The sequence below is a fragment of the Phascolarctos cinereus genome, unplaced genomic scaffold, assembly GCF_003287225.1.
Source record: "Phascolarctos cinereus isolate Bilbo 61053 unplaced genomic scaffold, phaCin_HiC Scaffold_4;HRSCAF=312, whole genome shotgun sequence".
Taxonomy (NCBI): domain Eukaryota; kingdom Metazoa; phylum Chordata; class Mammalia; order Diprotodontia; family Phascolarctidae; genus Phascolarctos; species Phascolarctos cinereus.
This window is the reverse complement of record NW_027555847.1, coordinates 339,483,769-339,555,857: the sequence shown is the minus strand read 5'-3', so window position 1 is coordinate 339,555,857 and position 72,089 is coordinate 339,483,769. Positions and strand designations below refer to the sequence as shown.

Below are 72,089 nucleotides of genomic sequence, written 5' to 3'. Positions count from 1 at the left end.
TAACACATAAAATTCATGTTATAAAACATAATTTATAATATATTTATATACAATAAATTATTACATTATAATTTAATTTAATTTAAAAATTAAATTATGGTGCTAAGCCTGCTTGACTGTGTCCCTTTTTGAACTTCCTTCTTCTTTCTTCTGGATATAAAGGAGTTGTTTCTTCATCTGTTCAGGATACAAGGGAGGTAGACACGTTTCTCACATCTCTGTTCAATTCAATTGTAGAGACTTCCTAAAGGGGCGGGAAGAATTGTTGTTCTTCTTCATCTTTCTTGGCTTCCTAAGAAATGGAACTCTACGAACATTCAGACATCGTGGCCCATAAATCTTTTCTGAAATTACTCAAGGTGCATTCCATTTCCTCCTTTGTCTCTGATCACAGGCAGCAAGGGAGTTCTCCCATCACAGGGATTCCACCTAGGACTTGCCTGCAGTGACAGGGGGGTGACTTTGCTAGATTACTGACTGTTTTCAGCAGCTGACCCAGACATCGGCATCATCACTTCCTGATTATATTGATATGTGTTTCTATTATTTGCTTATTTGCGCCTTGAGAAACAATTCCTTTTTGTTGTTTTACTGTAAACAGCATTGCAAGGCCTTGGATTAAATCATAATGGTTTACCATGCTGTTCACGCACCTTTGTCTCCTGGGAATGTGGTGACGTGAATTTACAGGAACATCAGGGTATTTCTCACCAACAGTTTCCTGTTATTGATATGCTTTTGTTTAGTTGTGATCTTTTTTTTTTTACCCTTTCAGTTTCTCAAGGGAAAAATAAACAGGGGCATGACCGTTATCACAGTCCTAGGCTGTCACAGGGGAACTTGGCAAATGTCCTTCTAACTTGGAACTCTGCACCACTCAATGCAGAGCTGCATTGGTTTGCCTATTGTTTATTGGGAATTGGTTTTCTATCACATACTTCAACCATATCTATCATTATACTTGCACGTATTTTAATCTTGCATTTTGCAACATATTAAAAATATGTGTAGCAGATATGTTATATGTCTATATGTAACATCCCACCTGATCTTCACAACAACCCTGCAAGGTAGGTGCTATTATTATTCCCATTTTATAGTTGAGAAAACTGAGGCAGGTAGAGGTGAAATGACTTGTCCAGGGTCATATACCTAGAATAAAAAAGCATATATTGTGTTCATTTTATATTTATATAAGTTTATTTAACGCCTTTAGCTTTTATATCACATTCACTTTTTGATGCAGGAGGCAGGATGGTATAGTGGGGAAAGTACTAAATTTAGAATAAAGAGGACCTAGATTGAAATCCCTTCTCTGCTACTTACTACTGGTGTGACCTCGGACAAATCATTTTCCTCTCTGAGTTCACTTTTCATATCTGTAAAATAAGAGGTTTGAACTTGATGACTTCCAAAGTCCCTCTAGCTCTAAATCTTTAATACTATAATCATTTCCATATATACCCCTACTCCCTCAACTCACCAGTGAGCATTTCCTTGCAACAAAATCTTTTTTTTAAATAAAAACCACAATTCAGCAAAATAACCAACGTATCCCAATTCTGATAGCCTATGAAATTCTCCACATCCACAAGTCCCTGCCTTTTCGATGAAAAGTCGAATTCGATTTTCTCATTTCTTCTCTGGGCCAAGCTTGGTTCTTCTAATTATCCAACATTCAGTTTTGCTTTGCTGTTATTTCCATTTATGCTATTGTCCTTATTGTGCATGTTCTTTTCCTGGTTCTGTTTACTCCATTTGCATCCATCTATGGAAGTCTTCCCAATGCCTCTCTAAATTCTTCATTTCTTCATCATTTCTTACAGCACAATAATAGTCCATTACATTCATAAATTACAATTTGTTTAGCCATTCCCCAATTCATTAGAACCTATTTTCTTCTAGTTCTTTGTCATCACGAAAAGGGCTGCTGTGAATATTTCAGTCTACAAGTCTTTGACTTCCTCAGGGTATACACTTAACAGTATCATCAAATATACCTTAACAATGCATTTTCAGGATCTGCTTTTTCTGTAAGAAATTTTTATTTCCCCAGACAACTTAGAAGGACTTACAATGTAAAATGCTATCCATCCCCAGAGAAAGAACTGATAGCGTCAGAATACAGATGGAAGCATAAATTTTTTTTACTCTATTTTTCTTGAGTGTTTTTGTCTATGTTTTCATTTACAATTTGACTAATATAGAAATATGTTTTGCATGACTACACATGTATAACTATATCAAATTGCTTGCCTTCTCAGTGAGGGGGGTGGTCAATGAGGGAGGGAAGGAGAGAATTTGGAACTCAAAATTTTAAAAACGAATGTTAAAAATTGCTTTTACGTGTAATTGGAGGAAAATAAAATACAAATAAATATTTAAAAAACAGAAAAGAAATTTTGATTTCTTCAAAATGTACTCAAATATTTATTCATTCTTCTTAAAGACAGGTGAATATTAGGTTTTACAGATCACTTCATCAACATCATTGTCTATTAAACATAAGAACCCTTTGGTTTTGTTTTGGTTTGTTTTTATATCCACTTTTAGGAATGGGATTTGCATGAACACTTTCCTCTCTGCAGGGTTTTCCTTTGCAATACTTCAAATTCAAAGGAGGCAGCCTTCAAAGAAAGGGATTCTTTCTCTTTAGCTTATCAGCTAGGCTGCTTTTCCGTAAATCTAAGTAATTTGACCTTAAAGCTAGATCCCTGTAATTTGAAAGTAAACTAGAACTTCAAAAGAAGATTTCAAGATGCACCCCCACCCAGGTAAACCTCAAAACAATGGGCCTAATTTTCTCCTCAGGAGCTACCCCTGGGTTAACAAAGCAGTCACTAGGTCAACCTGCCTGGGGCTGAAAGCTTCTCCATCCAAGAAAACACTTGCTTTTAAGTGTCAAATTTACAGTAAGCCTTGATCAACACCTGAGGCTTTAAATGCACTTAAAGAAGACCATTGTTTGTAAAAAGTATCTTATCAACAACTTTGTCATGAAGGACCTTTGAGTCTAAGACTCAACTGGGTGCCAGAACAGCTGGGAAGTTCCAATACCTGAGCCTGATGAGGGTCTTCCTTCCTTATTTTGTCCTTTAGTTCCCTTAGGGTAGGTTGGATCCTCACACTCACCCAAGGAGAGTGGGTACCAAAGAGACTTGCTCGCACTAAATGCTTCTCTGGAAAGGGGTGCTGCTTCTTTTATCTCAAGGCATAGAACAACCAAAGTTCTTTGATGACTCTGCCCCTCCTCACCGAACTATTTATTGCCTTTCTTTGGCAGGTTCGAAACCAGAGTCACACACAGGGTCCCCAGCCCCTCTGCGGATTGGGTGCTCAAGGGGAAGGGAAGGCTGAGGAACTGATTCTCTAAATCTGTAGGAAGCTCTGGAATTGTCAATTAATTAGAGAACAGTAGACTCCAGCTGGGGCAGTACTTTTCACCCTTTTATAGATGAGAACACTAGCCCACAGCACCATTAAAAAACTCTTCCAAGACCACACAGTGTAAAACACTCTTCCAAGACCACACAGTGAGCGAGTCAGGGCAGAGGCACTGATCATTACATCAGACCATCAAAATCATTGCACACTGAAACCATGTATCAGAAACTTTTAAAAGAACAGACATGTCTTGGTCGCTTAAGAATTCTAGTCTATGTATTGTTTTTCCAAAGCTGTGTTCAATGATGAAATTCCATGCAAAAGTAACTCTTCAAGTAAAAAGTTTCGGTGGCTTGAGACAGATTCGAAGGAAAACACAAATCTAAGCACTTAGATATGTATTCAGAACTTTTTATACCTTATATCAATTTCATATGAGAGATATCAAGTGACTATTCTTTGCAAGACACTTAGAAGACAGTAGGGACACAAGGATTTAAAAAGAACCCAGTTCCTGCCCTTATGGTACTTACAATATAACAGGGGAAAGGAGATAGATGCAAATAAGCATAGGCAGAATGTATTAACCACAAAAGAGTCTAGACTAAGTGTTCAAAGAAAACTGGACTCTGGCTCAATCCTCTTTTTAAACCATGCCATCCCAAAGAAGAAATACTTTTCCTTTAGCATCATGGTAAAGCAAAAAGACCACTAGCTCTAGGATCAGAGGACCTGGGTTCAAATCTTATCTGTACTTGGCCTGTGTCCTCATCTGTAAAAGGAAGGGGTTGGATTAGATGACTTCTGGGGTCCTTTTCTAGTTTCATATCTATGATCTTAGGAGTCTATGAGAGAATGAATTCCCGACTGGGCCAGAATGGATTTGTTATTTGCTTCCAAGTTGACATAACAAAACATTTGCCATCAAATACAAAGTTATGGTCTCTGACTCTGCTCTGGAGCAGCTCCCACCATGGTTGGCCATGCCTCCTTTGTGGGTTTCTGGAGCCATTGTGACACTCAAGTCATGGAGCACCACACACAGAGACACAAATCTCAGAGCATCTGCTGTAATTTTGATGTTTTTTCCCTACAAGGTCAGCATTTGAATTTGACACTATTGCCTCCAATTGATTTTTTGTAGCTATACCTTCCAGTTAATCCTTAAAATCTGGAGTCTTCAGTATATGTGCCATAGTTAAAGACTGGGAAATCTCTGTGGTGAGAGACGAACCATAATGAGTTGTGTTTTGGTTTGGCTGTCTGTTACCAAGGCTATTTTTAAAATATTAAAGTATTTTTTTTAGGATTCTTAAGACACAAAAGTATATTTTTAATGTGATTCCCTGATATGAAATCTGTGATTTATAGAATGCAAAAAACATTTCATCTTGGGATAGATTAAATTAAGGCAAAAATTTTACTTAATCTTCAGAATCAAAATAATATTAGTAATAATGCTAAGGTTTACATATGGCTTTAAAAGTTAAACAGAAGCACAGTCCATAAATTTTCTAATTGGTCCTCTTTAATTACAAACATTATCTAGAGTTTTCTTTAGCTAAAATAAATATATCTTTTTCAATAAGAGGCCTTTCCTAATTTATTATTAGTCTGTCCCAAAATTTTAATATATTTTGTACATACGATGTATTCATTAATCTGTATGTATTGTCCCACTTACCCATCTGCCCCCACCATGTAAACTCTTAAGGGGAAGAATTATTTGTTAATCTAACACGGTTCCTGGCTCATAGTAGGTGCTTGATAAATGCTTGCCAAATCAAATGAATGTCTCTTCTAATTCCTTCTATTCTGAACAATGTCTAATAAGTATGGAAATCAAGAACTGCAAAAGAAAACAATTGTCCACACCCTTGAAGAAATAGTTAAGCTTTCTTGAAAAACTACTTAAACTGTCAAGTAGCTCTTTCCTGGTTGACAGATGAGTTCAAAGGTTTCCCCTGGGTTCCTTATGCATATTCAGTTGGGTTGCTAGTCCTACCACTAAGAGCACTTACTCCTTCACAACAGGAGAACTTTATATATGTAAATGTGATAAGCAAAATTAGTAAATGTGGTTTAAAACCAAAATTATAGTATGATAACCATTTTATCTTCTATGAGTTGCTTTTATTGAAGAAACTAAACATTAAGCCTAGAAATTAAATGCACCAAGGTCAGAAAATGCATAAACTTTTATTTTTCTTTGGCAAGCCCTCACCCAATGAGAACGTCTTATCCTTAGGGTCAAAGAAGACAAATGGGGCTGAGCTGAAATAAAAGAGCTTTCAATCCTCAGGTGTAATTAGACTGTTCTAGAGGACAGACACAAGTATCTTTAGTACCCTACACAACAGCTAACATACTGTAGGTGCTCAAAAAATACCTGCTGATGAAGACAGAGAGGTTCGCTTTGTTTTTCCCATCATCTTCTGCTTAGGGAATTGTTACTTTAGTTGTTGTTCAGTTGTTTCAATTGTGTCCAATCCTTCATGACCCCTTTTGGGTCATTTTACAGATAAGGAAACTGAGGCAAATGGGGTTAAGTGATTTGTCCAGTGATTTGCTAGTAAGTGTCTGAGGCTGGATTTGAACTCATGAGGATGTCTTCCAGATCCCAAGTTCTATCCACTGTGCCACCTATTCACATGTATTGGGCTGTGCTGGGACATTGTCTCCATACTTGAAATCCAATGCCCTTTTTACTAGGTAGAGCCATATTTGTAATCTATAGTCCAGAAGTACTGCCATGATTTTATGTAAAGAGGATGCAGGGGTATAACCATGTGTATCAAAAGGATCAACTTATAAGATTAGCACAGAGTGAGAATGGCATGGTTTTCATAGTGCTCTGAATGTTTCTGTCACAACCTCTGAAGCAGGTGGTCCCGAGTATCATTAGGAACCCCTTAGCAAATAGGAACCAGGCATCTTTGTCTTAGTTATCAAAGGCTAGAGCAGACTCAGGTCAAACTATACCCCACCTCCACTCCCATCCAGGGAATGACATCAGCAGTACCAAAGCCCTCTGGCTGTAGCAGAATGGGCTGCCTCCAGATGTAGCGAGCTCTCCCTTACAAGAGGTCTCCAAATGAAGGCAGGTCACCCCCCCCCGTCAGTTATATTGTAGAGAAGATTCTTGATTAGCTGGCTTAGATGGCCTCCTAAGTCCCTTCCAGTGCTGAGATTCTTTGACCCTGAAATAGCTGGGCAGATGGACTTAGCTGTGACATCATGTGTAACATACTTCCAGGTGGGACAGAGTTCAGGTTGCTGCTGGACCTCCAGTCAGTTCTTTGGGAAATTTGCCCTTTCCCACTCCCCAACCCTAGCCATACAGCTAGAACCTACTTTCTGCCAGCAGATGGGCTACTTACTTTCCCCAGAAACGTGGCTTAGGTGAAGATGGGGAGCTTGTTTTCAATCCGTGCCCATAAAAATACATAGTTAACTAGTTCAGACCTTCCTATCTCAAAAGGGGACAATGTGCTGTTTCATTTCCAGTGTGCTTTGCCTAACTACAAAGTTGGCCAGTTCTGTTCTGTACCTGACCCTTTCCTATTTATAAATCCTCTTTAGTCCGGAAGTACCTGAATCAGCAATAGAATTCTAATGCATTTTAGAAATGTAAATATTGCAAGCAATTGACCTAAGCAATCACTAGTACTATTCTACTTTTCTTACAGAATTCTCTGGTAAAGGTTGGAGTTGGATTTTGCCAACACCTGTCCACATTCATTGATTCTCCCCATTCCAACTTTACTCCCTCCTTCCAAGAAACAGCCCTGAATTCCCTTCATTTCTAGAAGACCTCTGGGTTATGTACTACCCTCAAATTATCTCACATAACAGAGTTTAAACAAAGTCCATGAGCATAAAATGAAGATGGTGCCTCATCCTTCAAACCAAAACTATTGAAGTCATTGTTATATGGGATATTTTACCTTTGTTAACCTGTATTTATTATAGGAAAATTCTATGTTTTGAGAGAACAAATTATTGAAGTCAACATCTGTGGCATACACTACAAGGCAGAATTCTGCCCAAAATTTGCTCCTAGGATGAGAACTTACATATCAAGTTTCCTGATCAGGGAAAACGAGAGACATTCCCCTTCAGTGAGTGGGTTTATAATGGAGCACTGACAGGCCCTCCAAGCTGAATAGCACAGCTGCCAACTTAGCAAACCAGAATCTGAGTCACTGTTAACAGCCAAATGGGACCAGAATGACTCAGAAGGAGAATGGGAAATAAACTTGTTTGTATCTTCATTCATTCTTATAGATTTGATTCACAAGAAAAATAAAGACAAAATCACCAAAAGAATATTTTACTTAGAAGTCATATTATCTTTCTGTGCTTGAAGGAATACAGCAAAGGTAAATTATGAAAGCTACAAGAGAGACAATGTTCACTTTCACAATTTAAAATATGCCTTGTTTTATCTGGCAGCAATTTTCAGATATTAGGGGCAATGTGGTTTTTCAGCAATTTTGGCTCTTGACTATTATGTTTTCAGTGCTTTCTGTTTGCACAAAGCAAACACATGAACTTACAAAATCATGAATAGTTTTGGCAATAATGCAGTTTATTGGTAAATGGGTCAAAAGTAATCACTGGTTTGCAGACCAGAAACCATCTGCCAAAATTCCTAGCTTAATATTCAGAAGACCTTGGAAAGATGTCCACAAAAGGAGCATTGCTGGGACAAGTCTTCCTTTGGCAAATACCAGAGAAACTTAACAGAGCTTTGATATTAGGGTGGAAAATCTTTAGTTACCCTACAACGCAATTCCAAACATATGGAAAGTTTGCCCTTTTTACATTCTTCTTTGGACTCCAAACATAAGGATGGATTCAAGTTGCCAGCTTGGAAAAAAACACACATTTTTCATCCATCCTCTGGATGATATATTTTTAAAGCATATCTAACAAGGAAGTTTGGAATCAATGACACCTGGAGTGTTATGTTTTCTCTTTTACATTTGTCTTTTTTCTGTCTCCTTCATTCTTGTATCCTCCTTGTATCCCTCTATCTTCTTGTCTCTCTTCCTCTGTTTCTCACCTTATTGCCTCTGACTCTCTCTACTTCTGCCTCTGAATGTATGGGCCATTGCACACCTGCCTCCTCCAGCCTACATGCATCCCTATTTCCCCTATCACTGAAAAGCATCTTTCTCCTTCAGCTTACATGACTAGCCTGCTCTCTGAAATGGAACACTTGATAAAGAAGCCCAGGTATGCTGCTGCCTGTATCCAACAAATGTCACGGTTGGCACAGGTACAGATGTTCAAACCCAAGAAATAACTATATCCAGAAGCAGTTTCAAATGCCTTGGAAGGCTGATTATTTTACTGAGATTTATTTAATGCCAAATACTTTCAGATTTCTGTTCGTGGTGCTGTGGAGGATACAAAGAAATATCACATTAGTCCCTTCCCTCTCAGGGTTTAATTTCTAGTTGAAGAAATGGGAAACATAGACATCAAATGAAAAAAATTAGAGGTAATATATACTAAGGGCCTTGTGTTTATGTGCCTCTCCTTAGCACAGACTCCACTTTGGAGAATGCTTTTCTAGAATTTTTGGGTCTCAGAGTTAGACTTCAAAGGTTGGGTAGAAGTTGGATAATTGTATAGCCTTTAAAAAATTATAGTTTCTATAAAATTGATTGCAGTACACCTCTTTACAGAAAAGATTGGTTTTAGTTATTACCTCCAGATATAAAATTCCACTAATATTGGTTTATATTTATATATAATTTTACAATTTATAAAGTGTTTTTCTCACAACTGCAACATGTGAATATCATTATCCTTTGTTTCATAGAGGAAGAAACTGAGTCTCAATGAGGTTAAGTGATTTTTTCCACAGTCACACAGCTAGGAATTTTTCAAGCCAGAATTCAAACTTGAGTACACCTACTCTGAGTCAAATACTCTTTCTACTGTACCATACAGTATCTTGGGAATACTAGACCACGATGAGACTAAGGGACAGGCAGGTCAGAGATACATCCTAGATCTCATACACCCTTAAAAAAAAAGTCTGTCTGAGGGGGCAGCTAGTTGGTGTAGTGGATAGAGCACTGGCCCTGTATTCAGAAGGACCTGAGTTCAAATCTAGCCTCAGACACATAACACTCACTAGCTGTGTGACCCTGGGCAAGTCGCTTAACCCCATTGCCTAGCCAAAAAAAAAAAAAGTCCATCTGAGACATTCTGAGGAAGTCTGGTTTGCCAACAAGTTAAAGACATGATGCTCTTCAGTTTTGGTTATGACCCCATAGGGCTCAAAGCATCTCCCTCTTGTATGGTGTTTGATTTACTTCTTCGTCAATATTTAAAGCCTTCAACACGCTTCCTCTTCCCCATCTCCCCTACTACTGACCATTTGAAAAGAGCTACATTTGCCATACCAATTGATCCAGAGAGCTCATTTGTTGTTGTTCAGTCATGTCCAACTCTTCCAGACCCCATTTAGGGTTTTCTTGGCAAAGATACTAGAGTTGCTTGCCATTTCCTTCTCCAGTTAATTTTACAGATAAGGAAACTGAGACAAATAGGGTTAACTGACTTGCCCAGGGTCACACAGCTAATAAAAGTCTGAGGTCAAGTATGAACTCAGGTCATCCTGACATCAGACCTGACACTCTATCCACTGTGCCACCTAGGTACCCAGAGATCTCATTGCTAGGCATAAATCCCAAGAAGGTCAAAGACAAAAAGTTTCCATGTGTTTGTGATAGCTTAAACCTGGAAAGTAGATGCCCATCAACTGGGTGATGGCTAAACAAATGATAGTATAGAGATATTACTCTTTAGAATGATTTAGTAATATAGATATTATACTATACAAATGGCAAAAATGTAGAAAATTCAGAGAAGCCTGGGAAGACATATGAAATAATACAGAGTAAAAGAAGCAGAACCAAGAAAATAATATACACCTTGACTATGGCAATGCAAATGGAAGGGAAAAAAACACAATTAAATTGAACATTATGTAATTCTAATGACCGAGGTTGGGCCCAGAGAAGAGTTAGGAAGAGTTAACCTCTTATCTAACTTTGCAAAGCTTGGGATAGGGAAAGAAGGAGACTGAGTTTGGAACTTTGCTTAATTTTCAGACTTAGCTGTTGTGTCATTTACTTTTGTTGAATTGTTTATTATTTCTCTTTCTTTTTTTGTTTCTTTATTATGAGAGATGTCTCAATGAGTAGGGAATAGAAAATAATATATTAAAAAATGGAAATTATGTACAAACAGGAGACAGCAATATTTTTTAAAAGAAATTGAGTGCATTTCGACAGAAAAAGAAACAAAAGGCATCTATATATGAGACCTTCAGCTAAATGAGGGTAAAGAATGACAGCATGTAGCCAAGAGCCATCATGATGCATGGAGAGAGAATATAAGGGGGTGTGGTACATTTTGTTCTTATTGTTGTTTTGCCCTTCATTTTCAAAGAAGACCAGTGACATCATGGGTGATGTCTGGTGATGGCCTGTGATGCAGTGGATGACCTTGGCATCTTCAATATCTAACCAAGCTCTAAATGTTCCACAGTACCTACTTCAGCCACCTTCATGGCTGTTGGAACAAATTGTTCTCATCCACCCCTTCCACCAGGGGAAGTCTTCATGTGCTTGGGGTAGACACACCCCCCAACCAATTCACCAACTGGTTTGGGGACTGTCAGTTACCTCCAACCTGGCTTAGTCTGTCTGCCAGGATGGTTTACCAGGATGTGTTACATATTCTTGGAGCCATAGAGTTGAGTGCCAGATAGACACCAAAGGTGGATGAGTAGCCCTGAAAAGTGCTCAACAAGACTTCACTTCACTTCAGAGGTGCCAGTCCTCCTTGAACACCCCACACACTCCACAGCACATATAGCAAATATTTGAAACCATGGGTTGCAAATCCATCAAGGGGTTGGGCAAGGTGTATGTGGATTCCCGAAGAATTCTGTTGCATGAGCCATATTCCTCACTAGAAGCAGGCCTTGCTGGTGCTTCTCTGTTTCTGCCTTGGGAACTGTCCCCTAGTCATTTTGAAAACCTTGTCACTATAATGTGTCTCCTTCCTTTACACTAGAATCAGGGTTTTATAGACAGCCATAAACAATCGTTTCCCTTTGTAATGATTTGATTATTGACCCATTTACCCATTAATCATATATAACTTAAGGGCTCTAACAGCACTGTCATTTTTTGTCAATCCTGATCTCCCTGTCTGTCTTATTAAGGATTTCCAAACTAGGATACTTCCATATGAAGATTTCATTGTGGCAACTACCTGCCTGTTGTCCTTGAGAAGAACATAGCCAAATGCTATGTTCTTATCAACATATAAATATATATACCTGCATGACCTTGAAGAAATCACTTAACCTCCTTAGGCCTCAATTTCCTCAATAGTAAAATAGAGGGTTGGACTAGACACCTCCTAAGATCCCTTCCTAGATCTATATCCTAACAACTTCGTATTTCATTATGCTAGGAGATACCCAGTTACACTCCATTCTGCCAAATGGCCCTGTTTGAAACCTAGGGTGAGTTAAGCCCAAACTGAGTGGCTGCCTGGATTGTAAGAGCAGGAATTAGCCAGGATGAAGTTAAACTTATGTCATAGTAGACATAGAGTTTAATCAAAAGAGATAGTATGATAAAATGAGATAATTTTTAAAAAGTACTTAGTATAGTATCTGGAAAATAGTAGGTGCTACATAATTGTTGCTGTTGCTATTCCTGTTGTTATTACAGGCCAAGCAGAGATTGGGGTGGTCTGTAGAAATTAATTATGATAAGGCAGTACATGGGAATGTGGGCACGTGACTGGTATCAGCTATAGTCTGGAAGGCAAGTTTTAAGGCAGGTAATGACAGTAGTTCATACATAAAGAGAGAGAACTTTAATTTACTGGAGTAGAGGAAGCTTCAGAAAAAGTGAATGTGGTACCCTGGATAGCTCCTGGGAAGAGGCAAGATTCTGCTATCAAGTGTAAAAGATCTATTAAAATCTTGAACTCTCAAAGTCCTAAACCTACCTATTGACATGACACTCTTAGTAGAACTCTGTGCTGTTAAGCTGCCCTCACTCATGTAAGTCAGGCTCACTTGTGATGAGGCTAAAGAATCAGCCTGCACAGGTGTACTGGACCATCCATAAAATCCTAAGTGTCTACCACTCTAGGCAGAAGATCTCACTCTCCTCATCAGATAATTTGTCACCCTCTTGGAATCCTATTTTTCCTGAGATAGGCAGGGGCTAGGTGCCTGCACCACTGCCATTCTCCACTTTGGCAATGATTATATAATGAATAGTCTAAAGTCACAAACTTTTACCTCTACTTGGGGTATGGTGGAGGCAGGGGACAAATGCTGATTATGAAAGGTGCTATATAAATGTGTATGTGTGTATATACACACATATATTTGTGTATCTATATGTGTACATATAGATATGTGCATATAGATGTACATTTATATATACATACATGTACATATCTCATATATATATATATATATATATATACATATGTGCATACATGTGTGTATATATTTATAATTCTTTGTCCCTCTGTATCCTGGCAAAGTAAAGTGAGAAAGCCCTCTCCACCAATGCAAATCACCACATTTCCATTTCCTGTGCAATTCTTGTTCCTATATTTCTCCATAAGTCTCCCCCAAAAGATCTGCCCAATAAACTAGACTTTGCTAGGAAATGATGAAAATCTTTCTTCCAGAAAACAATTGACACCTTTCCTTTTATCCATTCTCATTGTCGTTTTTGAGTCAACAACTTGTTCAAAGTTATTGGATTGGAACAACTACAGTCATACACAGATTTTTCTCCTTATCTTTCTCCAATTTCCTAGCTGGAGCATACTTTGAACTTTTTTTTTTAATCTCACCAGCTCATGATATGATTGTACATAAGGAGATGATTATGAAATGACATCTTTAACCAATCATTTCTTGTCTGTTGACAAATCAGCATCCTTTAAAAAATTTGGCATCTTATAATTGTGGAAGATTCCACAGAATTACAGAATCCATCAAGTCCAACCTATATCTGAAAAAAAAATCTAGCTTGCTGAAGAAGTGTTCATCTTATATTTATTGAAGACCACAATTAAGAGGATACCCATGCCTCCAAAGGCAGTCCATTCTGGTTTTGAATAGCTCTAATTATTAGGAAGTTTTTCAAGCCTAAGTATCAAGCTTAAATATTCCTCTTTGGAAATTCCAGCTATTGTCCCTAGTCCTACCCTCCCTAGTCAAGCCAAGGAAGTCTAATCTTTCTTCCATATGACAGCTCTCCAAATATTCGATGACAGCTATTGTTGTCTTTTCCAAGCTCCCCAGGTTCACCAACTAATCCTCATCTGGCATAAATTCAAGGTCCTTCACAATCCTGGTTTCCCTCTTTTGGATGCTGTCTAGATTATTAATTTCTTCCTTAAAATGTGGCCCCCAGGACTGAAAACAGTACTCTAGATGTGATTTGACCGAGAAAGAGTACAGTGGGACAATCACCTCCTTATTCCTGGATGATATGTCTCTTCTAAAAGATTCTAAGATCACATTAGTTTTCTTGGCTGCCATATATTTGGCTTATCCACTAAGATCCCCAAATCATTTTCAAATAACTACTGTATAGTCATGCTTTCCCCATAATGAACTTGTGAAGTTGATTTTTTTTAACCCAAATATAGGACATTACATTTATCCCTATTGAAATTTATATTATTGGGTTTGGCCCATTGTCCTAGTCAGTCAAAATATTTTTTAATCCTGACTCTATCATCCAATGTGTCATTGCCTCTCAGCTTTGAGTCATCTAAGCATACGATTTATGCTTATTGCCATTTATCCAAGTCATTAATTGAAAATAAGCATGTGTGTATGTGTATATATTTGTGTGCATATACATATGTGTGTGTGCAGGGCCAAGCATTGATCTCTAGGACCCTCCATGGAGTCCTCCTTACCTTAAAACATGGGCATAAGTCACACATTATGACAGGACATGAAAGACTTGTGATTTCTGTTAGAAGAGAGTTTTTTCACCAAGGACATCAAAGATCCTCAAAGTAGCAAGGTCTTGTGTTATTTGGTGCTTCTCACATAGAACACCTTCCTACTTTCTTCTTAAAGAAAGTATTCATGAGGGAACAATGTAAATACTCATAGACTGGGGAATGGCTAAAAAATATATTGGTATACATGAATGCAATGTGCCATTACTTTGATGTGAGAAATGATGACTATGATGAATCCAGAGAAGTATGCAAAGATCTACACGAACTGATGCAAGTAGAACTAATGAAAACAGAGCAAGAAACCAAGATACACAATGATTACAGCAATGTAAATGGAAAGAACAACCATACACAAAAATCAACAGTTAGTTACAAAATTACAAGGACAGGCATGGCTCAAAAGAAGAAATGTAAAACAATACCCTGTTTGCAGAGGTGGCAGGTCCATAAGTATGGTACATTGAAGAAATTTTCAGATGTTTTCAATGTATTGATTAGATATTGATGAGCTGACTTTTTTTCTCTCCCTCTTCTTCTTCTTCTTTTTGTCTTTAAAAACATTATTTGTTATATGAGATGGCTCTCTGGGAGGGAGAAGAATGATGGGAAATTACAGTAATATAAAAAAACTACATCAATAACAACTTTTTTTAAAAAAAAAAGCATTCACAATATATAGGTGTGAGGATTGAGAGTACAAGCCTTTGGCTTCTTTCATTCCTTTATCCAGAATTATATTTTTTGACATAGTTTTGGCTCCATTTCCTGCCTAATATCCATCCTGGAGAGGGAAGAGTAGTGAAATGGGTGGAGTTTCCTAGGTGATCATCTAACTACATGTTTTCTATCCTGTGTTGCACTTATCTCCAGCCTCATTTCCATCATCCTCTGAGAAGAGGAGGTAGCCTTCCACTCAAAGATAAACATTCTCATACTTGGTCATACTTTCCCCATCACAGTGGTTCTGAACCCCTTTAGGTCATCCTTCATATCCCATTTCCAATCCCCATCACCCAATTCCTTACTACCATCTCCTTCAATCCTTCCACCCCAAAGTTCCAACAAAAAGCCACCCACCCCTTCCACTGTGCCCTCTAGATTACTTGTTCTTTCAGCAAGAAATTTCCCATCATTCTAAATATTTTTCTCTTATTTGGTTTATATTCTAGCTATTATTGAAACCTGACTTCCCCTCTGATGACACAGCCTCCCTCTCTACCCTTTCCAGTACTGGCTATACCTTTACTTACTCTCTTTGGTTCACTGGTCAGTGTGGGGGAATTGGAATACTCATTGCTCTCCCTTCACACTTCCAGGTTCTCCCTCTCCTCAATCACTCAGTTACATCTCCTCCTTTGAGGTTCATAAGATTCATATCTACCACCCAACCAAAATCCTGGTCTCTATTGTCTACAAACATCCAGGTCACTCTGCTTTTTATCCTTAATGAATTTGGTACCTGGCTCACAATTTTTTTTTCTCCACAACTCCTGCCCTTATTCTAGGAGATTTCAACATACATATTGACTCACTCTAACCACTCATTTCCTCAACCTACTTACTTCCTATGATCTATTCCTCCACCCCACCTCATTCATACAAGAGATGGTCATATTCTTGATCTTGCTATCACCCACAAATGTACCATCTTTATGTTCAAGAATTCTAAAATCTCCTTATACAACCATAATTCATAGGCTTTCAATTCTCCCTCTGCCTTTCCTTACCAAACCCTATTCTTATTCCACACTGTGACCTGTAATCCCTCAAACCCTCAGTTCCCTCCTGGGTCATTATCCCTGCATTAGCCACTCTCTCTTTTCCCCATTTTGACCTCTTGGTAAACCAGTTTAACTCTACACTGTCCTCTTTTCTTAAGTCCCTTGCCTCTTTACCTTATTGCTAACCCTGTCCAGTCAAGCTTCAGCCTTGGGTCATTCCCAACATTTGCTCCTTTGGCTCCTACACATGTACTAATAAATGAAAGTGGAGAAAATTACACAACTGTTCTAATTGGGGCCACTATAAATTTATATTATGCAATTTCAGTTGAGCCCTCACTACTTCTAGGCAATTTTATTATGTTTCCCTCATCAACTCACTGTCCCAGCTCTTCTAAACCTTTTCATTCCTTTCTAACTTTCCCATGGCTCTACTTCTCCCTATCCTTTGAGTTGAGAACCTTGCCTCATATTTTACAGAAAAAAAATTAAGGCCATTTGCCATATGCTCCCTCTTCTTCCTATTTCCCCATCTCATATCACTCAGATGCCTTCTGTCATTATCTCCTCCTTCACCCCTGTCTCACATGAAAGGTGGGCTTGCTCCCTACTAAAGCTACTCAAGCAACCCCATTCCATCACATCTCCTCAAACATATTGCCCCCTCTGTTGTCCTCACTCTATCACTTATTCTCTCTCTCTCTCTTTCTCTCTCTCTTTCTCCCCCTCTCTCTCCCTCTCTCTCAGCATCTTCCCCACTGCCTATAAACATCTCCCTCAACCTCAAAAAATCCTCATTTGATCCTTCCATCCCCACTAACTATCCTCCAATATCTCTTCTTCTCTTTTCAGCTAACCTTTTTGAAAAGACTAGGATAAATGCCTCCAACTTTCTCTCCTCTTTTATCTCTCCTCTTTTTAGTCCCTTCTAATCTGGCTTCTGACCACATGAAACTGCTCTCCAAAGTTATCAATGATCTCTTACTTGCTGGATCCTATGGTCTTTATCAATTCTCATTCTCTTTGAGGAGAGTCTCTCCCCAGACTTTGACACCGTTTGTCATCTTCTTCTCCTTGATACTCTCTTCTCTCTAGGTTTTTGGAACACCACTCCAGTTCTCTTCTTACCTATCTGACCCTCCTCCCCTCTTTTGCTGGATCCTCTTCTAGATCATGCTCTCTAAATAAGTGTCCCACAGAAATCTGTTCTAGGCCCACTTCTCTTTTCTCTTATACTACTTCACTTGGTGATTTCATCAGTTTCTGTGGATTTAATTACCATATCTTTGCTGATGATTTTCAAATCTATCATCCAACACTAACATCCAATCTTGCATCTCCAACTGCCTTTCAGACATCTTGACCTGGATGTCCAGTAGACATCTTAAACTCTACTTGTCCAAACTTAACTTATTGTATTTCACCCTCACCCTTCCCCCTCCCTCCTAATTTTCCTATTAGTGTTGAGGGCAACACCAGCCTCCCAGTCCCCCAGGCTTACAGCTGATGTGTTATCCTTGATTCCTCACTGTTTTTCACACACACACATACACACACACACACACACACACACACACACACACACACACACACACACACCCTCTATCCAATCTGTTGTTAAGGACTGTCAATTTTACCTTTGTAAAATCTCTCAAATACAGCCACTTCTCTCCTCTGATGCAGTCACAACCTTGGTGCAGGCTCTTATCACCCCATCCCTGGACTACTGAAATAGCCTGCTGGTGGGTCTGATTGCCTCAAGTCTCTCCCTGCTCCAATCCATCCTCCATTCAGCCACTGAAGTGATTTTACTAAAATCCAAGTCTGATTATGTCATTCCTCTACTCAGTAAAGTCCGGTAGGTCCCTAACACTTCCAGGATCAAATATAAAGTTCTCTGTTTAGCATTCAAATCCTTTCATAACCTAGCTGCCTCCTACATTTCTAGTCTTTTGCACCTTACTCCTTGAATGTACTCTTCAATCCAGTGACATGGGCCTCCTTGCTCTTTCATGAACAAAACACTCCATATCTTGGCTCGGGCATTTTTTCTAGTTGTCCCCCATGTCTAGAATGATCTTCCTTCTCATCTTCACCTCTTGGATTCACTGGTTTCCTTCAAGTCCCAGCTAAAATCCCATCTTCTACAGGAAGCCTTTCCTGACCTCTCTAAATTCTAGTCCCTTCCCTCTTTTAATTATTTTCTATTTAATCTTGTATATAACTTGTTACATATTTGTTTTCTTGTCTCCTCCATTAGGATGTGAGATCCTTGAGGTCAGAGACTGTCTTTTGCCTCTTTTGTAGTCCTATTGTTTAGCACAGTGCCTGGCACATAGCAAGGGCTTAAGAAATGTTTATTGACTGAGAAATACACACACACACACACACACACACACACACTCATGTACATACATGCATGCACATATGAACTTAATGCTTTAATTTACATCTAATTGAGTCAGTAAAAATTTTCAGGTCTTTAGAAGGCTTTAGGGAATGACTCAAATCAAAGCCAGGATTTCCAGTGCAGTTATAGGCCAGCAGGAAAAAATGAGGGGATATGTGGACCTTTCAGTACTTCACAGATCATGCCATATGAACCACCCCCTACTTAATCCATGAATGGGACTTTGTTTTTGTTCAGTCATTCCAGTTCTATCTCACTCTTCATGATCCCATTGTGGGCTTTTCTTGGCAAAAATCTTGGAGTGGTTTTGACACCTTCTCCAGATCATTTTTATAGATGAGGAACTAAGGCAAATAGGTTAAGTGACTTGCCCAGGGTACACAGCTGGTCTGAGGCCAGATTTTAACTCATGAAGATTAGTCTTCCTGATTCCAGGCCCAGTGCTCTATCCACTGTACCACCTAGCTGCGCCATGAATAGAGGACACCCTGGTGATCAAAATTTACCTATTGAGTATGTCAGTTACCAACTACTTGAGTTGTGAGCACCAGTTATAAGACTCAAACATCCCTTCCAACCCTGAATTCTGTAATTCTATGCTCCAGAGATGGGGGCCTTAGCTCCATTGGATGGCTGCTGGATGCATTATTAGAAAAAATTAATTTCTTGGTCTCTTTCACAATTTTGCTCAGGTTCTTATCTTAACTGTTCAATGCTATTGTAAACAATTATAAAAAGTCCTCACATTTTTATAGCATTTTAGAGTTCACAAAGAACCTTCAAAACGTGGTCTTACTTGAATCTTCCACCCTTGAGTAGGAAGGGAAGACATGATTTCCATTTGGCAAATGAAAAAGAAAAACCGAGATGTTAAGTGACCTGCCCAAGGTAACCCAGATAGCCAGTGAGGGCGCTGTGGGGGTGAGACAGTGCAGAGACTCAGAATCACAGGATCTCAGTGGCTATACAATACAACTCACACCTGAAAAAGTATTCCCTTTCCAACATACTTGACAAGTGGTATGCTTGAAGACCTATGAGTAGGAGCACTTACCTCCCCAAGCAACTCATTCCAATTTGGGATCCTCTTAATAGTTATAGGAAGCTTTTCCTTACATTAAGTCTGAACTGGTCTCTGTGATATCTATGCTGTTGTTCCTAGTTCTGAAGTCACTACAACTTACTGAGCCCCAGCCTTCTCCTCTGAAAGACATAATAATAATACCCACACTACTCTGCCATTTCAAGAGGTTGTTGCAGTTAAAAATTTGTAGAAACCTTAATAATTATAGAAATGTTCATTGCTACCATTGTTGTTTTGTACCTACTCAGTACTGGGGTAATGAAAGAAAGAAAGAAAGAAAGAAAGAGAGGAGAGAGAGAAGAGAGAGAGAGAGAGAGAGAGAGAGAGAGAGAGGAAGGAAGGAAGGAAGGAAGGAAGGAAGGAAGGAAGGAAGGAAGGAAGGAAGGAAGGAAGGGAGGGAGGAAGGGAAGGAGGGAGAGAGAGAGAAGGAAGGAAGGAAGGAAGGAAGGAAGGAAGAGAGAGAGAGAGACAGAGAGAGAGAGAGAGAGAGAGAGAGAGAGAGAGAGAGAGAGAGAGAGGAAGGAAGGAAGGAAGGAAGGAAGGAAGGAAGGAGGGAGGGAGGGAGGGAGGGAGGGAGAGAAAGGAAGGAAGGAAGAAGGAAGGAAGGAAGAAGAAAGAAGAAAGAAAGAAAGAAAGAAAGAAAGAAAGAAAGAAAGAGAAAGGAAGGAAGGAAGGAAGGAAGAGAGAGAGAGAGAGACAGAGAGAGACAGAGAGAGAAAGAAAGAAAGAAGGAAATGTGCCCAGCACCCCACATACGCTTGGGGGTTGCCAGGCTTCCAACTTTGGTCCTGACTCCCAGTCTCCAGTGTTCATTTGACTACACTAAGCATCAACGTCATCACCATCCCAAAGTCATATTTATGTGCTGAGACTTTTTATTCTTACTGCTATGTGCCTTTTTTGCATTTCATCCAAAGTTCTTTATGCTTGGCCTAAAATTAAGTTTGAATGGTCCCGGTAGAATAGAAATGCTCTTTCTCAGGTTCCTGTTTATTGTTGGCCTGATCCCCTGGGGGATCATGGCAGAGACTATTGCAATACCCAGGAGATGCCACATAGTACCGAGAAATATTTTTCTGGTTACACTTGAATAGAAAAAGCAATGGATTCCTCCATGGTTTTCCTGCCAACTAAGGAGCCGCCTTTAGTCCTAAAGAGGGATTTCCTTTGGCATTTTTTGTCCAGATTAATAAAAACCCAAGGACCTGAGCTCAGAACACCAAAAAATACCTATGGAATTTCCTTTTGGTTATTTTTTTTCCCTTCACATTCAAAAGAATGTATTATAATTCCCTCTTAATAAAAGTCTGATTTTTTATTTTAGGAAATAGTGCAACTTTTTTTTTTACATCTTGTCCAATCGAGTAAGACTTGAGCTTGCTACCTAGAGTCAAAGATCTTGTGGGAACAAGACTTTCTCAGGACCTTTTGTGGCTACAGGATGACTTCTGGTTGGATTAGGTCACATTTATAGAACACTTGAAGATTTACAAAATGCTCTCCTCCTAAGACACTGTGAGATGAACAGTGCCAAGTAGCATTGGCCCCATTTTACTGATTAGGAAATGGGCACTCTAAAAGATGAAACAACTTGACCATACTAAGATCATAGGGTTTTCAGAGCAGTAAAGGGAGGTATACATCATCCAATCTTACTACCCTCATTTTATAGATGAGGTCACATAGCTAGAAAATAGCAGATCTGGGATTTGGACCCAGCTCTCATGATTACACTATCCACCTTATGCTGTCTTTCTACATAATTTTCCATGGTTTTTGCCCCAGAATCAGAAGTTTCAAGGTGATCCAGAAATGTATTCAACATTGAGAAAATATTTTTGAATGTTTATTATATTCATAATACTACAGTAAACCTGAGAGAAATGGGGAAGGGAGGACACAGGAAAGAAATATGACCATGGTGCCTGTCTTCAGGAAGCTTGCAGTCTAATTGGGGAAACAAGATAGTTCAATACTGCCATGGATCCATGTTCTCGTTGGTATGAGTACTACTTCCAAACACGCAGGCTATCACCCAGCCTCACCTGACCTGTAATAAGCACTACTCGACTGTCTTGTTTTGTCCATGCCTACTCCTAAATCTCCCATGGAAGATCTTTCCAACATATTAGGTGCTTTCTGATGAGTTTTCTAATGTTTCAAAGGTATCCAAACAGCACTTAAGCTTTCTCTCATTATCATTCATTCTTATGACAAGATCATACACCTCCTTTTCTAAGCATACATTTCTTGTTTGGATGAATGGTTTATTGAGTTAGTCCACCCCTCTATACTTCTTAGGCAGGCACTGCAGAAGGACAACTATCTGGGCCCAGAATCAAGTGGGAGTAAGTGAATAAGCTGGATTGCACCTGAGAAAGAATGTAATGTTTTCAACAATCCCACAGTACTTCCATACACACATTAAAACATCTATCCATTTGACATCAATAATCATAAAATCATAAAGCCATAGATCCAGAACTGAAAGGAACCTAAGAAGTTACAAAGTCCAACTCCCTCATATTACAAATGAGGAAACTGAGGCCCAGGGAGGCTTAAACAATTTGTTCAGGGTTCCATAGCTGATAACTGTCTGAGGTGGGATCCAAACCGAAATCCAGCTCTCCATGCACTGCACCACACTACCTATTCTACTAGTGATACTTCATGACTGTGACACATGGAAGACCACCATTTCCGAGGAATTGCAGGTCAATCATGGTTGACGGAGACACACAGCAATTCTAAACAGGATGTGGCATATTACCAATAATGATGCATGCTAGAAGGGGTATAAAAGATATTATCTAGCATAGGGAGTCTTAACTTGGGGTGTGAAGGCTGGATCTATGGTTAGATTTTGGGGGTCATGAACTCAGATGGGAAAAAATGCATTGTTATTTTTACTAACCTCTAACTGAAATTTAGTATTTCCTTCAATTATTTAAAAACTTTATTCTGACAAGGAGTCCTAAATTTCATTGGACTGCCAAAGATGTCTAAGACACAAATAAAAGTAAGAGCCCCTGATCTAGGGGAATTAAGATATATGCACATAAAGCAATTGACATTTCAAGGCAGTGGCAAAATGAGAGGTCTAACCAAGAGGAGCTCAGGAAGGGGGACAATCAGGATGGGCTGGAGTTACCAGAGAAAGCTTTGTGGACAACATGGTATAATGGAAAGAGGAGTGTGAGAAAATAAGCTTAAGTTCCACCCTTGATACTACCTATGTGACTTTGGATAAGTCACTTGATCTCCCCTAGCCCGAGGTTCCTTACATGTAAAACAAGGACTTCATGTTTTCTGAGGTCCTTTCCAGTTCTAGTTCTATGAGGCTACCATATTGGGACTTGAGCCAGGCCCTAAAGGATGGGTGGAAAGGAAGTCTCTCCTCTGTGACAGGGAACATACATCCTTATGCACACAAGTAAGAGCTTCCTCCATCCCCAAATTCAATTTTATCCTTTATTCAGACTTGGGTCTAGTGGAAGGGAGAATGTAGCTGTCTTCTGCAGCTGTCTTCTGATCTCGCTCCCTACAGCATCAAGATTTAGTTCTCTGCTCACACATTTTATGTGCGGAGGAAAAGTCTCAGTGTGGCCAAAAAGCAGTACCTTTGCTCCTGTCATCCTGACCAAGAGCACCCTTTACACACTGGACATCTTGGAACATCCCGTCCTCCTTCCTGCCACTGCACATACCCTTAGCCCAAAGTTGTTCCACTCCCTCTTTACACCTTTCGCTCTGAGAACAATAATCAAATCAATACTGTCACTGCTTCTAGCAAAGAACTTGACAATTGACAACTCTATGGCTCCACTCACCATTCCTGTGACTTCCCAGACAGAAAAGTCCCTTCCCTGGACACCACTTTCTTATACCTCTGTTCTTCACTCCACTAGAATATAATCTCCTCTAGCACAGGGACCGTTTCACTTTTGTCTTCAAATCTCCTGCACCTAACACAGTGCCTGGCATATAAGAAGTACGTAATATAGGCTTTTTCACTTAATTTTTCATTCATTCATATTTTTTTAAATCCTCAAACTCACTTTCAGTCGAGATCCAGCTCTACAGCAGTAACTAGGGCAGGACAACCAGGGAACTGAAGGTTAAAAAGTGTTGCTAGCATTTGTACTCCTTTCACATATTAAAACAAATGAGCTTCACACCTAGGTAGCAAGAATAATTACTGAGAGTTAAAACAGGCAGCTAATAGAGGTCTCACTTCCTTTTCCTGGTGGTCCTGCTCCAGGTAGGTGCTTCCCCTTCCTGGCTTTGCTTCCTCCCCACACCCAGCAGCCTTTCTAGCATCAGCCACAGGTGTGGGGTCTCTCCACTGCCCCACTCAATGTAATTTGCACTTAAAAATGAATAGGTATATTTTGTGCTGTTAGCCACAGGTACATTATGTGAAGCCTCCTCCTGAAAGCCTGGAAGCTCTCCTGGAATTTCTAGGCCAATCCCTAAAGGCAACAAAATAGTCAGAATCCTGAACAACTGAATGATTGGCCTGCTAATCCAGTGTGAGCTCATCATTATTGAATTTGATGGAATCCTGATAACTCATCCCACAACAGGTGGTTTAAATATAGGCCATAGTGGTTTAAATATAGGCCAATCAAGAATTTAGGTTTTACCCCTAAAATTAGGTCTCTTTGAAAGAAATACATACATACATATGTATGTATATGTATATGTGTCTGCGTGTGTATGTGTGTGCATATATTTATGTGTATACACATACGTACATATATACATACATACACACATACATACATATATATATGTATATATACACACCATAATTATTTACTGAAACACATATATGCATGTACAGTTATCCCTTCCAATCTTGATTTTCCCCACCATGGTTTCGATATATCATGGGTCAGCATAAGAAGTTGAATGGCAATTTTGGAGGAGTTTTGAGGAAGCCACTGATGACATGTGAAGGTCAGCAGATGACACAGAGCCTATGACCAAACACTTAACCCAGATTTTAAAATAAGGTACAGTAAAAATCCCATAAAAGAAAAAGAAAAAATTCAGATTTCTTTTCTGGTATGAAGACAGGGCTGAAAAATTTTAGCAGGATTTTCCAGATTGCAGGGTGCCATGCCCCCAGCATCTCCCAATGTGGGAGAAATAACTGGTGTGTGTGTGTGTGTGTGTGTACATATGGAACACCAAAGAGAGGGATCTTCCTCTACCAGTGAAGGATAGCAGCTTCTATGCAATTTTTATTTTCAGTAGTTCTTAACCTAGGGTCCGTGAACTTGTGGAGATTTTTTAAAAATTATAATTTGATAAGCATTTTAACATAATTGATTTTCTTTGTAATTCTATGTGTTTAATTTTATGCATTTAAAAACGCTATCCTCACTGGAATGGAAGAATAAGAGGAGGCAGAGGAGGCCCAGCTGCCCCAGCCACTGCACAACTCAAGCCCCAACCACTGCTTGACTGGGCACTTATAGCTCGTTTACTCAGATCCCAGTCCCTGGAAGAGTAGGGACCTTGGACTCAACACCCCTTCTAAGTGTACTGTCCACAATGCAATAAGGATTATATTAAATAAGGGTCATTGAAGAAAATATTAAAGGCCAGGATAATCCCTGTGTCTAATGAGGCTGAGGCTGGTGGAATGCTTGAGTTCAGGAATTCTGCGTTGCAATGGGCCACAGCCTATTGGTGTCTACGCAGAGTATAGAACCAATGTGATGAGCCCCTGGGAGTATGGATCACTAAGGTGTCTGAGGAGAAGCAAACTGGCCCAGATTGGAAATGTGCAAGTCAAAGTTTCCATGTTGATTCACAGTGGAATTAGGTCTATGAGCGGCATTGACACTTCTAGTCTGGGCAAGATAGGAATAATCAATCTCAACAACAATAAATAAATAAATGAATCAAATTTAAAAATCAGTTACAGACTAGATAACTTAAGGACTGATAGTTCAGAGGACAAATAATAGGAACTATAGATTATTTCATTAAATATGATGATAATAATGGAACAGCATACCGAAATTTGAGGAATGCAGCTAAGGTAATTGTTAGAAGAAAATTTATATCTTTAAAATTTATATTTATAAAAAAGTGAATGAGCAGATCAACAAATTGAGCATGCAACTAAAAAAACTAGAATACCAAAAAATTTAAGACCCTTGATAGACTAAAACTACTAACCTAGAAATACTAAAAAAAAAAAATCAAAGATTAACAAAGTTGAAAACAAAAAAGGCCAAATAAATAAATAAAACTAGCAGTTTTTTGGGGGGAAACTAGTAAAATAGATAAATTATTAGCTAATTTGATTTAAAAGAAGAGAAAAACCAAATTATCAGTATCAAAAATGAAAAAATCATAACAAAGAAGAAATACAGGATATCAGAGTCTATTTTGCCCAATTATATGCCAATAAAACTGGTAACTTAAAAAATACTAATGCTTACAAAAATATGAACTACTTAAAGTAATAGAACAGGAAATAGGTGATTTAAACAACACTGTTTTGGAAAAAGAAATTCAATAAGTCATAAGTGAGTTTCGAAAGCAAGCATTTAAAAAATAATTAATTTAAATATTATCCAAGCTGTTTAGAAAAATAAGAAAAGAAAAGATCCTATCAAATTCCTTCTATAATGCAAATATTATCTTGACAACTAAACCAGGGAGAGCCAAAATGGAAAAAAAAATTATAAACTAATAATCCAAGTAAACACTGATGCAAAATTTTAAAATAAAATATTTGAAAAGTTGTTTAAAACACTGTTTCACAAAGATTATGCACTATGACCAGCTTGTATTCATATCAGGAATGCATTTGGTTTAATATTAGGAAAACTATAAACAAAGTTGACCATATTACTAACAAAAACAACAAAAATCAAATTATTTTATCGATAGATGCAGAAAAGGCTTTTGACAAGATACAACATCCATTTCTGTTAGAAGCATTAGAAAACATACAACTCAAAGGACTTTAACTTAGTATGGTAAATTGTTGTTGTTGTATAGTTATGTCCAAGTCTTTGTGACACCTTGTGGGGTTTTCTTGGCAGAAACATTGGAGTGATTTGCCATTTCCTCCTCCAGCTTCCAGTTTCTTTATTTTACAAACTGAGGAAAACAGGGTTAAGTGACTTGCCCAGGGTCACACAGCTAGTGTTGTGTGTCTGAGGGAGCATTTGAACTCAGGTCCTCCTGACTCCAAGGCCAGAGCTCTATCTACTGCTCCACCTAGCTGCCCCAGTTTTTTTGGTTGTTTTTGGTTTTGGTTTTGGTTTTGGGTTTTTTTGGCAAAGATAATGAAGTGGTTTGGCATCTCCTTCTCCAGCTCATTTTATGGATGAGGAAACTGAGGCAAACAGATTAAGTGACTTGCCCAGGGTCACATAGCTAGTAAGTGTCTGAAGCCCAATTTGAACTCGGGAAAATGAGACCCAGCCCTCTAGCCACTGTGCCACCTAGCTTCCCAATTAGTGCTGCTAAGAATATTACTTCTGGGAGTTGAGTCCTCATGTCAACCAATTAGTTTTACTCTCTTCACTGACTACACTATAGCTATGTGTCTTAAAAGTTTTTAGGTTTCCCCAAATCACAGCGTCTCAGAGTTGGAAAGAATCTAAGAGATCATCTGGTCTGATCAGTACCTGAATATGAATATCCCATTAGACATTTAAAACAAGTGAGCATCCGGCTTCTGCTAGAATACTCCTGGCATCAGGGAGCTCACTACCTCCTAAAGCAACCTATTGCACTGTCCAAAAGTGGAAAAGAGTCCAAATCTTATTGTCCACAGCTTCCACCTATTGCTCTGAGTTCTGCCCCCTGGGGACAAGTACAGCAAGTCTGATCCCTTTTCTTGATAACAGTCCATCACAGTGAACCAGCTAAGTGACATGACAGAGAGAGACCCAGGACTTTGGAGTCAAGCCACACTCGAGTTCAAATCCTGCCTCTGACACTTTTTAGCTCTGTGACCATGGAAAAGCAGCAACTTCTCTCAGCTTGTTTCCTCATCTGTAAAATGAAGGGGGGTGGTCCTTTCCAACTTTCAACCTAGAGCTAATTTAGGGGATATGTCTAGAAAGATTCAAAATTCCAGGTACCAAGATAATGTCATCTGAAAAGTGATTAGATTAATTCTAAGTTTCTTCTATATCTAAATTATATTATTTAGATAGATATAGAATATAGATATATGCATAGCTAGATAGATGATATTCTAGTGCTTAATGGATCTATGCCAACTTGAAGAATTTTTTAAATCAATGAGCCCCAGGGGTCTGTTGTTAGCCTTTGTATGCCCAACATTTTTAACAATGATTGAAATAAATGTATGGATGACACACCAAATTCATGGGCACAGGTGGGCATAGAGTATGGAAGAGACGAGATGAGCTGGCACACTAAGCCCAGGCTATTTGTATACCTACACTTGTGGGTGGAATGAAGTTGAAAGGGATAGAAACATTGGAATATAGAATCAGGACACAACATGGTGTTGATGAACTAGAATAATGGAACAAATTTAATTGTAATAACATACTTAAGAGTCCAAAAATCAGCTAATCAAAAAATCAGCTGGTCAAATAGCTAATCAAAAGTCAATGTGACTAGACAACATAGTAACTAGACAAGCATAGTGACTAGAGAAGCATGGGTAAAGTGTGACTAGACAACAGTTCTCATGAGAAAAATCTGAGGGTTTTAGTGGACTACAAGCTCAATGCCAATAATGTCATAAAAGTTTCAATATGTAGGTGGTCCATCAATGAATTCATAGATCCATCTGACTATTGAAGTAACCAGAACAAGTGAGGTGATCAGTGTACAGCTACCCCCATACCTGGAAATGGAATCTAAGTACCTTAATTGTGGTGTGTCAACAGGAGTATGCTGATGTCCAATGACAAGCAATGGGGAAGGAGGGAGAGAAATGTATGCCCAGTACCTTTTAAAGTTTAATCATCACTATTCACATTTTCTCCATCACTTTCTGAAGTCTAAACAATCAACAGAATAAGTTAAGCGCTGACTTGTAGTATTTGCCATGTCTGAGGTATAAAGGTACATGCAGAAGAGTTAACAACGAGCTCTTATGAGCCAGTTTCAAGTTGGCTTCAGCATATCTGTGTGTATTAGAAGCATCATCTTTGTGTGCTAGTAGCATCATCATCATACATGAAGAATAGCACATTATCTTACCCAGGAAGGTGATATTCCATAGAATCTATCCTCTGAGTATGTGTAGTGAGGTTGGGGAGGACAGAATCCATGAAATATCACCTTGGAGGGGCAGCTAGGTGGTACAGCAGATAGAACATCAGCCCTGGAGTCAGGAACACCTGAGTTTAAATTGAGCCTTCAGCACTTAGCAGCTGTGTGACCCTGGATAAGTCACTTAATCCTGAATGCTTCAGAAAAAAGGAAATATTACTGTAGAGCAGGGAAATAATCTCCCTTGTGAGGACTGAGTAACTAACATTACCAGATGACTCCTAAGTGTTTCCAGTTCCTTCTCTACTTTATGTTCTATTCATAGAAAACTTTGGCTGATTTCCACAGGCATGTCACATTGTTTATGTGGAAGGAGGATATGCTCTGCTTTTGCAGAAAAACAAACAGGTTTCTAATTCATAAAAATAAACTCCCACAGCATAACAAGCATATCCAAACTTATCAAGTATCAGGTGTTTAATTCTAAAAGGAAGACATAAATGAACACCCCAAAAGCATATACGAAAAAGCAAATATCCCACCAGTGAATCAATATTCAATCCATTTTCACTAACTTTCATTAAGTTCCTACTATGTGTCAGACACTGTGCTGAATGCTGGAGATATAAAGATGAAGGCTGAGTCCTCCCTCGTATTATTAATATCCTACTTTAGCTGCAGTGACTCAATCTCAAAATATAAGAATTAACATTTATATTTCATTTTAAGGGCAGCTAGGTGGCACAGTGGATAGAGCTCCAAGCCTGGAGTCAGGAAGACTCATTTTCCTGAATTCAAATCTGGCCTCAGACACTTACTAGCTGTGTGACCCTGGCCAAGTGACCTAACCCTATTTGCCTCAGTTTCCTCATCTGTAGAATGAGCTGAAGAAGGAAATGGCGAACCACTCCAGTAGCTTAGCCAAGAAAACCCCAAACAGGGTCATGAAGAGTCAGATATGACCAAACGGGGTCATGAAGAGTCAGATATGACCGGAAACAACTCAACAATGATATGTCAGACAGTGCTAAGTACAAAAGATAGGAAGACAAAAATAAAACAATCCCTGCCCTCAGGGAGTTTTCATTCTACTGGGAGATACACCCCGGACATAGATTTCATTTTAATTAAGTTCCTAGCTCAGTCTGTTAGAATACATGTTTATTACCAACTGCGAAGCAGTGTGGCATAGAGACTGTGTAGCCAGAAAGACCTGAGTTCAAACCCATTTCTAACATATACTGGCTGTGTGACCCTGGGCAAGTCACAATGTCTTGGTGCTCTAGGCAATTCTCTCTGTCTCTCTGTCTCTCTCTCTGTCTCTCTCTCTCTCTCTCTCTCTCTCTCTCTCTCTCTCTCTCTCTCTCTGTGTCTGTCTGTCTCTCTCTCTTTGGCTTAGGCAGTTAGAGTTAAGTGACTTGCCCAGGGTCACACAGCTTGTAAGTGTCAAGTGTTTGGTCTGAGACCACATTTGAACTCAGGGCCTGTGCTCTATCCACTGAGCCACCTAGCTGCCCCTCTAGGCAATTCTCTAAGACTATATGTTGCAAAATCAGTAGTCATTTATTGCCCATTATGTGTCAGGCACTGCCTTATGTGCTGCTGTTGTTGTTTGTTCAGAGATAAAAGGCAAAAGACAGCCTCTGCTCTCAAGGAGCTCACAGTCCAAAAAGAGGGACAACATGCAAACAAGTATGTACAAGCAAGCTTGCACATACACACACACACACACACACACACACACACACACACACACACACACACACGATAAATTGGAGATGATCAACAAAGAGCATGCACCAGCACATTGCTAGAGGGAATTTGCTCACCAGGACCTCTTTTGGTCAGTTCAGGCCTTATTCCTGTACTACTAACCGAATACCAGAAGAGCCAGGGAAGCTGTCTAAACACTAAAGGTCAGTGGTTCCTATGAAATTTGTCCTCATTTCCAAAACCACATTCGCTGATGAGGATTCTTTCCTTTGTGAATTCTTTAAAATAATTCCATGCTAGGGATCTACTACTTAGAACAATGGTTCTCAAATATTTTAGTCACAGGACCCCTTTAAACTTTTAAAAACTATTGAAGGACACAAAAAGCTTTAATTTTGTGGATTATAAAGATTAGAAATTTTAAATAACCTTTTAAAATATGTATTTATTGACTCAGTTTAAAATAACATTAATAAGTCTATAACATGTTAACGCAAGTAACTTTTTTAAAATAAGAAAATAACTTTTCCAAAGAAAAAATCGGTGAGGAGTGGCATGATTTTACATATTTTTGTAAATCTCTTCAATATCTGGCTTAACAGAAGGCAGCTGGTTCTCATACCTGCTTCTGCATTCAATCTGTTGTGATATGTTATTTTAGTTGACATATATAAAGGAAATCCAGCCTCACACAGATATATAGTTAGAAAAGGGAGGAGTATCTTAATAGGCAAATAATGTCTTAGTATTATTATGAAAATTGTTTTGACCTCATGTACCCCCTGAAAGAGTCTCAGCAACTACCAGGGGTCTACAAGAAGGAAAGGAAAAAAGAAGGAAGGAGGGAGGGAGGAGGGTGGAAGGATGAAGGCAGGAAAGAAGGAAGAAGAGAGGGAGTGAGGAAGGAAGGAAGGAAAGAAAGAAGGAAGGCACACAGGGAGGGAAGGAAAGAGGGAGGGACAAAAGAAGCAATTTAAAGCAAGATCACCTCTGGAGATCCCTGGCTCCATTTAAGGCTCAACTCAAGTGCTACATTTATACAAGGTCTTCCCTGATCCCCCCTGTTTATCACCTTCCCTCCAATTACTTTGTATGTGTTCTATGTTTACTTATTTCTGTACATACACTTCCCCCTTATAGTGAAATATAAGATCCTTGGGGACAAGACACTTGGTGATCTCATTAGCTCTCTTAGATTCACTTACAGTCTTTATTTTCATGATTTGCAGCTCTGTTTATCCATCCATAACCTTCCTCTTTACCCTCAGTCTTTTATTTCCAGTTGCCTATTGATATCTCAAACTGGATGTCCTATAGACGTCTTAAACTCACCATCTTCAAAACTGAATTCATTGTCTTTTCTCCCTAACTCTCCCTTCTTCCTAACTCCCTTATTACTATGGACAGCACCCTGTTAGTCACCCAGGCTTGCAACCTAGATGAGATACTCTAATATTCCCTCTTTCTCGACTCCCCTATCCAATCCGTTACTGTTGTTTGTAGCATCTCTTGATCATGCCCTGTTCTCTCCTCTGATGCTGCCACCGCCCTAGTGCAGGCCCTCATCACCTTATATCTGCACTATTACAATAGGCTGCTGGTTGGTCTCCCTGCCTCCAGTCTCTCACCACTCCAGTATACCTTCTACTTAGCTATCAAAGTGATTTTCCCGAAGTACAAGTCTGAATACGTCACTTTTCTAGTCAATACACTCTATTGTCTCCCTTTCACCTCCGAGGCCAAATATAAAATCTCTTTGGCTTTCAAATCCATACATAACTTGGATCCTTCCTACCTTTCCAGTCTTCTTATACTCTATTCCCCTCCAAATACTCTATGAGCCAGTGACACTTAATTCCTTGCTGTCTCTCACACCACACACTCCATCTCTTAACTCCACATGTTTTCTGGCTGGAATGCTCTCCTTCCCCACCTTTTGCTACCTGGTTTTCTTGGCTTCTTTCAAGTCTCAGCAAAAATTTCACCTTCTGCAAGAAGTCTTTCCCCATCCCCCTTGATTCTAGTGCCTTCCTTCTGAGATTATCTCCTATTTATCCTGTATATATTTTGTTTGTACATAATTGTTTGCATGTTCTCTCTCCCATTAGATTGTAAACTTTTTGACAGCATAGACTATTTTTGCCTTTCTTTCTATCTCCAACACTTAGCACAATGCCTAGCACGTAGTTGGTATTTAATACATTTTTGTTCACTTGACTTCAAAGATATGCTAAATATCCAATGTGATTAAAGTGTGCTTTTATGATGAAGAGTGAAAGAATATGCTAAAATCTTGTTCACTTAATACCAAATAATATAAAACAAGTTATTGCAAAAGAAGACAGATGTGTCACATTTTTTAAAGATGCAATTGATTATAAGGTTTGTTGTATGTCAATTAGTTTAATTATTTTACTTTGTCCCAGTTTATTTTTACCTCATGGTAGAGTCAGTCTATGAGCTTCACAAGAAAGTCATGATCAACACTTTAGTAAGTTTCACATCAATGTTATTATAAAAACTTGATCACTCACCTTATTTATCAGGCTTGATTGATATCTGGCTATTATTGAAAACCAAAGTCACCCCTACTGAGGACTATGGTGACTGAGGAAGGTTTTATAAAGGAAGTGGCCCTGGGGGAAAAAAAAGGAGAAAGCTAAGACATTAAATAAGTAGAGAGGAGTTGGAGGGGTAGGGTGTAGTGGAGAGAAAGAAACTGCATTCTATGTAGAACAAATAGTATGAGTGAAGATACTAAGAGAGACAGACCATTCTGGATTTAGTGAATCCAAGCATCTGGCTGAAGGGGTAGGTTTGTTTTGGAGAACAAGATGGAGAAGAGCCAGATTATGCAAAATGTTAAATGTCAAGCTAAGGAATTTAAACTGTATGCTGTAGGCAATGGGGAGCCACTGAAGGTTTTTGGACAAGGGATAAAGACATTCAAAATGGCATTTGAAAGAGATTAATCCAGTTATATACAAATTTATGTTTTCATTATATTTCTTTTCATCTTATATCAACTTTGAGTATATTGACTTCTTTTTTTTGAGTTAAGCTTTTTATTTAATGTTACAAAAAATATTTAGTCAAATAGACCAAAGGCCATGTCATCACTGGACTCCTTGGATTCTTTTTTTTTTTTTTTTGCTTCCTCTTTCTTCTTCTCCTCAGCTGGGGCAGCTGCATTAGCAGGAGCTGCCCCTCCAGCAGGGGCAGCACCAACAGCTGCTGGGGCAGGTCCACTGACTCCTCCATTGCAGACAAGACTTGCAATGTTGACATTAGACAGAGCCTTTGCAAATAATCCAGGCCAGAATGGTTCAACATTTACACCTGCTGCTTTAATGAGGGCGTTGATTTTATCTTCTGTGACTGTAACCTCATCATCATGAAGGATGAGGGCAGAGTAGATGCAAACAAGTTTGGAGATGGCCATTTCAATGGAAGGATGAGGAGAGACTTGTTTGTAATGGTGCTAGTAGCCGGATGAAATGAGGGTTCACCACAACGTGGCCTTACCTTCCAAAGAAGAACCAAGCACCTTACAGACAAGTGAAAAGAAAGGAATACACAGACTTCTTAAAGGCATGGTCTATTACTCATGATGCCTCCTACCATATTCTGTACACAGTGAATTTTCAATAAATGTTACAAAATTCTGCCTGTAGAATATAGTCTACAGATGTTGGAACTGGACTACACTTTCATATTGGTTTTTTGTTTATTTATTTGTATTTACTGACATCAGCTTTTATGGAATTTTCTAAAGTTAGCTATTTTACAAACAAATAATTCACTCTCCATATTTTCATTTCTGTTAGTCTTAGGTTGGGGAATATGGAGGGAAACATCCCTTCACAAGCTAAATTTCAAACCTGTATTGTTGCTATGTTCAGTTCCTTTTTGTAGCCTTTCGGAGTTAAAAAGCTAGAAAGTTAACCATGACTGTTGATTTCCTAAGCTATTATCAAACCAAGAACTCCTCTGATGCCCAGGCAAGCCTGAGTTCCTGAAACTTGCCAACATTCCTTGAATTTCCTTTGAGGAGGGAAAAGCCTTTAACACATTATATAAGAAAGGTATGAGGGGAAGCTCCCAAGGAAGCCAGCCAAAGCCCAAAATAAAAAGCAGGAATAGAAAACTAAAAATAGCAGACAGGGAAGTGTGACTGACCCATCTGGAGGGCTCACTTGCATTCCCTTCTAGCATTGTATCCTTTTTTTTTTCCAGGAGCACACAAATATTGTTTGGGGATTTAAATAGAACTCCATTATTTCTTCTTTTAAAATAGGTGGTTCTCCTGCAGAATTATGGGGTTTTTCAAGTGATGTTCATTGGATGGAGTTAAAGAATTCAGTTTGTGTTTTATAGAAATCCTTGTTTTGCAGGGGGAAATAAGTGAGTCCATTTTCATTTGTCTAATTACCCATTCTTTCTTTCTTTATTTTTTTTGCTTTTAGGCAATTGGGGTTAAGTGACTTGCCCACGGTCACACAGCCAGTAAGTGTCAAATGTTTGGTCTGAGGCCTGATTTGAACTCAGGTCCTCCTGACTTCAGGGCCGGTGCTCTATCCACTGTGCCACCTAGCTGCCCCTTACCCATTCATTTTTAAAACAATAAGTAAAATATTTAAAATATATCAGAACCTGCCAGGCGTATGGTGAATACCTGAAATCTCTGTGACTGGGGAGGCTGAGGCTGATGGCTTGGGCTCAGAAATTCTTAGCTGCAGTAGGGCTAAAGTCAATTGGGTGCCTTCACTAAGTTCATCACCATTATAGTAAGCACTTGGGATAGGGTGGCAGGGTACACCAGATAGCCTAAGGAGGAACAAAATGGCCCAGGTCATAAACAGAGCATCTGTACTGATCGGTGGTGAAGTGGAAAGCCATGAGCAACCATTGCCTTTTCAATCTGAGTGAGATTGTAAGATTCAATCAAAAGAAAGGAGAAGAGAGGGAGGGAGGAAGGGAGAGAAAAAAAATGGAGAGAGGGAGGGAAGGAGGAAGGAAGGGGAGGGGAGGGAAGGGAAGGGATGTAGAAAGAAAAAGAAAAAAAGAAAGAAAAGATATATCAGTACTTTTTCAAGTCATGGACTGATGTAAACAATTCTTCTGAAATATAATAAATAGTATTGCCTTTTATTTGCTTGAAAGATGATCAGAAACATAGCCTTAGAAACTTGCAAACTGACACCTGTGTGTATAGTGGTTTCTATACTATGATGTACTTTATTTTGTCCTTCTGAATGGTTTTGTTTTGCCGCTGAAGATTTAAAGTTGGATATAAGCAGAGATTTTTTAAGATATGTATGGTATATTTGGTGCCTTGTGTCCTAACTGTGTTTTAATTGAGAATCCAGTTTCCTTTTTCTGCATCTTAATCATCTGTCAGCTTAAGAAAGCAGAATCCTTTGACCTTAAGATATAAAAGAAAGTTTGACAGATATTAGGAAACTAGGAATCTTATGCCAGGAACTAAGGAGATGTCTATCAGTCCTGCAGTTGGTTAGATAATCACTTCCAACTGCTTAATTCCTGTTTTCTGCAGACACAACAAAAACAGGAAATATTTACCAACTTCACAGGTGTCAGGAAATGCTTTCATAACACTAGAGATCTAAACCATCCATTGAAACAGATAGTGAGTCTGAAAATGGATATTCAAAGTATATTTTGATGTAAGATGTGTACTTAAGCACATAAACCTTTATGGAGACTTTAAAAGGCCTCAAATAATCTGTATTTACACAGTAAGATAAGCCAGAGATTCATTCGGAAAACATGGTGTGGTTTGTTTTAATACCTTAACAGCTCTCCTGATGTTTCCTATAAAGTTAAAGGTCTTCATTTATTTCTAGAAATACAACTTGCATTTATATAGATTTAGAAAAAACTTAGAATTAGAAGGGACTTAGATGCAAGCTAGTTCCTTATGCCCTTTTGAACTAGACACACAGGCATGTAGTATATTATTTTTACAGAGAAAGGATCTTGAAACTACTGTAGTGAGGGAATCCCTCCCATCTGTATCATGAGATTATCATTATGTGACTCAAAGGGAGGAAGGATAGACAACTCTAACCTCTTCTCCTCCCACCCTTCTCCAAGGAAGACTTGAATTCCTGCCAGGAGGGGAAGCATGAGGTTGGGGCTGAAAGCTTGACCACTCTGCTCTCCTTGGAGAGAATGGGAATTGGGCTACAATTATATCTACCTGCTCTCTTAAATATTAGTAGTCTAGGGGGTGTGGTTTTCTATTTCAATTTCAATTTCCAACTGATCACTGCTCATTAATTGTAGGGAAGAAGGACCATAAGCTTTATATCCAAGGTTTGACTTCTTTCCCACCAAATATCAGTTCCACAATGAACACAAATAATAAGTAGAAAAGAAGCCCACTTATCCAAGTCGATAACAAAGCAGAAATCAGAGAAAGTATACATAGGAGAATATATACCAGACAATACAGAGTGAGGGAGCTCTCCCATTAGGAGAAAGATAAATTCAGTTCAACCATGAGACAGAGTCTTAGATCTCATGCAAGGAAAAATTCCCTGAAGTTGCTTGTGTAGCTAAAGATAGGGACATTATGGAGATTGCCAGTTCCTCTCAAGTTGGCCTCTTCCCAGAAGCTCATGCTCCCTTCAGCAACCTCAAGAGGACTTAGGTATCATGCACCTTGTTTCTTGAAGCTGGAAGCCAGACATTGAATAATTTATTTTTTTCCCCAATTACATGTGAAGACAATTTTTAGAATTCATTTTTTTTATTTTGAAAATCCAGATTTTCTCCCTCCCTAAGATGGTAAGCAATTTGATATAGGTTACATATGCTCAATTGTGTAAGACATATTTTTAAAAATAATATTTTATTGGAAGCCAGAGATTAAAGACAATTAGAGACTCTTACTCTTGCCAGCTCTGTCCCAACCCTTATGCAGGTGCAGGGCATTGATTTCCACTAATGAGGAGAGAACCCCTATAGGTTTTGAGACTTGGGTTACACTATAGACATAAAAGTCTATGCTCTTAAGACATTTCCTAAATAAAGAAACCTTGGTTTTGATAGTTCCATCACCCATATTTAATGGAATAAATGAAAATGAATTTATTAAGCACTTCCTCTGTACCAAGCCCTGTGTTGATCACTGGGGATAAAAATAGGAAAAGAAGACAGCCCCTACTCTCAAAGAGCTCACACTTTAAGTTAGACAATACAAAGAAGAAAGTTCAGTTGCAGGGTAAATGACAAAGCCCAGATGTAACGAGGGTGTATCAGTAGAGCGGATGGTAAAGCAGGGTGTCTGCTATACAGGGCCAGAATCCTGGAGGGGAACAGCCCACCACAAATGTGAAGGAGGAATAGACCTAAGGATTAAAGTAGACTGGAGGTTCTAGATGGAGATGGGGTTGTGTTTGGGCAATAACTGGCAAAGAAGGGAATGGGGGAAGGGAGTATTAGGAAAAAAAAAAACATTGAGGTAGGCCCTGTGATTGCCTGAGACAAGGAAAGGGGAAGGTGGTCCCGTGTAATGCCAGCTCTGGCTGGGGTCTTCCAGGTACCCCTATGGAATCTAGAGAAGGAAGCAATTGAAGATCCCCAGTATTTGACTTCAAGTGCAAAAGGATCTGATTAACCTCATGCCCTCAAGCATACATTCTCTGTTGGACAATATACAAAAGCAAGCAAAATAGCCTTGGTCCAGATGTCAATATTCTTTTTAAAAAATGATAGAATGTGGCTCCCTCAACACTTAAAAATCTAAGTAATTCATAGGACTTCTATTTATACTGTTTAAAATTAGTCAAGTGAGTTCCATTCATAGTTATTCAAAGAAGCCATGAAAGTTCCTAACTGTACTATCTTCTAGCCTCCATCTCTCCATCTTGTCCATAAGGATGGGAAAAATTTTCCAATGCTTTGTGAAAATCCAGCTCTATTGTGTCGATAGCATTCCCCTGTAGAGTTACCCGTTCGAAAAGGAAATGGTATTCATCTGGCATGACAAGTGACCTGTTCTCAGACTTGCATTCATATCCACAGCCTTGGTGACCAATTTTTTTTAATAGTCCTGATTGAGACTATTTGTTTCTTACTGTGTCAATAAAATCACCTGCAATCCTTACATACTTGACAGTAACTTTGTTAGCAAATGACATTGTGCTCATTTAACTATTTGAATGGGGAAAAAAGCAGATAAAGAATAGTCATGTTTTTAGACCATGATATATAGTTTGGTACACAATCTATAGAATTTATGCATCAGTATACATATATGTACATATACACACACAACATGTATATGTATATAGAGATAAACATATATACATATGTGGATAATAAGTAATAAATACATACATAGTATATGAATGCACATCTGAAAATAGGTCATGTGTTATACCAGATTAATATATATTTATATACACTATATGTATAATAGGTATACATATGTAAAAAGTATTTGTAACAATGAGGTAAAAAGAACCTCTCCTCTCTGCCCTGCCCCACCCTTCCATCATATCACATCACAGCCAGAATAATCTTTCTGACCCACAGGCCTGGTCATCTCAGTGCTGAAAATCTTCAGTCCCAGCCTTGAAGGGCTTCAAGGCAGAATTATTCAGGACCATGGTAGAGAGGACCTTAGGCTTAGATGTTAGTTAGACCAAAAAAATGAAGAAGTAGAGGTTCATGTCAAAAGACACCCAACCTTGACTATTAGATAGCTAATAATAAAATAGTTACCATTTATATTTTCCTTAAGATCCAAAGATCTGACCATGTCATTCCCCTATTGAATAAATCCTATTGGCTTCCAATCGCCTCTAGAATATAATATAAACTCATCTGTTTATCTTTTAAAGCCTTTTCTCTTTCTAGCCTCTCTAGACTTTACTCCTTCTGTGATTCAGCCAAAATGGTGTTCTCTCTGATCCTCACACAGAATACCCCTTCTCCTTCATCCATGCCTTTATGTTGACTGTCCTCCATGTCCAGAATGCCTCTTCCACCTCAAAGAATCTCTCTTCCTGCGAAGTGCCATTCAAGCTCTACTTTCTGACTGAAACCTTTCCAGAACTGCCCACCTCCTAGTGTTGTCTGTCTCTAATTTAAAAAAAAAAATTTTTTTTAGGCAATTGTGGTTCAGTGACTTGCCCAGGGTCACACAAATAGTAAGTGTCAAGTGTTTGGTCTGAGGCCAGATTTGAATTCAGGTCCTCCTGACTTCAGGGCCGGTGCTCTATCCACTGTGCCACCTAGCTGCCCCCAGTTCTTTCTCTCTAACTACTATGGTGTAGAATCTACTAAATTACCAAATGCTCTGTATTACTATATATGTATTACTATATATTCTACTAGATTAACTACTGTGTTTATGCTGCTATATTAAAGTATGGTCTATGTGTATATAGTATAACTGCATACATTGGTACATCTTAAACTATATTAACTACTATGTGTCTTTTCTCCTTAGGTTTACTCTGTATATACTTATACCATAATGTGTCCTTGTTGTCTTCCCCATTTAAAGGTAAGCTCTTTGCAAGTAGGGATTTGTATCCCTGTATCATCTGTATCATTGTATTTGTATCCCCAGCACCTAGGACAGTGCCTTGCACATGGTGGTTGGTTAATAAACAGATCCAATCATTTGGATTCAACAGGCCCAACCTTGTCATAACCAAAGTGGCATGAGCTTGTCCTGGTTTATTGCTGGGCATGTATGAAGCAGATGGTAGGTGATGCAAGAGCCGAAATGTACCTTAGTGATAACTGTTAAAAGTAAGGGTGTAAACCTCTTGACACTTTGTTCCACTGACTATGTATCCTACTAACAAAGCCTCACCTGTCTAATCCATTGTTTTTTTTAAGGCTTTCTCTTTCCTGCTCCCACCCACCTTTTTTTTTTATAACAAGAATTCGTATTTGGTGTGGCTTAACTATTTCAGAAGATCATCTGTTTAACTGTTACACCGTTTTCACAAAACATTTTTGTGTATTTTTTTAATAATAATTTTTTTCAAGTCAAGTGAACATCCATTTATGTTTAACATTTTATTCTCCCCAATTTCATGTTAAAAATTTTTTTAACATTTGTTGTTTTTTCAAGTTTTGAGTTCCAAATTCTATCCCTCCCTCCTCTGACTCCTCCCTGAGATGGGAAGCAATCTGTTAATAGGTTAAAAATGTGCAATCATGTAAAACATTAAATAATATTTTTTAAAACTATGGGTGTTAATAAAAATGTCAATTTGGAAAAAAACAACTTGTTAAAATATTTATTACTTATATGTTAAAGTATTTGTTATTTAACAAAAAGTATTTATTATAAAATATTTTGCATATTTTATTTTATTTTCACAAGAAACCTGTTACATAACTAAAGAAAGGTATATCTCCATTTTACTAATGAGGAAATTAAGGCCAAGAAAGAGAGGTGAAGGGACTTGCCCAAGGTCACAGATAATAAGCAGCAAAGTCAGGTCTTTTGAATTCCAAATCCAATACTCTTCTTTTGTCTTTGTTTTTTGGTGGCAATCAGGTTTAAGTGACTTGCCCAAGGTCACATAGCCCTCCTGACTCCAGGTCCAGTGCTCCATCTACTGGGCCACCTAGCTGCACCCAATGCCCTTTCTACTCCAACTGTGCTTAAATATTGATCTGAATACACAAAGAGGTCAAGAATGCTAAAGAGGGGCTGAATTGTGTCAGAGCCTCATTGCATTGCGCACACACACATTCATTCCTATAAGATGGCAGCACTTAGTAAGCTTATCAGTTCAGTGTGTCACAGGGGAAAGGGGGCTAGATTTTTTTTATAACCGGTCAGAGGAAATGGGTCCAAATACCAGTTCTGCCTCTCACCACCCATATGGCCTCTCTCAGTGACCTTTAAGGATCCTTCCAGATCTGTAATCACAGATAGAGCCTTAACACCTTAGATGCCATCAAATCCAACTCCCTTATTCTACAGGTGAGGAAACATAGAGATAAGTGACTTGGCTTAGAATCATACAGCTACTAAGTGTCTGTGGTAAGATTTGAATCAGTCTTCCTGACTCCAGGACCAACATTCTACCACGAGTCCATGCTACTTCTGTTCTATGTCTTTGAATATTGGTTTATTTTACCATTTCCCTTAATTATTGTTTAAAATGCTGAAAAATAAACCAAACGTGCCCTCCCTCTGCCCCTCCGCACCATGTCTAGATTGTTCTCCCTTCTCTCCTTCACCTCCTGGACTCCCAGGCCCCCTTCAAGACTCAGTTCAAATACTAGCTTCTTCAAGAGGCTTTTCCTAGTCCCTCCCACTGCTACTGCCTTCTCTCTCACATCACCTCCCATTTATACTGTATATATCTTGTCTATATATAGGCAGGGACAATGTTTTTGTGTTTATATCCCCAGCGCTTAGTATAATGCCTGGCATTTAGTAACCACTTAAATGATTATTGACTGATTGATTGTTTCATGTGAGCAAAAGAGAAGGGATACCATCTAACCCTTCAGGACTAGGGAAAACAAAAACCCACCAAAAGGTGAAGAGCAGTATTGGAAATAGCAGAGAGGGAGCTGTAGCCATCCCAAACATGTCTAGCTGCTGGCCTATGGTAGAGAAAGGAAAACCTATATGGAGGTAAGTGGGATTCATCTCTGAGTGCTGTCTCCCTCCCCATCCTTGCCCAGGCTAACAGGACCTATTTACATCCCAGGGAGTGGCTGTGAGAAGGAGCTAGAGATGCTGCTCAAGTCCTGAGCTGACTTATTAAGGAGACAGAGATTCTTCTTAAGCAGGAAAGTCAATGAGGAATCTACTTCCTAACTGTCAGGTCATCTGATGAAGCTAGAGGGAAACGAAGACTGTGTGAATAGGAACAACGTTGTTGTTGCTGCTGTTGGTGGTGGTGCCTTGTTTTCTAAGAGAACCAGTGGCATCATGGAGTGATGTCTTGACCTGTGTGTGAATTGGATTTCAGTAGGGCAGAGCTGCACAAAGGCGGCAGCCTCCTCCCTCTTCCTGAGGCATCAAAGTCCAGTGGCAGGATAAAAGTCAGGACAACTGGCAACGGCCCAGGACATGGTGGATGACCTTGGCGTCTTCAATGTCTGACCAAGCTCCAAGTGATCCACCAGTGCCTGCTTCCTTGTGCCTTCATGGTGGTTGGAACAAATTGTTGGAATGAGGGCAGTGAATATATACAGCAAGTGATTCCATAAGAGGGAGAACATTAACAATTAGGAGGCTCAGGAAAGCTTTTAGGACATGGTAGCTACACTGAGCCTTCAGGGGAGAGGGGTTTGGCTGGGATGTAGACAGGACAAGGAAGGCTTGGCTAAAGATAGATTGTCAAAGTCTTTATAAATGCCAAGCAGAGACATTTGTATTTTAGCCTGCTGGGAAAGAGCCAATGAAAATTACTGAATAGGGGAGTGATACAGTGTGACCTATATTTCAGGAACATTAATTTATCAGCTTTGTGGTGGCTGGATAAGAGACCTATCAGGCCATTTTAATACTGTAATAGTCCTGATGAGAAGTGAGAGGGTTGGGTTGAGGAGAACACTAAATCAAGAGCAGACCCACAATAATAGCAGTTGTTTTTTATTGAACAATAATAAACATGTCCTTTTAAAAACAAAAATCATACAGCTTATTAGGTTTACATTCAAAGACCCCATCTGTCATTCACAACTCTGGCATAAATTTAGAGTCTAAGATCTATGTAAATAGTAAGATCATTTTTTTAAATAATAATAACAACACAACAATAATAACTCAATTCTTAACTTCAAATAAAATATCTTGCAAATGTTCCTGGCCAGCATCTCCTATAGTGGTGCTGCTTATGCTAGGATCATTATAACTGTACCCCAATTTCCACCATACATCCCAATTTTCCAGGTTTAAAAAACAGGCATCAAATCCCTCAAAGTCAAAAAGTCAGCACATCAGTTACCAGCTTAAAATCAGCCTTCCTTTTGCTGCCTTGCTCAAGGAGTCATTTGAATGACATTTCAGTCACAGTACATTTTTAGGGGAAATCTAACAAAAATTAATTGCCATGTGACTGAAGTGTTTGAGGTTCCACTTATGCTTATGACTTCTATTATTATAATTGCCATCTAGCCAGCAGGCTACTCATATTTGGAAAGTTAAATCCGCCTTTCGGCAGCTCTCTCAACTCTCCCATTACCATCCTCTGCACATAATCCATGCCATGATCACCTCCTCAAGAGAGAGATAAATATGGGCATACAATGTGAATCATAGTAACATGTATCTTTATAAAAAAATATATAAATATTTACCCTTTCCCCCAAAACTAACAAAAATGTCTCCATCTCCTGCCTCTGAGGTGGAAACTAGTTCTTTAAAATCATTTCTAAAGCCGTTTCTCCCCTCTGTCCTAGAATCCTTCCACAAGCCATCTGAGTCTGTAGATAACATAAACAGTCCTTTAAAATGTGCCCCAGTGTTACCCACGTCTACACAATTTCATATGGGCAGCAGACATCCCTCTTACTTATTTCATTGGGTTTTCTCATTTAGATTTCCTTTTGTTTCTCTCAAAGTGAAAGAATGCATTCAATCCAACTACAATCACTACATGGAATTAAAAGGCATCACAAGAACACAAGTTGGCATATGACGTTTGCCCTCTGATCCCACCCCTGCCCAGTCTCCCCATCTCTTGCTGTTGGGCTTTTGGTATCAGTATCCATCCCAATCAAAAGACAAGCTGGGAGTTTTAGCTCTCCACATCTTCTCTTTGGCCGCCACACCTGAACACTGGCCTTTGAGTATCTTTTCTTTTAGTTCTTCATCATTGCTATATATCTGTCGGATCTATAATATGTCTAGTGTCCAAATACTTATCAAGACAAATATCTAAAAGTGTCCAGCCATGTGCATTTTACAGAATGTAAGTAATCTTTCTCCACCCCCACCCCCAACCCCACCCCCACTGGAGGCACACTGGATCACAGTTGGTCTCCAGAAGTCAGGTTTTCCTATTGGATAAGCCAGATTGCTCTTGAAATGTGTGACTGTGTATTGAACAGTCTTCGAGGGGAGTACTCATTTGGCTGTCCCATCAAATCACACCCAATATCAGCGAGGTTTTAACCATTTTGTTACCGGAGGGTGAGCTGCACTGCTTTTCACAAACTGATCTCTGACAGCATTACCATCTCCAGAAGCCATGTCACGATCTGTAAGGTTAAGAACAAAAATCAGATCCAACCGTCTGAGGTACATTTATAGGTCACAGAGTTTTTTGAGAAAGTTATCACTTTGTGCTTGAAATTCTCAATTTGTGGGAAAGCATTTGCTTATTCAGCCATGTTATAACAGTTCCTGGCATTCATATAGCACCTAGGGTTTGCAAAGTGCTTTACAACTCCTTGAAAGTAGCAACTATTTTGTTATTTATATTCGTATCGCTAGAAGCATGTACAGTGCCGAACTCATAATAAGTGCTTCATAAATGCTCAATAACTGATGATCTCACTTGGTTCTCAGAGCAGCCCTTTGAGGGAGATGCTTTTTTTTTTAAAACAGATGAGGAAAGAGACACTGTGAGAGACTGAATGATTTGCCCAGGATTACACTCGGCTAGTATCTGAGGTGAGATTTGAACTCAGATCTTTCTGTCGTTAAGTCTAGCATCCTCTTGCTGCTCAGGCTTCCTGGGTATCTATCTGTAGATCTAGACACACAGCTTTCATGGTATCTTCCTAAGGCAGGTTCATCTCCACTTGTCCTGATCTATATCTTGCCCAGATGGCTCTGGAGGAGAGAATGAGGCTGGTGACTTTGCACAGCCCTCCCTCACTTAAATCCAATTCATTTGCAAGTCATGGCATCTCCTTCCTGATGGCACCAACCTCTTCAAGAACAAAAAACAAACAACAATCTTCCTAAGAGGCCCACTGCAAGCTAGAGTTTTCTTTGGATGCTAGGTTTTTTTTATGCTAAATCAGCCTTAGAAAATTCAGAAGTAGAGGGATTACTGTTTCAAGTATGGGCCAGACTAGATGACTTCCAAAATCCCATCCAGCCCTAAGAATCTATGAAGTTATGATAGTAGCTTACGTACTCTAAGGCTCTGAACTGAACAGTGTCATTTTTCCATATTCTTAAGCTCATATACCTTAAGCCTATCTACAATTCTTAGACCACTCAGGCAGCTGTTTAGGTGCATAGAGACATTATGCATGGTATCTGGCATTGGACTTAAGAGTCAGAAAGATCTGGAACCAAATCCTGCCTCATGTATCTACTAGCTATGTCACCTTGGACAAGTCACCTAAACTCACAGGGTCTCTGTTTCTTCATCTGCAAAAAGAAGGAAAACTAGGAATATGCAGCCCCCCTGGAGACTCAGTTCTAGCTACAAAGGCTTGGTTACTATGGAGAAATCAGTACCACTTAGTGGTATGATTCCTGAGAATCAGTTCCAGGAATTCCTGCTCTCGGTCAGAAATATATAATGCCATATGTGAAGTTTCTCAGTCACATATGAACAATGAGCTTTCTTGCCCCTTTGGCCAAGCTAGGGAAATGCTCCATGGGAAAAGAAGAGTGAAAGGCTACTTAAGGTTTGTAAATCTCCAAAAAGAGTTGTGGCAAAGGGTTCAGATATTTTTCATTTCATTCATTCTTGGTCTCCAACCCCAAAATGAGTTTGCACACAAGGGATCAAGGTAGAACTAAAGGTCTTTGTGCAACCTGGCAAGGAAAGAGGAGAGTGAGACAAAACCCAGGGAAAACAGCTGCTCTTCATTTCCTATGGAGAACTGAACAAGAGGAAATGATGTCTACCTTGCAGCATGAAGGATGTAGGTTAGACATACAGAAGAATTTCCTGTCATTGAGGATTGTTAAACCCTGGACTAGACTATATTGGGAGGCCATGGAATCTCCTTCTTTATAAAATGACAAAAAGGACAGGGGATGCGATTAGATCCTGGTGTAGCTGAGTAGAGGAGAATGAACAAGAGGATCTCTCATGGTCCTTTCTGACCCTGGAATTTTATAAAAGCAAAATGGAAGAGAAAGCTGCAAATAGTTAAGGGGAAGAAAATCTCATAAAATAGATTTTATTTGTGATTTTCCTTCATTTCCAGCCACCACCAAATGAACCCCTCCTTGTAAAACCAATCCACATAGTGACTATGTCTAACAGTGTATGCATCCATAGTTGTCCCACTTCTAAAATGAAAGAAGAAATGTGCTTTCTCCCTGAAGAGAGCTCATATTATGTGCCCAATTTTTGAACGTATAATGGAAGCAATCTGACTGACCAAAATATTTTCAAATCACAGGAAACATTGACCGTGCAGGTTTTGAGGACCTATAGATAAGCCACAAACATTTTAAAAGATTGAATTGTATCTCATAATTTCAGAAAATACTCCATTTCTAGAGCCAAGGTGTAAACAAGTAAAAAAAATCCTCTAAGTTAAATATAAATATGAAAGAAAGAAAAAGCAAGTGAGTGAATTCTCCTTCTTTATCAGCTATTTATGTGCTGCTTACTACAAACACTCATTCCAATCCAATACTTCAAGGACATGTGATGTCCTCAGTTTGGGTTACCTCCACCAAAGTGGATTGCAATCCCTCTAATATTTTGAATGTCATCTTCAGGATCTGCTGTCACCAAAACATTTTAACACCTTGTGGTCAAACAAATCCCTTTTGCTCTTGGCTAGGCCAATCCTTAGGGAAGAGATAGTACTGTTGATCATCAGGCCAATACTCAAACCTTCCCAGCTTCATAGGATACAGCAGAGTTTGTGTGCCATTGACACCCCAGCCCTGCAGTAAGGGGCTAAAGGAGAACCTGGCTGAAGAACATAACTTCATTTCTATGTCTAAAATATGGCCCTCACAATTCATGCTCTATTAAGTTGGCCAAAATATTTATTTCTTAAAGAAAATATTCCAAGAATCTATTTAAATTTACCTTAGTTACTGACTCCTTCCCACACCCATTAATTTGAAAAAAAAAAACCATGGTTAAGACAATTGTGATTGACAAGTCATTTCAAAAGTCAATATTTTGCCTCCTTTCCAGTGAGCCTAGCGATATTATAGGAGAACGCTGTGAATAAGTCAGAGGACACAATTTGTAGTGCATATAATTTTGCATTATTGTACACTGGAGCAGAAAGCACCTATGGTTGGAGAAATAGGCACATTTACCAAACACAGTAAGATAACAATAATAGCGAGCATTTGTATAGCACTTTAAAGTTTACAAAGCACATTATAGATGCATATATTTACATAACTCTATTGTAATTAATATGAAATGGAAGTGATCAGAAAATCTAGACTGATGAATTATCTAATACTTCCACTTAAGGACAGTAGGATAGATGGCTTGTTAGTGAATAGACAAACTCTATAAAATGAGCTGCTACCATTTAACAGAGGCAACATGACATAATGGATAGATCCTGTTTGGGAGCAAGGAGGACCTTTCTTGTTCAAGACTCCCTCTGATATTGGCTCTGTGGCTTTGTTTTTAAGGTCTCAGTGCACCAGGCAGCTCTAGCCCCTTGAAAATCTGGTGAAGCCCCTCTCAGAATAATGTTTCATTAAAAAAAAATCATACTTAAAGGAAATGCTAGATATAAGTTAGAAGTCAGTAAAAACAAAGAGGTATTTTTTTTTCTTCAATCCAAGTTCTCAAGTCCATGGACTCTGGGCTGCCTACAATCCCAGGTTAAGAACCCCTGCTCCAAGCCACCAATGAATTGCTGATCTGCATTGGCAATTGGTTTCCTCACTGAGAGGTCCAATGTAGATGAAATTAATTAATCAATTCAACAATTATCAAATGTTCAATATGTGCCCAGTTTCCACTAACATAGTACTCTAAGATGAATGTGACCCTGGCTATGCTAATTGATTGTGAGTTCTGGCTGGTCCCCCAATCATCCTAGAAAGGATTTGGATGGGCTGACCACCCTCTGAGGACCAGGATGGCCAAAACTCAATGCCAAGACAACAGACTGGGCATTCTTCAGAAAGGCTGGATGCCAGGCCACAACAACATGGCTCCTAAATATGTACAAGGGTGCGGATCAGTACCAGTAGAGGGAGGGCCTCTGCAGAAGTAATCACAGATTTTTAAAAGTCCTACAGTAAAAAATAAGCCTATGGGCAGGACTCTGTTGGAAACTGTGGGAGATTGGGCCAGTGCCCGGACATGCCCAGTATATGAAGTGCTTCTTTCAACAATCTCACTTACCAGTCAAACACTTCTTGCTCCCCCACCTATAGATTCTCAGGAATATTGACTAAGACTGGTCATTTCAAGACAATAATTGAGCATCAAAGTGTTTTTTTAAAAAAGTTAGTTTCTACTATACTGGCTTGAATATTTCATTGTTAAAATAATTTTTTCTAAGTAAGAGATCAGGTGGGGAGTGACTTTGGCTAGTGAATATCTAAAGCAGCTCACTGCGGGATTTACAGAACTTCTATATCCTAATCAGTGACCCCTCAAACAGGAGAAATGTAATAATCAGCTGAGGATTAGATTCATTCTCCACATGAAAAGGGAGACGTTTTCTGAGAAATCTCTTAATGTTTAAACAATATGCTTTAGCCTTGCAAAAAAAAGAAAAACATTCCCCTTTTTAAAAACAAACAACAAAAACTAGCCTGCCTTCCCATTGGGTTACATATGTGGAGAGGAATACATACTTCTTTTTTCTACTCATCCCCCTTAAAATAAAATGAAAATTATTAATTGGTAAAAGAGTGACTGCTAGATTAAGGACATGATTATTCTGACTCTGTGAAATGCAGGGTCAGCTCTTACCTGAAGAAGGCACCAATCTCCTTTTGGAAGGCCTTGAAGCTTGGAAAAAGTGAAATTTCAAACATTTTCCGGTAACTTTGTCACATATGCCAGATGAACATCTGCACGTCTGTTTGCATCCCATTCCATAGGTACCATAAGGACACTCTTCAGGATTAAAAAAAAAAAGCTTAGTAGAGGGGCTGATTATTTCCACTTTTTAGCTGCTATATACCCAAACTCTCAGTAGTTCTGATTTGAATATGAAGCTGAATTTGGCTTAAACATATTTAGTTCATAAGAGCTTATTTCCTAAAAAATGAAAAGTAAAACTCAAACTTCTATACTTTCCTAACAGATCAGAAATGCAAGCCTAGATAATTCAGGTATTAATAATAATGGGGTAATGGAGAGTTTGGAGTCACAGGAACTGAATTTGAATCTGGATTCTATACCTAGTCTTTCTAGGCCTTGGTTGGTTCTCTTCAAAAAATGATGTACTTGGGCCCAATAACCTCTATGGTTCCTTCCAACTCTGGATCTGTGATCCTAACAGCCAACACGTCACATACATTACTTCATTTGATTTTCACAGTAACCCTAGTGAGGTAAGTGTTGCAAGTATGATTTAGCCCCATTTTACAGATGAGGAAACTGAGGCTAAGAGAGGTGACTTGCCTGTGTTCACATAACTGGTAAATGTCCAAGGCAGGATTCAGACCCAGGTCTCTCAGACATTAAGGCCAGTGCTCTATCTATTATGTTAGGCTGTTTCCCTTAATTACTCCTATTGTACAGAAAAAAATATTGTCAGTGCATAGCCATTTTCTCCAGAAAAGAAAAATGCATTTCAGAGGTGGGAGGAACTTCAGAGAAAAAGATCTCATTTTACAGTAGAAGAAACTGAGGCCCCAATGTTGGCTGATGACAGATGAAGCTAGAACCTATGTCTCTTCAGTTCCAGTCCAATGGGATTTTCACTACCCCATGTTATGCCTACTATTTTCTTTCTTCTTCTGAAGAGGAGTCATGCTTTCCCTCTGTGTGCCCCCCCATCTCTCTTTGTTTTCTCTGTCTCTTTGTCTCTGTCTCTGTGTGTCTGTCTCTCTCTGTCACACACACACACACACACACACACACACACACACACACACACACACACACACTTTTTAATAGGTTAGCTATATGGAAAACCAAGAGAGGCGGAGGTGGGAGACAAATAACAGAAGGCACAGAATCACCCCCTCCAGTCCTCAGTGGTTATTAGAATATAGATTTGTACTTAATTTTGAATACAGGGTTGGTTTACAGATCTAAAACTGGAATAGTCTCTAGGCATCATCTAGTCTAAGCCTTTCTTTTTACAGATGAGGGTGTCTTACAGGTAATAAGGGGCAGAACTGGGTTTTGAACTTGAGTCTATGAATCTAAGATCAACCCTCTTTCCACTGCACCACAGTCTACTTGCTAGTCAATTGGCAGGACGTGGAAATTTCTGCATGGAGATCAGGAGATTCAGCTCCAAAAGGGAGAAAAAAATGCAAGAGCTTCAACTCCAGATCTGCCCCTCAAAGAGCCAGATTTTTAAAAAAATTCCTCTCCTAACCCTTCCCCCCCCAGCCACTCACCACTTCAATTTCTCAGTCTGAAATGGGCACAATAACACTGACTTTACTTGCCTTGCTTACAGGCAGCTAGATGGCACAGTGGATAGCGCATCAGGCTTTGAGTTAGGAAGACTTGAGCTCAAATCCAACCTCAGAAAAGACACATACTAGCTGTGTGACCCTAGGTAAGTCACTAAATCCCATTTGCCTCAATTTCCTCATCTATAAAATGAGCTAAAGAAGGAAATGGCAAATCACTTCAGTAGCCAAGAAAACCCCAAAGGAGGTCAAGAAGAGTAGGACTTGACTGAATAAGAACACTTTCATTCTCTCAGGAAAGTGATGATAAAGCCCACTGGAAACCTAAAGCCCAATATAAATACTAAGTAAGCTTTAAAGTTACCTGATAATTGCTATGCACATCTACCTAAGGGAAGCCTAACCTTGCTTCAAGATCTTGACCTTGAAACAAGGAAACCCCTCCTGTTGAAGTGAAAAGAAACAAACCAAAAAAAAAAAGGTCATTAACTGATAAATAAGTGTAAGAGTCCTGAATTGGGAGTGACATAGCTTGTCTTCAAATCCCTTCTCAGTTACTTAGCAGCATATCCAACCTGGCTGGGCCTCCATTTTATCCTCTGTAAAATGAAGGTGATGAAATTGACTAGATGGCATTGATAGTTCCTTTTCTGATCCAAATTCTATGATCATCAACAAAGTGTTTCAAAATGCATCCTTTTCAAAGGGTGACCAGAACTCTATAAAAGATTTGTTTTACTTTTGGACATTAGTCAAACAAAATATATGGGGGAAGGTGATTTGGAGAGGTATGAAAGACATCTACACAGACAACTTCAAAAGAGTCAGGCTATATCTACACATAAGTAGTGGCAGCTTAAAAATTCCCAGATAAGCTTTTTTTTTTAATCTTCCAGAAAATGAAGTACAGTGCTAGGCACATAGCACAGAGATTCAGTGACTACCCATTGGCCAACTGAAATTTTGGCCATACAGCATCAAACATCTAGGTGATTAGAAACTTGGATAAACTACCAGTCTTTATCTGGATGTTTGGGGTCATTCTGACATAACCAAACATGAGCTGCTTTGGACAGCTGAAAGACTTAGTTCTGACTGCAACAAACTGGAATAGCTTTCAAAATGTCATTCTAGGATGCTCACAAAAGTTTCCTCCAACCAATATTTCTTGCCAGGAGAGAGAAAAGAATCCAAAGAAAAATTTCTCTAGAATCTGAAGGATGCCTGAAAGAGGAATCCTAAAAATCTCTTTAAAACCAGCATCGCTCAACAGCTATTACATCAATCCAGGGGAATAGCTGCTTGCTGCAAAGAATTTGGAATCTCTGCAATTTGCCTCTTTCCCCATATGTGAGCATACAGTTAAAAAGACCTTTTCATGCCAGGAGAAAAGCAATCTACAGCCTATAACTCACTATATATAAAGTATGATTGTGTTAACCACTTCCTCTATAATTTCCTTGCAAAAAGCCTTGGTCTTTTTGGCTGATAAGACGCTATTTACAGAAAACTTGATCCTATTCAAACCAAAGTTCTGTGTGTGTGTGTGTGTGTGTGTGTGTGTGTGTGTGTGAGAGAGAGAGAGAGAGAGAGAGAGAGAGAGAGAGAGAGAGAGAGAGAGAGAGAGAATTTGCCAAATAAATAAGACATTACATTAAGTTCCATCATTCCTACTCTTTCAAATTGGCTACACTGGTAGATATTAATGGTAACTACAACAATAATAATAATAATAATAATAATAAAAGTCACTTAGAATTTCAAACATACATTTCCTAGTTCTTGGCACTTTCTGTGAGTGAGAAAGTTGTTCATTTCTCAATTATGTTTAAATATGGGAAAATTATTAGATAAGCTTAAACATCTCAATACCAGATGGCTGCTTTCTTTTTTTAAAGGTACATTTTCATTACAAATGCATTTAAATGGGGAAACTGCTAAGAAACATACCAAATGTTTTAGCGCTTTAATTTAAAAAAAAAAGCTTTCTTTAATTTGTAGACTTGATCACTTTTTAGCTCTTTCCACCTACTAGGTGTTTTCTGCTACTGTCATAGTTCCTAAAGAAGAGAAAGGAGTTTGCTGATATTATAAACCTTTTTAAATAAGCATTGCTTTTTTGATTAAAACTTGATTCAAAATATTTCAAATTAAAAGCACTCAAGCTTCAATAAATTCTACTAACACTTCCCTCTGCTTTTAATAAGCAGATTCAAGGGAACAGAGTCTGTCCTACCAACTTCTAGGGCTGCTCTCTTGTTCCTGGTTGCATCTATTTCTTTCCTTCAGATTTCATTTATCCTTTAATATCTGTATATTGTTCTGAATGGTCAGCTCTGGTCTAAAGAGGACTTTGTTCTGTTTATCAGAGAATCCCTTTTCAAGCGTTTGGAATACTGATGGTGTCCACCCTATTCCTAAATCAGAACTGTTGCTCCCCAAGGAATATTTTACCTGGAGTTGTCTCCACCCTCCAACCTTTCATGCTCAAAGAATCACCAATCACTAAAGCTCTCTGCCTCTAGGGCAGGTGCACCCAATATCCAAGACAAAAGATGTGCTAGTGTTTAATAGCTCTCCTAGGAAGTTGTTACAACCTTCCTTTGATGACATTTCTCTGATGGACTTCCCTAAACAGTAGGACAGTAGGATTGATTGTGCTCTCTCTCTCTCTCTCTCTCTCTCTCTCTCTCTCTCTCTCTCTCTCTCTCTCTCTCTCTCTCTCTCTCTCTCTCTCTCTCTCTGTGTGTGTGTGTGTGTGTGTGTGTGTGTGGGTCAGCTTTGTCTTTGACCATTGTGGTGTCTTTTTCTGTCTTTTCTACCTAACACGATTCCTTCCCTTTGGTGTGTGAGCTTCCCACCTGATTCTTCGCTTTGAGAGTCCTTATTAAAAGTAGAGTCGAAAGGGTGGAGAGACTGGAGCCACAGAATCTGGCTTCATATATCTAACTGATATTTACTCTCTGTGTGGCCTTCAGCAGTTAACTTAATAACGACAACTAACATTTGTAAAGTACTTTATATAGATTGTCTTATTCGATCCTCACAATAACCCCATCAGGTATGTGCTATTAAATCTGTAATATTGTTAACTCATTTTACAGATGGAGAAACTGAGGCTGAGACTTGCCCAAGTTTCTCTGGGCGGGGGGGGGAGGATTCGAATCCAAATCTTCCTGGCTCCAAGTCCACAGCTCTGGCCACTATGCCACCTAACTGCTTCCTCTGGGGCTCAATTTTCCCATCTGTGAAATGGACCCGCTGGCGGCCGAGGTCCCTTTCCAGTTTAAGACCTCCTTATGTGTTAGAAGTGAGCAGAACCCTCCACCTGTTGCTTGGTGGGCCAGGCAAAGCGTGCCCCGTGTTTACCTTTGCAGATACCAAACTCTTCACCAAAAGAATCCTCCTGGTTGGAAAAGTGGCAGTACAGCCCCGGGCCGCACTTGGCGCCGTCCATGCCCGACACTGTGCGGTAGCAATTCCCGCCGAGGTACGCGGCGCACACGCGGCAGCAGCCGCAGTCGTCCAGCACGGTTTGCTTGCAGTTCTGGCTGCTTTTGCAGTGGTTGGGGTCGCATTGAGCCGGACAATCCACTGCGTACTTGTTACTGCCCCCGGCCGCCTCCAGGTGCGCAGGTATCAGCAGCGTGGTCAGCAGCAGCCAGAGGCCCTTCATGGCTGATTCCCCAGCTGGCGCACAACGAGGCTGACTTCCAAGCCGAACTCTCAACTTAAAAGACCGCGGTCCGCGCTGCGGGGTGCAGACGCCAAGAATCAAAGAAGTAGTTGAGCATCGGGCTACAAGTGGATGAGTTTTATACGCTGGGTTGCCCGCACGCTTCGCCGTCATCAATTTCCTCAATCCGGCTGAGTTGTCCTCCTGCCAACCTCTCTTACTTTAGTTTATGAAATCCAGGATGAAGGTTGGATTAACATGCCGCTGCCATCCAGGAATTGAAAAGCCCGAGGTGATGTCATCTGTTATGTTTAGTTAGTTGTTTTGCATGAGGACTAAAAACCCTCTTACATCCGTCTCAAATGCTCAAGGACGTCTGCAAAAGGTGGGGGAGGGGAGAAGGGAAGAACGGAGGTTGCATACCATCACTGAGGACAGGAACTGCTTTGACACAAGGCACCTCACAGAGCGAAGCTTTGTCTTGCAGAAGGAGCCCCTGAAGTCAGGAGGAAAATGGTTATCTGAGTGCATCGCTGCGACCGAAGAAGCTCCACTTAAAAAATGATACTGAGCATTTTGGTATTTGCCCTCAGTCGGTAAAGCATTTGTTAAGCATCCCCTGTGTGCCAGGCACTCGAGCTAAGTGCTAGAGTTACATGGAAAGGCAAAGATATGCCTTGATCTCAAGCAGCTCACAGTCAGATGTGAACTCATTCAACGTCCATGAGGTCACTTGGAAGAAGAAATGGTTATATTGTACCTTTTCGATGCTCAGAAGAAAAGAAATATTTGGTTAGGGATTTTTTTTTCTAGCTTTTACCCACTCTGGGTTTTTCTCTCCCCTTTCCCAAAACAAAAACAAAAACAAAAAACTTATTTCCAAAGCAATTCATTTAGCATGTGTCTACCTATTTCTGTAACTCTATTTAGACGTTGCATTGCAGCTAGGAGTGAACTTTAAAATCAATGCAAAAAAAGTCACAAAAGAAGTAAAACCCCTGCTGTCTGCGTTTCTAGGTTACTCGATTCTGGAAAAAACTTATCAGTTGGACTTCCACTGACCCAGAACTGCCTGGGGAGAAGACTAATCCATCACCAGGCCTGCTTGTCCAGTGACAGAACAGATTCAAAGTCCTTCCCCTCACCTTAGGGCATCTGTCAGAGTCCTTATTCAGAAATGCCAAGACCAGGCAGCTATCCCAAGAAAACAGAGGAGCCAGCAGGGAAATGGGAACACTGCTCCAGAGAGGAAAGTCCTGAGGAGGGGAAAACCTTATGGGCCACAGAACAAACTTATACAGCCTACGGGTGGTTGGCGCCACCCTTTCAGCAACCAGACCAGAGAAAAGACAGAGCAGACCTCCTGAAATGTCACCTGTGAACAAGGGCCTTCCTTAGCAGGACCTGAGGGTCTGGAAAGCTGAGGTAGGGAGGAGGGGGAAGCTGCTCTATAACAACAAAATTTAGATACTTTCAAATAAGGACTGAGGTGGACGCTGAACAAATAAGTGGCATTTATAGGGAGCTTTAAGGTTTATAAAGCACTTTATATACATTAACTCATTTGATACTTAGAACAACCCTGGGAGGTAAGTGGTGCTGTTAAAACCATTTTACAGATGTGGAAACTGAGGTTCAGAGATTGAATGACTTGTCTAAGGTCCCAGCTAGTGAGTGTCAGAGAGAGAATTTGAACCTGGCTCCAAGTCCAGTGAGTACTCTTTCCCTTGCCAGATCTTAAGTAGATCCTGAAAGAGAAGTGGGAAAAAGCATTTCTCTATAAAACAAGACAACTAGCTCAATGCTGTCTAGATCAATGCCCATGAGGCTTAAGCTTTCTAGGCTTCAGTCTCATCATCTATAGGAGGTTCCTTTCTAATCTAACATTCTATGATTCTGACTCATTAAACAGGAGGCTTTTTTATAAATACAGTCCAGTTCAGTCGTTTTTTTCAGTCATGTTGAACTCAATGATCCCATTTGGGGGTTTTCTTGGCAAAGATACTGGAGTGGTTTGCCAGTTCCTTTTCCAGATCATTCTACAGACTGAGGAACTGAGGCAAACAGGGTTGAGTGACTTGCCCAGGGTCACAAAGCTAGTAAGTAGCTGAAGCCAAATTTGAACTCAGGAAGATGAGTCTTCCTTGACCCTAGGCCTGGGACTCTCTATCCACTGTGCCACCTAGCTGCCCTATATGAATGTATGCAGTCACTTCCCTAAAAGAAGCATTTTTTTCACTGGGGAAGACTAAGAAGATATTAAGATGGATCCCAATAAGGTCTGTGGATGGACTCATTGAATGACTTAACAAACTTACAACTCCCCGAAACCTTAATGAGGGAGGACTGGTTAAGTGCCCACTTATTTAGGCATTGGGAGGTGGGGGTAGGGGTGAGGAAAGTGAAAAGCAAGCAAAGAAATGCAAAATAAGTATGATTTGTGGTCTTTAACCTCAGACCATATAACCAGGATGGAAAAAGCCTAAAATCCATGAGAAAACTAGTAAACAATGTCAGATGGTCTCTAGCATTAAAGATTTCATTGTGTGGCAATGGTTTTAAGTACTGTAGCTGTTCAGAGAAGAGATCAATGAGCACTAAAAACAATTCAAGCTTATTTTATGCTAGTCAATAAAAGGGCATTGCTCTTCTAGCATTTAATAACCTTGATTTCCTTTTTGTTCCCTGAGTTCAATTGTAGTTAGATGGAAGTTATTTCTCATTCCAGGTCTCATATTTTGAAAAAAGATGTTGTTTGTCCTTCATTCTTGAAGAGGACCAATGACATCACTGGGTGATGTCTTGATTGGTGCATGAATTGGATTTAAGTGAGGCAAAGTTGCATAAAAGGCATCATCCTCACTCTCACTGCATCCTAGGAGTCAGCAGATGGCCTTGACATCTTTGATGCCTGATGAAGTTCTAAGTACTCCACAGCCGCAGCTTCAGCTAGCTGCCTTCATCAGCTGTTGGAACAAATTGTTTTCAATTGTCTTTTCTACCAGGAAAAAGTCTGTTGAAAGAATATGTTGTGGTGGAAGAGTCCTGGGTTACTGTTCCTGCTCCAACAATAATAGCTCACCTTTATATGGCAACTTTAAGGTAAGCTTGTGCAACTACTAATATTCCCACGTTAGAGAGAAGGAAACTGAAATCCAGGAAAGGAGTGACTTCTCCAAGGTCCCTTCCAGCTCAAAATATCTGTGACTCTAGTCGGGGAAGGCTTGAACTGGCCTTTGAAGATGGCTAGGATTTGGATGGACTGAAGGGAAGGGAGAGATCATTCCAAGAAGAAGAACATGAGGAAAAGTAAAAGTGAAGTATAGTAAAAGTATAAAGACTAAAATGACTATAGCATGTGCAGAAAAAAATGGGGAGCAAAGTTTGTGTTGGAGAGTAGTAGAAAATAAGTTTGGGTAGGTAGGACAGGAATAGACCAAAGAAGGCCTTGAGAGCCAAGCAAAGAGGTTTTGATGAGATGTAATATAATATACAGTGGTGACCACTGAAGATTCTTAAGCATGGGAGTGACAGGATGAAAGTGGAGCTTGGGGCAGATTAGCTCTGCAGTGTCTAGTGCATGGATGAAGAGAAGAGTGGAGTTGGAGGGCCAGCTATCATGATAAGCCAGAAATGAAATGGCGATGGTTGGGATAGGAGTAGAGACAATGGGAACAGAAAAGAAGGAATAATTTTGAGAGCTATTTCAAAGGGGAAAAAATGACAGAACTAGGGACTTATTTGCTACACAAGATAAAGAAAATGAGAAGAGCCAAAGTTGTCTCCAAAGAGTGGAGCCTGAGTGATCAATAGAATAGTGCTGCCACTGACAGAAAGAGAAAAGTTGGAATGAGGAACTGGCTTTAGGGAAAGATGAAGAATTTGCTTCATCCCACCAGGTGGGTCAGTGGATAGACCTTTGGGCCTAGAGTTAGGAAGAGCTGTGGTCAAGTCTGGCCTCAGACACTTACTAGCTGTATAATCCTGAGCAAGTCACTTAACCTCCAATTCAGTTTCCCCATCTATAAAATAAGGATAATAAGAGTACCTCCCTTCCTGGGTTGTTGTGAAGATAAAATGCAAAACTGTTGTAAAGTGCTTGGTGTAGTACATGATATAAATGTTAGCTATTATGATAATTATTATCATCATCAAACATAATGAGTTTGTTGAAAGGGTTTGGAATCCTATTGAGAAGGATCTAGTAAAGAATCAGAAATGTGAGTAAGGGGAACAGAGGAGAAATAAAGATTTGGGAGTTATCAACATAGAGGTCAGCGTTGAAGCCATGAGAATGAAAAAGTTCTCCAAGGAAGAGTGTCAATAAAGAAAAGCAGAAGATGCAGAAACAAACAGGAAACAAAATAGATGCCTATTGTTGGGTCTATGGCCAAATGAATTGTAGAGTATGAGTGTTCAAGAGACAACAAATGTGAAGAATTCAAGGAAACTTGGGAATACTGGAAAGAATGAGGAAAACCAAAGTGAGCAGAACTAATTTACATAATGACCACAATAATTTAAAGGTAAACAGCACCTAAAAATGTTAGTGCTCAGATCAATGCAATGACCAATTCTGAGTCCAGATAGTTAATGAATAAATCTTTTCCCCTGTACTCAGTAGGGAAGCAGTCAACTAAAGGGGACAAATATCTTCAAATAGTAAATGTATTGCTTTGTTTTATTTAACTGTACTTCTTTGTTACAAAATGTGGCTATTTTGGAGGGCAACATTGGAAAATGACAGAAATTTTTAAAATGGAGCAAATAATTTCAACAACAACAACAACAGAGGATAAGGCAGGATCACCTGATCAGCAAGATGACCCAGTAGTTGTTTTCTACAAATCTCTACCATCCAGAAACCTCAAGAAAAAGGAATGACTTCTAGGCCAGCACTTTATCCGTTTTATCCAACATAGCTGCCCCAGGAAACAGTATACTGTACTAGAAAGAATGCTTAGAATGAAGTCAGAAAACTTGGGTTCACATACCAGCTCTGTCACTTTACCTGTATGTCAAGTCACTTCACTTATTTGAGTCTCGGTTTTCTTATCTGTAAAATAAGGGGATTGGGCAAGATGACCTCTGAAGTGCTTTCCATGCTCTGTATCTTTGATCCTATGATTGATTATACAATAGGGTAAATAAGCATAATTATGATGAAAAAACTAAGCAATGCAACAAATTTTCTCATGTTTGTGCACTATTCAATGAGAGACAGAGAGAGAGAGAAGAGAGATAGATTGAGCTAACAGAAGAAATAACAAAGAGGGATTATAAATGGACAGAAGCTTAAGGAACTTAATATTTAAGGGGAACTTAAAGAATCAGGAAAATGGAAGGAAGAAAAACTGAATTAATACTTAATGGACTTCTCAAAGATTGTGGAACAACAGCAAGAAAATCCAGGATGAATAGCCATTCTCCAGTAGGTGAATGATCAAAGGATATAAACAAACAGTTCTCAAAAGAATTGCAAAGTATTCACAGCCACATGAAAGAACACTCCAGATCGCTAATAAGAGAAATGCAGATCACAACAACCCTGAGGTTTTATCTCACCCCCTGCAAATTGGCAAAAATGACAAAAATGACAACATTCCATGTTGGAGGGGTTTGAAAGACTAAGGCATACTGACCCATTATTGGTGGAGCTGTGAAATGGTAAAACCATTCTGGAAAACAATTTGGAATTATGCAAATAAAGTGACTAAAATGTCCAGACTCTTTGAACCAGAGACTCCATTACTGAGATTATATCCCAAGGAAGCCATTGACAAGGAAGTCCTCATATACAAATATTTACGGCAGCACTTTTATGGATAGCAAAGAATTAGAAACAAAGTAGATGCCCACCATTTGGGGAATGGCTAAACAAATTGTGGTACATGAATGTAATGGAATATAGTATTGTAAGAAATGATGTGTGTGATGGAGATAGAGAAGGATGGAAAGATCAGTATTAACCGAGTCAGAGTCAAGTAAGCAGAGCCAAAAAAACAATATACACAGTGACTACAACAGTGTAAATGGAAAGAATAACTATATAATGAAAAAAAGAATGTAACAAAATTATAAAGATTGATCAGGACTTGAATGAAGAGATATAGGAAGACATCCCCAACCTACTGGAGGTGGGAGGTCCACAGGCATTATATATTGCACATGTTTTCAGACTTTCTCAATGTATCTATCAGTTGTGCTGACTTTTTTTTTCCTCTCCAAAAAATACTATTTGTTATATGGAATGGCTCCTTGGGAGGGAGAGGGGGAAGAATACATGGGATACTATGATGATATAAGAAATTAATAAAAGCTTACTTTTAAAAAAGAAAATCCAGAAGGGTTCAAAAAATAAATTATTCTCACAAGATAACATTGTTAAATGAAAATATTGGGAATGAAACTATGTTAGAAATTAGAGAAGTAAATAAGCATTTATTAAGTACCTACTATGTGCCAGGCACAGTGCTAAACATTTTTACAAATATTTAATCCTCACAACAACCCTGAGAGGTAGGGGCTATTATTACCCTCATTTTACAGTTGAGGAAATTGAGGCAGATAGACTTTAAGTTTCTTGCCCAGGGTCACACAGCTAGTAAATATCTAAGGCTGAATTTGGACTCAAGTCTTCCTGATTACAGTTCCAACCCTCTATCCACTGTATTCTCAAAAATTTTTTAAAAGAGTAAGGACTAAGAAGACACACTAGACCTACCCTAACCTCTTATAAGTAAATATTTAATCTTGCATAAGTGGGCAGAGGAAAAGTAAGAGACAGAGATGTATTGCCACCAAATCTACTGCACTCACCTGAGGAGAGGGGCTACAAATTCCCAAAGGCAGTCAGTCCCCAGATTGGTAAGGGAGGACATAGAATCAGAGATAGAATAACCTGGCCATAGGAGGGGACAATGATTATGGTAAGGATAGGAAATAGAACCAGGCCTTGTGAGTTAGATGTATGACATGGCATTACTCCCATGTGACATTTCATTATTCATAAATTGACTTTTTTTTTTTTGGCTAGGCAAGGGTGTTAAATGATTTGCCCAGGGTCACATAGCTAGTAAGTATCAAGTGCCTGAGGCCGCATTTGAATTTAGGTCCTCCAGCTTCGAGGGCCTATGCTCCATCCACTGCGCCACCTAGCTGCCCCTTTTTTATTTTATTTTATAAATTGACATTTCTAAGAGTGAGTCAAAACAAAAAATGACTTGCATGAAATGACTTAGAGCAAGGGTGGGGAGCCTGAAGCCTCGAGGCCACATGTGGCCCTCTAGGTCCTCAAGTGTGGCCCTTTGTTTGAATCCAAACTTCATAAAACAAATCCCTTTCATAAAAGGATTTGTTCTGTAAAACTTGGACTCAGCCAAAAGGCCACACCCAAGGTCCTAGAAGGCCACAGGTTCCCCACCCCTAACTTAAAGTATAGTAAGCAGAACCAGGAGAATAATTTATGCTAAATCATCATCAAACAGATTACAGGGGAATAACAGGATAGGAAATAGAGGCAGAGGTGGAAGCTCTCATGTTCTGTGAAGGCAGAGGTTGGTTCCTTTTTTCCTTTGTATCCTTAGCACCAAGCACAACTCTGGGAGAAGAGTAGGTGTTTAATATATTCTTAATGATTTTAAAAATACTGCTTGTCATATGGGATGGTTTAGAGAGAGGGGAGGGATACATGGGATACTATGGTGATATAAGAAAGAGAAAACATCAATAAAAGTTTATTTTTTTTAAATGCTTATTGATTAGTTGATTTGTTTACCAAAGTTAGTGAAGTAAAAAGAAGGGGAAAAGGCTCCATTTTAATATGAACTTAACAGTCATCAACAAACAAACATTTCATAATATTTTGTAATATTAAGAGAAATAAAAAAGAGGATTATATATGAAACCATGAACTTCTCTTATATGGTTTTTTTGCATGTTAAATTTAATAAGGAAGTAGTAAAATTGTCCTGTTTTTTAATGCCCCCTTCTGAACTTCTCTTACGTATTTTAAAAAAAATTTATGAATGCCCTTTCTTTTCTTTCTTCCTTCCTTTTTTCTTTCTTCCTTGCTTTTTTCCCTTTCTTCCCTTTTTCTCTTTTCTTTCTTCCCTCCCTCCTTCCCTCTCTTCCTTCCTTTCATTCTTTCTTTCGTATTTCTGTCACTTCCCATTAACTCACCTCCATTCTCACCCCTTTCCTTAGAGCAAGTATAGCCAGGCAAATAAATTCATATAAATTCAAATAAATTCATAAAATTTGTCTCATTCTTCACCTTCGGTCTCTCATCTATCTGCTAAGACATGGGAATGCATCAGGTCATATGAGTCATCCAAAGTTTCTCTGAATTCTTCATGTTTGTCATTTCCTCTGGCATAATAATATTCCATTACATTCATATATGACAATATTTCCAACCATTTCCCCATTGATGAGCACCCATTTTATTTCCAGTTCTTTGCTACCATGAAAAGTGTTGCTGTAAGAATGCTTTTCTTATCCATGTCTTTGACTTCTGTGGGGCAGTGCCAAGGAGGGGTGTCCTTTGTTCTTGAAAAGGACAAAAATGGTATCACCATGCTAGGGTCAAGTTTCAGTGTGTCTGACTGTGGCTGATCAGACCAATAAGAGCTCGGAATGTTCTACCACAGGTCAGGCACAAATAGTCCATGTGAACATTTGGGCTAAATCTGCACATCTTGGGCTTCTTCTGAGCTATGGTCATGCCATGCTGAGCAGTCCTGTACCAACATCTCCCATGTCACACAATCAATTCCAAAGTTCTTAAGAGAGACCTTGAGAGTATCCTTGTATCACTTCTTCTGACCACCACGTGAACGCTTCCCCTATGTGAGTTCTCCATAAAGTCATCTCTTTGGCAATCATACATTTTGCATTTGAACAACATGGCCAGCCCACTGGAGTTGTGTTCTTTGAAGCAGAATTTGAATGCTTGGCAGTTTAGTTTGAGAAGGACCTCAGTGTCTGGTACCTTGTCATTTCAGATGATCTTCAGAATCTTCCTAAGACGATTCAAATGGAAGCGATTTAGTTTCCTGGCACGGTGCTGGTAGGCTGTCCAGGTTTCGCAGGCATACAACAACAAGGTCAGCACAATGACTCCGTAGACCTCCAGTTTGGCAGTCAGTCTAATACCACTTTTCTCCCATACTTTCCTTTGGAGCCTCCTAAACACTAAGCTGACTCTGGCAATACATGCATCCACCTCATTATCAATGTGTACATCCCTGGAAAGTATACTACCAAGGTAAGTAAACTTATCCACAGCATTCAAAACCTTTCCATTTGCTGTAACCAATGGTTTCACTTATGGATGGTATGGTGGTGGCTGATGGAGTACCCATGTTTTCTTGGTGTTAATTATTAGGCCAAAATTAGCACAAGCAGCAGAGAATCTATGCATACTTTGTTGCATCTCAGCTTCAGAGGCTGTACTGAGTGCACAGTCATCTGCAAACAGAGAAGCATGCACCAACACTCCCTCCATTTCAGTCTTGCCTTGTAGCCTTCTCAAGTTGAAGAATTTACCACCAGTGTGGTAGCTGACCTTGAGGCCATGGTCATCCTCATTGAAAGCATTGGACAACATGGCTGAAAAAATGCTAAAAAGCATGGGAGCAAGCACACAGCCTTGGTTCACTCCATTGGTGACTGGGAAAGCACAAGAGCATTGTCCATTATCCAGAACCTGGGCAAGCATGCCATCATGAAATTGAAGTACAATGCTGATTTTGACATAGATTTCCATAGCCCTCATGACTGACAGTCAGATCTACAAACATTGTGTACAGACCTCTGTTCTGCTCCTGGCATTTCTCCTGGAGTTGTCAGGCAGCAAAAAAATATATCGCCTGTTTCTCAGCTCTTTGTGAAGCCACATTGGCTCTCAGGTAGATGACCAACTTCCAGGTGAAGGATCAGCCCATTAACAAGGACTCTGGCAAGAATCTTGCCAGCAGTACTAAAAGAGAGACCCCTCTGTGATTGTCACAGGACAACCTATTTCCTTTTCTTTTATAGAGATGGACAAAGGAGCCATCCTTGAATTCCTGAGGGATAACCTCTCTTGCCATGTAACCCAGAAAATTTCAGTCAGCTTTTGTATGAGTAATGTCAGATCCCCCACCTTGTAAATCTCAGCTGGAACAGAATCAGCACCAGGTGCTTTGCCACATGAAAGGGGCCTAATGGCATTCAAACCTCTTCCTCAGTTGGAATATCAGCAGTTTCATTTCATTTGGGGCATAGCTTGAAATTACTTTACAGAATGTTTGGACCACTTTACCACTCCATCAACAGTGCCTTAGAGTGTATTCTGGTATGAACTTAAATAGACCCCCAATGAGCATTTAAGTGGCTAGAAAACAAGTAATGAAAGAAAGTTGAAGCTAAAGATTGGAAATCCTCCCCTCTGATAACGACAATTAGCAGCCTCTTCCAGTGCCTGACAAGTCAGTGAGAAGAAGCATAAGATGAAGGTCATTATTCAGAAATTCAGTATAGCCCAAATAAGATAGAATCCATACCTATGGGACTTTAAAATCAGAAGATTGATTCAGTCTCTTTCCTGAGTTTTCAGGCTATTCAGTTTAGTCAGTGGGTTTCCCGATATATTTTGAATTTGAGCCCTGTACATTCTAGTCTTCTCCTACCCAGAAAAGCCTATTTTTTTCTTAAGTCAGCATCCTCCATGAGAACTGGGAGACAGGGTCAGAGCAAACAAAGAAAGCTGCACTACGTCCCGCTGGGCAGTATTGGTGTTAGAACGTGACCCTGGTGGGGCCGAGGTCACAGATTCTATGACCCTAGCTTGTATTGCTAACCACGGGCAGTCTGCTAGCCTGCTGTCAGTCACAAGGGGAGCTGAGTGAGAACTGTGAATACATTAATGCTAATGGAAAAAAATCAGCTCCAAGCAATGAAGACCAGCAGCATCCATTCTGTATGTGAAGTTTGGCCCAGGACCACACCTAATGGGGAGAAATGGGATAACTTTTCTAATGACTGTCTGTGTACTCTGTTTGCTTTTCCTCTAGACCTGGTATTGGGCCAAATGCACAAATCATGGAATCTCAGAGTTAGGTAGAACCATAGAAGTTTTCTAATCCAGTCTGGACCTAGATAGGAATCACCTCTATAATATTCCCTAAGGGGGAGGAAATAAGCACTTATTAAGCACCTACTATTTACCAGGCACTGTGCCAAGTACTTCATAAATATCATCTCATTTGATTCTTACAACCACCCTGGGAGAGTAGGTGCTTTTATTAATTATCCCCATTTTTACAGTTGAGGAAACTGAGACAGAGGTTAAATGATTTCCCCAAGATCACACACAGTTAGGAAATGTTTGAAGCTGAATTTGAACTCAGGTTTTCCTAATTCCAGGCCCAGAGTTCTAGCTACTGGACCGCTTAATTGTCTCTACCTAGGTAGAAGAGAATGATGCTATTTTATTGTACTAAGAGGAGAAAGAGAGAAATCCAGATCAGAAGTAAGAGGCAGTAGTAATATACAGAGAATGGGGTCACAACCTACATAATCACAGATGTTTTAGAGCTGGAAGGGAACTTAGATTTTATATAATCTAACCTCTTCTTTTTGCACATGCTAAGATCCCTAACAAGTGGCCACTTAGCCTCTGTTTGAAGATCTCTGATGACAAGGGACACACTACTGCCCAAGGGTGTCCATTCCATTTCTTGTTGTATGTCAGTCATGTCCAACTCTTCATGAACCCATTTGGAGTTTTCTTGGCAAAGATACTGGAGTCATTTGCCATTTCCTTCTCCAGCTCACTTTACAGATGAGGAAACTGAGGTAAACAGGGTTAAGTGACTTGACCAGAGTCACACAACAGTAAGTGTCTGAGGTCAGATTTGAAATCAGGAAAATGAGTCTTCCTCACTTCAGACCCAGTACTTTAACCACTGCTCTGCCTAGCTACCCCCATTCTATTTCAGCACAGCTCTAATCATCAAAGTCTTTTCTTATGCAAGGTACTGCCCCTTCCACACACAAACATTTTAGTTGCTGAAGGGGACAGAAAAAGGACATGTATAAGAAAAACTGACAAAAATCATCTAGGAAGAAATACAGCCTCTCAGACAAGATGTTGAGGAGAGACACAGACTGTTGTTTGTCCTTCATTTTCAAAGAGGACCAATAACATCACAGGGTATGTCTTCACTCCTGCATGAATTGGATTTAAGTGAGGCAGCGTTGCACAAAGTTGTCAACCTCACTCTCTCTTTCAGAGACATCAAAGTCCAGTAGCTGGACAAAAGTCAAGAGGATTGTCTGTGGCCCGGGATGCAGGGGATGACCTTGGCATAAGCCTTCAGATGCTTGGGATACATACCCCCGCCCAACTCATTGATGGGGCTTGAAATCGGTCGGTTACCCCCAACCTGGTTTAGGCCATCTGCTGAGATGATTTTACCAGGATATGGCCACTGCACATGCTACAGCTTTTGGGAGCCACAGGTGAGAGTTGAGTGCCAGGGACACCAAAGGTGGATGAGCAGCCCTCCTTGAACATCCATACACTGTATTGAGACCTTGAAAAAGGATGCCCCACTGCTAAAGGTATTGAGAGGACCTGTCTGAAGGCAAAGCATTGGCTGAGGTCGTGGTGACTACAGGGCACTTTGGTTCATCCACTCATTTGCATTGGACTGTTTTCAGATTTTTGAAGGTTATAATTGAGAAATTGAAAGTTGCTGTCTGGAGACTGTGAGATCATAAAAGGACTCCTAGGATCCGGCTTGACAGAAAGGCAAAAGTGAATCTTGTCAGTTTTACATCACATTAGATAAAGGTTCCAGTTCCAATTCTGGCACCAACTCGCTGGGCAAGTACCTTAACTCTTCTAAGCCTTGGTTTCTTCATCTGTAAAACAAAAGACTAGATGATTTCTGAGATGCTTTCTCTACTTCTGAAATGCTGCTTCTGTTCCAGGGCCAGAGGGACTTGGCTGCTTTTTTCTCTGGGCTTATACCAGGGAAGGGCAATGCTGAGACATGCTCTTCTTGTCTAGTATGCTGCCAATATCACTGCAATTGTAATGAAGAGACCTGGGTTTGAATTCTGACTTAACTACAAGTCACGTGACCCTAGACAAGTGATTCAACCTTTCTGAGCCTCAGTATGTAGAATGAGGAGTGTAATACTTGTACTGTCCAACTCCCATGGTTGTTTTGAAGAACATCTTTTTTTTTTAAATGCTTGAGATAGACACCCCCTATGTTGGAAAAGAAAATGGCAAACAACTCCAGTATCTTTGCCAAGAAAATCCTATAAAGGGGTCAAAAAGAGTCAGACATGACCGAAAACAACCAAACAATAGAAGACCTTTTGAGCTATTATTTTAAGGAAGGAATAGGCATTTATTAAATGCCTACTCTGTGCCAGGCACCGTACTAAGCACTTTACAAATATTATCTCATTTGATCCTCACAACAGCCCTTTGAGGTAGGGTGCAATTATTTTCCCCATTTTGCAGTTGAGAAAACTAAGGCAGGCAAAGGTTAAGTTACTTGCCCAAGGTCACACAGCTAGGAAGTGTCTAAGGGCAAATTTCAACTCAGGTCTTCCTAAATCCAGGCTCAGTACTCTATTCACTGCACCACCAGCTGCCTCATTTTGAGGATTCCCCTATTATGATTCCCTTTACCTGCTATTCATATAACCAAGAGTTGTATTGCCCAATTTATGGGCTAAAACACTAAGGGATGAGGCCTCTTAAAGAATCACTAGCTGACTTGCAGCCTTTTATCCCTTCTCTACCCTCACCACACCCCAGAGCCTAAAACCTATAATAGAAACATTAGCTAAAATACCAGGCTTCCAAATCCCATCTTAAACTTGTCAGGGGATGAGGCAGGGGGTAATTCTGCAGCTCTTCCATCAATTCAGCTCTGCAAAGGGAGCATGACACAATAATGTAGCCCATATTGTATTGTCTCCTCAATCCTGATCATCCAGTGTCATCACCTTAGCTGTGGGCAGCTTGCCCATCCCATCTTAGTTCTATTATAATCGTTCCTACTCTTCCTGGTTCTACTCTTACCCAGTTCATTCAATCACTGGGCCTTTTGGATGCCTTGTTCTGTTGAAAATAAGCTCTCTAATAAACCTAAGCCAGGGGCAGGGAACCTGTGGCCTCCAGGCCACATATGGCTTTCTAGGTCCCTGGATGCAGCCTTTTGACTGAGTCCAAGTTTTACAGAACAAATCCTTTTATTAAGCAGATTTGTTCTGTGAAGTTTGGATTCAGTCACAGGCCACACTTGAGGACATGGAGGGCCATATGTGGCCTTGAGGCTGCAGGTTCCCCACCCCTAACCTAAGCTTTTACTTACGTATTCCTTCCACCTCTTTACTTTAACTGAAACCTGGTTCTCCCCTAAAGATGCCATATCCTTTGCAGCTCTTTCCCTCATAGACCATTTGTTTCTACTCCCCTCTCATCATGGAGTCAGAAGAAAGGGTAGTCATATTCTTTGCTCCTCAGTGCTACTTCCAGACTATTTCTCTACCATCTTCCCTCAGTGACGGGTAATCTGTTGGAGGTCTCTTCAATTCATTTGTACCAACTTCTTGTTATTCTTTGTGTTGTCATCTACCAGAGACCATCTCCAGTTGTACTGATCTGTATCTTGCCACTGAACCCAGATGGCTTCAGAGGAGAAAGTGAGGCTGGTGACTTTGTACAGCTCTCCCTCACTTAAATGCAATTCACTTGCAAGTCACGGCATCACCTTCCTGATGTCACGGTTGTCTTTGAGAAGGAAGGACAAACAACAACATCTACCAAAAGGCCGTGTGCTATAAGGGAAAGAAAGCTGGGCTGGAAGCGAGAAGATCTGGGCTTCCATCTTGACTCTACCTCATACTTCCCATGTAACCTTGGTACACACTTCACTTTCCTCATTTAGAAAACGAGGGTATTAGACTGATTTAGTGGTCTCTAAGGTCCCTTCCAGCTCGAGATCTATGATTTCTTCCAATATTTCCTATCACATGAATGCCTGGCTCAGCTCAGATAACCTCTTCCTCCATGAAGCTTGTTAACTCATTCTCCCCCATTTGGGTCATTGGTAAATCTGATAACATCTGTGCAACAAAAAACAGAAGATCATAGACAGAGCTAGAGGACACAAAACAAGACACCTCTCTCCAAGTGATCCATGAATGGCCAGTCATTGGGTCCAGTCATCTGACCAGTTCAAAATCAATCCATCTAATACTACTATCATCTAGCCCACCTAGATACCCTGGAGGAAGCTAGGTGGTGCAATGGGTAGAGCATGGAAGCTTTGAGTTTAAAACCAGTCTCAGACACTTACTAGTTGTATATTCCTGTACAAGTCATTTAATTTCTCTTTGCCCCAGTTTCCTCATCTGTAAAATGGGAATAATAATAATACCTACCTCTCAGGGTTGTTGTGAGGATGAAATAGTATTTGTAAAACACTTGAAGATGAGATTAAGCATAAGCAATCAAAAAAAATCTCACTTTTATATCAAACTTTATGGTTTGAAAAGTACTCTTCTCCAATGACCTTGTGAGGTGGAAATAGTGTAAATATTATTACAACCATTTAGAAGATGAGGAAATTAAGGTTTAGAGAGGTTAAGTGGTGTGCCTGGGGTCATACAGCTAATTAGATATTGGAGGGAGGATTTAAACACAGATATGACCCAAAGCCTAGTTTTCTTTTTTATTCAATTAAATTTTATTTTATCTTCATGAAGATCTGCTTCTCTCCTACCTACCCACCCAAACTCTACTCCCACTGGGAAAGAAAAATAAAAGGCCCACTTACCAACTTGTATAATCAAGCAAAACAAATTCCCCCATTAAACTTAGCGCCACTTTCCAGCTTATCACTGTCCTTTATTCAATTCAACCAAGACTTAATTAATACCTACTAAATGCAAAGTGCAGTAGTCAGGTGGTTCAGTGGATAGAGTACCAGGCATGGAGTCATAAAGACTCATCTTCCCTAGTTTAAATCTAGCCTCAGACACTTACTAGCTATGTGACCCTGGGTAAGTCAGTTACCCCTGTTTGCCTCAGTTTCCTCATCTATAAAATGAGCTGGACAAGGAAATGGCAAACCATTCCAGTATTCTTGCCAAGAAAATCCCAAGTGGAGTCACAAAGCATTGGAAGGGACTGAACAAGTTCACTGTCCTATAATTTGAAGACTCTATCCTTTTCCTTTTTTTTGAGAATCAGGACAAAAGTTATCCATCTCCAGTCTAAGGCACCTCTCCCATTCACAAGATTTTCTTAAGATCCCTTAATAGTGGCTCAGCCATCATATTTACCAATTTAGCTGACTGAGAGACAGTTCATTTGGGCCTGATAATTTGTATGCATTAGGAGCAGTGAGGTGTTTAAAATTAATTTCCTAGAGTTAAATTCCTGTTGACCATTTTTGATGGATCGTTTTCCTTGGCAATGAAGACTGAAGCTACATAAGAGACTAGTATTTCTGTCTTCTCTCTGGTGTCGGTTATTGAGAGAAATTAACGTCATGCTATTATATTAATAATGAATTATTAATTTGTGATCCACCCTTTTCTTCCTATTTCTGGTAAGACCCAACTCCTGAAAAGGTCAGTCAACCTCTAAATGGCATGGCTGACTGATGAGATTGCTTCTAATACTCAAGATTGCTTGTTATCTTTGGGTTCGACCCCACCCAACTGGGAGACTAAATTTCTCTTTAGAATTTAAATAGAAATGTAGTCTGGGCAAACCTTTTCCAGAGGGAAGAATCCTTGTCCTTGATCCCCTCCATTAGAATTTAGGGCAACCCAATCTGGGATTTTTTTTTTAACTAGATAAAAGGGGTCATCCTTTGCCTCATTTCTTACCTAGCCTTAATCACTGAATGGGCATTACCTCAGGCAAACTGAGACCTGGAAAAGACCTTAACTTAAAAAGATCAAGATCTCCCACTGCATCTGGGGCCTTCTGCAGTGGTCCTGATCTATATCTTGCCACTGGACCCAGATGGCTCTGGGGGAGAGAGTGAGGCTGGTGACATTGCACAGCCCTGCCTCACTTAAATCCAATTCATTTGCAAGTCATGACATCACCTTCTTGATGTCTTGGTCCTCTTCAAGAAAGAAAGACAAACAACAGGGCCACCCAGCACATGAAGGAGAAAACTAGCCAGAGAGGTCCCAGATGGAAATGGCTTCCCCTCCCCAGATGCCTTGAGGCTGCTGAGTCTCATGATTAAGCCAAGTTCTCAGCAGGAGGAGCTGAAGACTTTCAGCCCATCTCCTCATTAAATGTCCAC

General features: G+C 39.6%; 1 protein-coding gene and 1 pseudogene across 1 annotated transcript; both read right to left on the bottom strand.

Annotated features, from left to right (window-relative positions):
• Positions 1–33,644: 33,644 nt before the first annotated feature.
• On the bottom strand, positions 33,645–34,037 carry LOC110213570 (large ribosomal subunit protein P1 pseudogene; annotated as a pseudogene).
• A 9,155-nt stretch (positions 34,038–43,192) lies between these two features.
• ESM1 (endothelial cell specific molecule 1) lies at positions 43,193–55,170 on the bottom strand. Its single transcript, XM_020997151.2, has 3 exons — positions 54,441–55,170; positions 49,447–49,593; positions 43,193–44,818 (listed from the first exon to the last, which is right to left on the bottom strand). Exons 1-3 carry the CDS (start codon positions 54,919–54,921, stop codon positions 44,718–44,720), a joined length of 729 nt encoding a protein of 242 aa, XP_020852810.1. The 5' UTR covers positions 54,922–55,170; the 3' UTR covers positions 43,193–44,717.
• Between the last annotated feature and the right edge of the window lie 16,919 nt (positions 55,171–72,089).

Coding starts and splice junctions, on each gene's coding strand:
- ESM1 (XM_020997151.2), bottom strand. CDS start 54,921: ATGACGGCGAAGCGTGCGGGCAACCCAGCGTATAAAACTCATCCACTT. Junction 49,594..54,440: donor AGAGTTTGGTATCTGCAAAG/GTAAACACGGGG, acceptor TTAATCCTGAAG/AGTGTCCTTATGGTACCTAT. Junction 44,819..49,446: donor GAGATTGGTGCCTTCTTCAG/GTAAGAGCTGAC, acceptor TTAACCTTACAG/ATCGTGACATGGCTTCTGGA.